The sequence below is a fragment of the Primulina huaijiensis genome, chromosome 16, assembly GCF_012295235.1.
Source record: "Primulina huaijiensis isolate GDHJ02 chromosome 16, ASM1229523v2, whole genome shotgun sequence".
NCBI classification, from domain to species: Eukaryota; Viridiplantae; Streptophyta; class Magnoliopsida; order Lamiales; family Gesneriaceae; genus Primulina; species Primulina huaijiensis.
In genome coordinates this window covers 4,791,271-4,863,359 of record NC_133321.1, presented here as the reverse complement: position 1 = coordinate 4,863,359, position 72,089 = coordinate 4,791,271, and the positions used below count along the sequence as shown (strand labels likewise).

Here is a 72,089-nt window from a genome sequence, read left to right as displayed (position 1 = left end):
AGGCAATAGATTTAAAGTTTAGCTGGTTCAGCCTCTTATGCCACAAACAATTTTTAGAAGATTTGGAAGCTATAAAGCAAACTGGTGCATAAGGTTGATCAGTCCAACTGACTTTGTAGGTATTTCCACAAAGATTGCTAGTTAGGATGATCTCATAAGTTGAGTCTCTAACTGAACAAGTGTGTTTGTCAAACTGAACTGAGAAATTATTGTCGCATAATTGACTGATGCTAATCAAGTTATACTTCAAATTTTCCACTAATAAAACATCTTTGACATTAAATTTATCATGAATAAGCTTACCCTTACCCACAGTTTTACCTTTTGAGTTGTCACAAAAACTGATATTTGGTCTAGTGTATTTGACCAGTTGAGAGCAGACTTGCATCCCCTGTCATATGCCGTGAGCAGCCACTGTCTAGATACCAGGTGGATTCCTTGTTTTACCTGTCACTTGCAATCACACACAGTATATGATCTTGGTACCCTTATTCATTTGGGTCCTAAATTGATTAGCCCTTTAGGAACCCAGACTTGGACTAGTCTAATTGACTTTCCAGTCGCTGTGTTCCAAATAGTATTTCTCTACTTTTGAGTATTAAGTGTGTGGTGTGAGGAGGAAACAATATGATTTGTACCCTTTTTCAACTGACTGTTCTTTTGATACAGTTTTTGAACTGACTTACAGTTGTAGTAATTGTAATAGCCATTTCTTGAGTACTGGTTTTTGTAACTGTATCGTTTAGGTGACCAGTTTCTTGAATCAGTTGAACTCTCAGAGCTATATCCAATTCCATACTGTTTGGCTTTGTTCTTAATTTCAATCGATTGAACAACTGGTTTACTTGGTTCTGAGAATTCATTTACCATAGTTGCTTTTACAAAGGTAATATACATGACTTCCTCTTCATCATCACTTGAACTGATTGGGCTTTCTGGTTCATACTCCTCGCTGTCAGTTTATGCCCACTTTGACTTACTTTCTTCAGCTATGAGCACCTAATGTTTCTTTTTGAATGACTTCTTATTATCTTTGGTTCTTCTTTTGTACTCATAGGGCTTCTTTTCCTTCTCAGTTGATCCTCGACTATCTTTCTTTGGCTTGGGACAGTCGGCAATGAAATGACCAGTCTTGCCACAATTGTAGCAAGCATAAGATTCTTCCTTTGAGTTGTTTTTCTGGTATCGTTTCTGGAAATTTCCTTGGTTTCTTCGCATGAATCTTCCAAATTTCTTGATAAACAATGACATTGCGTCATCACTCAATTTATCAGAAGATTTGTCAACTGAACTAGTTGGTTCTATGTTGACCGTAGTTAAGGCAGCTGTGACATTTGATGTAGAAGGTTCCCCTTCTCTGGTTTGTAGTTCAAACTCGTAAGCCTTTAGATCAGCGAACAAATCATGAAGTTCGGCCTTATTAAAGTCCTTTGATTAACGTATAGCCATGGTCTTGATGTCCCACTCCTTGGGATGACCTCTGACCACCTTTAGAGCTACTTCTTTGTTAGTATACACTTTTCCCAGTGCAATCAGCTCATTTATAATACCGTTGATCCTTTCATTGTATTCATGCATGGATTTTCCAGCTTTCATCTTGATGTTGTCAAATTTCTGAACAGCAAATGATAGCTTGTTCTCCTTGGTTTGCTCGTTTCCTTCACAAAGATGAATCAGTTTCTCTCATATCTCTTTGGCAGTTTTGCACATTTTGATTTTGCTAAAAATGACTTTATCCAGCGTTTTATATAAGATGTCTTTAGCCACATTGTCAATATTGGCTTTCCACTTATCCTCAGTTGTCCATTCCTCTCTGGGCTTTTCAACGCGATGTGGTGCCCCTTCAGTTATTGCAACAGCTGTGTTTGCTTTTAATATTTTCATGGGTCCGTCAGTAATAACGTACCACATGTCATCGTCCTGTGCAGCTAAATGAGCCTGCATTCTAATTTTTCAGTCATCGAAATCTTCTCTGAAAACATAGGAATCTTGTTGAATGTAGACATGGTTATCAATTTTGTGGATAAGAATATTCAGGGACAAGATTAAACTGCTCGGATACCACTTGATAGGATCGAATAACTGTGAAAGAGTGTTTAGAAGGGGGGTGAATAAACACTCAAGATTTTTCTAATCTTTTCGAAGGTTGAGTCAGTTTAGTGACAAACTGAAACCCGGAATCTTGTCAGTCGATATAAATCAGTTAACAATAAAGTACGGAAATAAACTGACTTATAGATAGAATAAAAAATGGAATAAGAAGACACAAATTTTATGGATGTTCGGATATTTCAACACTCCCACGTCACCCCTTTTATCACAAGGATAGTATATCCACTAAAAGATTTTGATCGATATAAACATTTGTACAGCCCCACTTCAGTTTGGACTTAACAATGCCAAAACTGAAACTCATAGCTTACAAACTGTTTCACAGTACTTAACTTAAATTAACACAACTTATCTCTCTAAAGATCGAATTTACAACAAAATAATTTGTGCTAGTAAGCTCGAAAAGTAGCCTAGAATTCTACGAATATATCTGATAAGTGTGAGCAGAATGATTTTTGAATATAAGCGAGAATTTCAGCAAGTTCATTGGTTGTAGTTCTTAGTTATTTTTCTCAGCTGTTTTCTTATGCTATTTATAGGCATCTCTTCAACGGTAATAATCAATACAATTTGAATCTTTTATATCCGTTAATTGTCACGTCGATATATCTCTGACATTCGTACACTGCAGCTTTCTAATATGCGGCATTCCCACTATCTGCTTTGTACTGTTGTCAGTGGAGTGTTCTTTTCATTAACTGATGGCGTGTACAGCTGAAGGATCAGCTGATAAGCAATAGCCGATAAGCTCACAACTAAATGTAGCAACTGATCAGTTTCCAACTGATCAGTAAGTTGTCTGCGTAAATTCAGTTCAGCTGGTTTCAGTTGTCTTTGATAATGTGCGCTTTAAACTTCAGTTATAGGCAACTATCAGTTGAGTATTTTTTCAGTTACTAACGAACTTCTCGATCAGTTAAGATCAAATGATTTAAGTAGTCAAACAAACGAAATTTAGTTTCCAACCCTTCTTCCAACATTTTTCTTCTTGTTTTTTGACGAATTATATTTTGTGGTGGCCTGATATATTTTGTAAAACAAGATTGATGAAGCTTTAAAATGTTTTTATTATTAGATTAATTAGTAAATATATGTTATTCTGACTATTATAACTAACCCCTTCCATATTCGGTGGAATTGGAAAATCAACCGAGTGTTTTGAGTAGAGATGAAATTTTTTTTCGAATCTGATACCCGATCCGAATAGAGGAAGATATGGAGGAGATTTTTTAGCCGATTAAATAAATGAGTAATTGGGTATGAGTATTTTCAAGTATGATGAGGCTGATATTATGTCTTGTTAATAGGTCTAACCTAGCACAGTTATTAATTAACAAATAATTAAGCCCAACACCCTACCCGAAACCCTTTAAAAACCCCACGCCCAACTCCCACCACACACACAAACTCTTTTCTCGTCAGAACACATAGCACACACTATGTCGCAAGAGGAAAGCATCGGTTTTAATATGCTTTCGTTGGATGATATTAGTTGGATGAAATGAATTAAATTATTAGTATAGAGTTGATGTTATTTTTGTTGGATAATGATACGATTATTTGTTCATAATATTTTGTTATTTTTCTATAATATTTAATTTGATAATTTATTCCATATGGTTATGTTTTTTAGGTTGATGTAAGTACGACAATAGATAATTAGTATGAAGATATTTTATAAATCCAAGGTTGTCCAATCTATTATTTGAACTACAATTGTGAGGTCCAAAAATAAGATGACGTAATTCAACTGCATGCAAATCTAGGAAAAATGAAAAATAACTAATTAAATGATTTTAAATGCATAAATTATTTATGTTAGATATTTTTATATAGTTAGGATGTAGTTTCTACTTGGATGCATTAAAACTGTGTTTTTAAAATTATTCGAGATGCGATCGAGGAACGAATACCGAGGGCTGAAAAAGAAAAAATATTTTTATTAAATAATTGTTTTTAATTATTTAAAATAAGGTTAATGCTATTTGATATTTTTTTAAAATAAGGAGTTTTGAGGTGATTTTATACGCCGAATCGTAAATTTTAACGGTATTCAATTTTCGACTAAAATATGTATTTTTCGAGAACTCGGCTAATATTTTCACGAACTTCCCTAAATGAAATATTTTAAATATTTACTTATGGGCCTAATGGGCTTAGAATGGCAACCTAATGGGCCTAGGCTTGTTCTAGGAGTTTTAAAAGAATTAAATAAGCCACAAACTTTGTAAGGTCCAAAATTAAAACGACGTAACCCAACTGCATGCAAATCTAGGGAAAATGAGAAATAACTAATTAAATTATTTTAATTGCTTAAATTGATTATGTTTACATGGTTTTAAAGTAGTTTTCTACTTGAATGCATATAACTGTATTTTTAAAGGTTATTCGAGTTGCGATCGAGGGACGGAGACCGATAGCTGAAAAATAAAAAATATTTTTATTAAATAATTATTTTTAATTATTTAAAAATAAGGTTCATGCTTTTTGTGATTTTTGAAAATAAAGAGTTTTGAGGTGATTTTATACGCCGAGACGTGATTTTTATCGGTATTCGATTTTCAACGAAAATACAAATTTTTTGACAACTCGGCTAATGATTTCACAAAATTTCCTAAACGAAATAATTTTTAAATATACTATTAGGCTTATTGGGCCTATTATGTCTTTTTAATAGGTATAAGCTAGCACACTTATTAATTAACAAATACCCACGCCCACCTCCCACCACACACACAAACTCTTTTCTCGTCAAAACACACAGCACACACTATGTTGCAAGAGGAAAGCATAGGTTTTCTTGAGGGTATTCAGCCAAGGGTTTCTCATCGTCGTTCTTCGCATCGCCAACGTATTTTCGTGCGTTATATACGAAAAAGTACGCCATTTCTTTTCTCATCTATCACACCCTGATATTAAATTGTTTATGGTTTGCATGAAAAAACATGTTTCCCTCTTCATTATTTTCGTTTTTACGCGTAACCATGGGATTAAGGTATGTTTTCTTGCATCAAAACTTGTTTTATAATTACATGAAAGGGCTGCCATGATTAGCGATTGTTTATGGAACGTTTTACACGAGTTTAAGGGTCATAAGGGGCACAGTGATAGGCTGCACGAGAGCTAAGAACAGATTGAACAAATTATTGCATGTTTTGTTGGCAAGTGTTCGATTTTGAGGGAACAACCATGCATGGCTCGGACAGGGCTCGACCTGGGCTCGGCTGGGACGTGGTGGGGTCAGTAGAGGAGTCCTAGCGAGCACAGTGGCTGGGAAGGAGTCCTAGCAAGCTAGGAATCTACTCGTGGCTTATCGCGTGATGCAGCTGTGCGCTGGGGCTTGTGGCTTGGCAAGGGTGGTTAGGGTTGGGTCAGGCTAGGTCTTTAGGGTCATGAGAGGGTTCATGAGGGGCTGGGTCTGGGGTTGGCTTGGTGGTTAGAGTCTTAGTCAAGTTACAATAGTCTTAGTGTATTAAGGTGTCTCGGTCGCAGCTTGCTTCCGGTGTAGGTGGCTTCGGCTCGTGCTAGGGTCGAGTCCTAGGGGTCCAGTGGGTCCAGTAGGGTCCATAGAGAGTCTGGGAAGGGCCTGGATTGGGGTAGCTCAGGTGAGGCTCGAGGGAAAACGGATATGGCTCAAGGGTTTCGTTTATGGTTCGGTTTTAGGGTTTCCATGGCTAAGGATTAAAACGTGGTTCAATGGGGGCCGAATCATGGTTCACGAGGGTAAATTAAATATAAAAAGTCAATGTTTTAAATTTGGGAATTTTATATTAAAGTTTGAAATTAATTCGGTATTAAAACACACTACGAATTAATAATTACGAAATAAATGAAGAGCCTCGAATGTAAGCTAAATAAAAATATCAGATAATTTATTTAAGTTTAAATAATTATTTGGAAGGTCTAGAGTCAACGGAAATAAGAAAAAAGTAAAATCGAGGAATATTACGTCAGAGGGTAAAACAGTCATTTTACACCTGAAAAATAATAAACGTCATTGCAGTGTCCTGAATGCTGTAAAATATGTTAATATGATTATTTTAAATGTTTGTGGAATTTTATGATAAAACATTAATGCTAAAAGACATGTTGCATGCTTGGTTTAAAAGAAAAATGATAATTATATGCTTTAATTTTATAAAGTGATGAAAATATGAAATGTTGAAGGAAATGAAATAATTGTGACTAATACAATGATACGATGATACGTAAAGCCAGGGCTCAGTTGACGGGTGAGAGTGTCGCTGATGTCCCAGCCACCCAGTACCGTCAACCGTGGTTACATGTAGATGGATCCATCGACCTTTAATACGAATACGAAAGTCACAATTAACGTTCTGAATTCAACGAAAGAAAAACGTATACGTATATGATGAAAATGAATATGAAACGACATCGAATTTTTTTTATTATTTATAATAAACTCGAAAATACCAAATAAAATAAACTTAACATTTTCAAAAGTCATAATAATTTAACATTTGAAATCTCAGGTGCATAAAAATCCTAAATCGTCAACCAACCAAAAATCCTACGTCGACCTTTAAAAGATCAATTAACAATTAATGCATAAAAATATCTCTAATAAATCATTAACATAAATCCTTTAAATCTTTTATCTAACAAGCTAGTGCAGAAAACGAAAGGGTCTCTCGGGAGTGTACTGCTGCACTCGATCCACTCAAGCGTCAGCGCTTCCTCAAATCATCAAATCATGCATCATACAAATCTAGTGAATCTAATGACTAAGCACCTTCTAAACATGAGTAGCAAATAATACATATACAATCACAAGCATTTAAAAATCATACTTTTATTTAAAATCGCTTTTAAGCATAAATAAACCATTTAAAATCATTTTCATCATATATCGTAAAATCATTTAATCGTAAAGCTTTCAATCCTTTATCATTTTAGGTGAAGTTTGATCCTTGAAAGTGACTAGCTTTTATCCTTTGGTCGACTGATCAGTCTTCAGCTCCACATGACCCATGGGAGCTGGCACTAGGCTCCGCCGTGGAAATACGAATGTCGAGTTCTCTCTGGGACGTTGTCCCGTAAACGGGTCCCTCTAGGGCCTTGGCCCTCACGATATCCCCACAAAATCATAAGTTTACCGTTCCTTCTTAAAACGGATCCACCACATATCATATATCATTTGTAACAGTCAATTCACATCCCTCAAAATATTTTTCATTTTGCTTTTAAAAGCATAAACTATCATAACTTTCCAAAAATAACATTTTAACAGTAAAAATTGCAAAGTTTTACCATAAATCATAAAATAACGTATTTTCATAAAAATCATTATTTTAAATCATGAAATATCATTTAGCATGCGTTATGATCCTTCGGGACGCTGCCAAACTTTTTATGAAATTCCCAAGTGTAAAATGACTGTTTTGCCTCTAGACGTAATATTTCTTGTTTTTGACTTTTTCTTAGTTTTAATGACATGGGCTTATCCCAAATAATTATTTAAGTTTAAATCTAATTTTTCATAATTTTATTCAACTTAATTCGAGGCTTTTCAATTAATTTTTTAATTAACAAATTGTGAGGCGTTTAATTCCCGAATAATTTCAAAACTTACTATTTTGATCCTAAATTTTAAACATAACATTTTTATTACTTAACCTACCCTTGTGAGCCATGAACCACCCCTGTGGACCTATGGTTCCAATTTTATTATTAAATTTCGAAATAATGACCCTTAACCAAGACAATCGAGCCATCTCTTGATTCCACCGAGCCACGGTCGAGCCAAACCCGATTCAACCCATCTAGGAACCCTACTGACCATCCTTGTGCCTTAGAACCTGCCCCTAGCCCACGCAAACTCTCCTGGACAGAAGATGCAAGCTGCGCGTGAACTCCGTCCACCTAACTAGAAGTCCTAGTGAACGAGGACTCTCCTACTCGAGCCACCACCAAGCCCACCTGACCCTCACCAACCCTAGACCATGCGCAGACCCAACCAAGCCCAGCCCAAGCCCCTGAACCCATGCACAAAGCCCCTGCAATCCTGCTGCACCACAAGCCACACGAGTTGCACTATCACGCTTTGCATGAGCCCACGCCGAGCCACCCTGCCCAGCCCCATGACCCGAACCCTTACCACCTCCCTTGGACCTTGATGGACCAGCCTGGCTCTGCCCCAGACCAGCCGCAAGCTTCCCCCTCTCGAATCAACCCTTACGTGCATGGGGGAGAGTCCTAGTTCCCTAGCCACTCCCTTGACCCCTAACCACCCTAGGACCCAACCTAGCCCTAGACCGAGACCAACCCTGACCCTGAACCAGCCCTGGCCGAGCCCCAACCACCCATGCAAGCTAGCCGACCCCAACAACCCATGCAAACGCACAGCCCCAACTAGCAAGACCTTAGGTGTTCTACTTTCGTTCAAGTGATTCCAGCATGTATTTTTATCTTAAATTATTCATGTTACATTCATAAATCATCCCTAGTTGGCAGCCTATTCCTTGGAATCATAATGTTTTCAAAACAAGCGTAAAAGCATTAAACTTTTGAAAATAATTGTTCTACCGTAAAAATAGTAAAACCCCTATATTTTTCATGCATAAAAAATTAAAACATGCATAATATGATTTGAATGATTCATAAAAAAGTTTAGAAAACGTGTGTTTGCGTTTAAAACACTCGAATACTCAATCGTTGGCGAGGGTGCGAAAAAGAACGACCGGACGACGAAGAACCCTAGCCTTTTCTCCTCCTCCTATTCTCAAAAATTGAAGTGTGTGTTGTGTGTTTTTGGCTGCAAGGGCTGAATTATGGTGTTTGGAAAGCCTAGGAGTCCTTATTTATAATTTAATTAACTTGATAATGGGCTTTGGTTTTGGGCCTCCAAGTGTAGGAGCAATTGGGTCTACTTAATTTAATTAAATTAGGCCCAATAACTCTTATTTATTTGAAACATAAAAGATTATAAAATTAGTGTCCCAAAAATATTATTTTTGATATTTTAAAACTCCTTGTTTCCCCAAAATCGGCTTTCCAGGAAAAATCGAGCTCGACTCGTAAAATAATTCGAACTCTAAAATTTTTAGAAAAATTAAATCATTTTTAATCATATTAGGAAGCCTTGCAATTATTTAATGAAAAATAAATATTCTTGTCTTGGTCGTCTCCGGTCTTCTTTCCCATGCCTATTATCGAATATTCAGGTAAAATCTTTCAATTTCATGAAATCAAGTTACATAATCATTTTATCATGCAATCATATATTTAATCATTTAATAAATATCATGCAAGCATTTAGAATCCATTAAATAAAACAATTAAGTAATTAAAATAATTTTGCATGCACGTGGTTTACGCAGGTTTGGTTTTTCGACGTTACAGAATATGTTTATGGTGATATGAAAAATGTTTAAGTTTATGCATGATTATGAAAAGTTATTTTAAGTAAAAGTATTTTCATTGTTGCATGTGATTGTATACGTATTATTTGTTATCAAGATTATGGTTTGATGAGTCTTTAGACTTACTAAGTGTGATCGATGCAGGTGAGTATGATGTTGATGCTAGTGGGGGTCTTGATGGTTGATCTTACTGGACTGAAGGTGCACATGACCCAAGGACCAACGCTAGTTTTTCCGCACTTATGATTTTAAGTTTATGTTTAAGATTTCTACGACTTTTACTATGCTTTTGAGTGGTTTTTGAGAGGTTGTTAGTTTTAGCTTTATGGCTAAATTAGGATTTGAAAACATTTGACGATTTTATGCTTCGAACTATANTGATATCAGAGCAATGTTCCTGTAAAGGGTTGTGCCACCATCAGTGACAGGAAGCTCAGTCGTCAGGCCTCAATCTGTAAGTTTAATTGCTTTATATGAATTTTTTTATGATACATGCATGATTACATGAATTATATGTTTACGTTACATGTTTAATAACTTTTTGAGAATATATGTTTCATATGCTTGAAATTGCTCAAAAAGGGATTAGTATATTTTGCTTGATTAGAAAACTTAGATTTAAATGTATGTTGGTTACGTTTAGAATTTGGAAAACGTTCAGATACAATGCCTCCTAGAAGTGCACCTAATACTGATAATCAAGCCAAGAATATTGAAGAATGTCAAGAGAATGCACCCCCACCTCCTAATGGGGATGCTGCTACTCGTGCATTAGAGGGTATGACACGTTTTTTCGAGCAGCAGTTTCAGCATGCTCCTAGATCACAACATGATATTTACGATCAGTTTCGGAGGCTCGGTCCGAGAGAGTTTTCTGGTACTACCGACCTTTTTGCTGCTGAGGGTTGGATTCGATCTCTCGAGATTCACTTTCGTTATTTGAATATGGGAGACGCTGACAGAGTTAGGTGTGCCACTTACATGTTCAGATATGATGCTTCCTTTTGGTGGGAAGGTGCGGAGCTTGGGATTGACTTGGCCACACTTACATGGGTTCTATTTAAGAAGATTTTCTATGTGAAGTACTTCACTGCTCATGTTCGAGGGTGACTGAAGAAGGAGTTTATGAGTCTCTGTCAGGGGGACACGATTGTGGCTGAGTTCGTGAGGAGTTTGAGAGAGGTTGTCATTTTGTGCCCCTCATTGCTAGAGATCCTGCTGAAAAGATGAGACACTTCATGGATGGACTTCGACCTACCATCCGTCGTGACGTGATGATGATACGCCCAGTGGATTATGCTGCTGCCACTACCTATGCATATCAAGCCGAGCAAGCATTGAAATATATGGATTTTGACATGCAATGCAAAAGACAGAAACACCAGCAGAATTCTCAGCCGAATAAGAAGCCATAAATGGGGCCTCCTAGACCTCAAGGGCAGCTAAAGCCCCAAGGGCAAGCGAAGAAGCCAGGACCACCAAAACCACCACAACCTAGAGCATCAAAACCTGCAGAGAGACTACCATGCAAGGAGTGCAATCGCTTACATTATGGAAAGTGCATGTGGGGATCTTTTAGATGCTTCATATGCAAGGAGGAAAGGCATAAAGCTGCTGACTGCCCAAAGAAGAATGCACCCACAGTGGGAAGAGCTTATGTTATGCATGCTGAGAAAGCCGAGGAGGAGCCAGACACGACTCTTATCACCGGTAATCTAGTTATTTAACGTTTTTATATTGCTTTTATTGCATGAAATGTTAAATTGGTTATGAGATTTGAATTTGGAATCAAGGATAACCTAGTGGAAATTAGGTTGCATGCTCTACCTTAGTTGGAATTAAGGAATGAGGTTAGAAACCATAGAAATTGGACTTGATTTTGAGCCTTAATTTATGTAAAAGATGTAATAATTCTAAATAACAATTCTAGGGCCAAAAATTGAGAAAAATCATAACTTTGGGCATGTTAGAGTATTTTCGAAATTTGGGATGACTAATATGCAATTTCTGAAACTTTTGGGGTAAAAATGCAAATTTTCAAAAATTTAAGGACCAAAATGTAAATTTTCAAAAATATAAAGACCGAAATACAATTTCCAAAAATTTAGGGGCTAAAATGTGATTTCCAAAAAGTCTAAGGACCAAATTGTAATTTTCGAAAATTGGAAAGAATAAATTGCAATTAACCAAAACTTAAGGGGCTAAATTGTAATTTCTGAAAATGTAAGGGCCAAAAGTGCAATATCTGAAATTTAAGATACCAAAATCAAAATTTCCGAAATAAAAAAGGACTAAAATAGCAATATTCAAAATTATGGGTACTAGAACGCAAATTTCAAAGAACTGAAGGGTCAAAATGCAATTAATCAAAAATTATAAAGGGGAAATTGTGAATTTTCCTAGGAACAATATGATCCAATCAATCATCTTCACGAAATTTTGGGAAAATAATGATAGAAATTGTTTAAGCTTCAACACGAATAAATATAAAAACGTTTTCGCCGCAGGGAGGATATTCATTCTAGGTGTAGCTACCTATGCACTGCTGCTTTCGAGAGCTACACACTCTTTCATATCTGAAACTTTCGTCAAGCGACTTAATATTATTCCCGAATATATGGGATTGGGTTTCAAAGTTTCTATTCCTTCCGCTGACCAAATGATCACGTCTAGCATTGTGAAGAATCTCGAGCTTCGTTTTCATAAAGATGTGGTTCGGGCAGATCTTATCGTATTACCTATGCCTGCATTTGACATCATACTTGGTATGGATTTGCTATCAGCGAATGAAGCTTCGATAGATTTTCGTCAGAGATCAGTGTCTATTCGACCGCCGAGTGGGAAATCTTTTGTCTTTGAGGCAGCGAGGAACAAGCAAATGCCGCACATTATCTCTTGCCTGTGTGCGAGGAAACTTATGAGACGAGGATGCCAAGCTTTTCTAGCATGTGTCACTACAGCACATAATCCTATCAGTCAGAAGCTAGAGGATGTTGATATTGTCAGAGACTTTCCTAGTGTCTTTCCTGAGGACGTTTCTGGCATTCCACCTGACCGTGAGGTGAAATTTTCTATTGAGTTGATGCCGGGTAATATACCCATTTCTAAAGCACCTTATCATCTTGCACCCGCTGAAATGAAAGAATTAAAAGATCAAATCGAAGAATTGTTAGACAAGGATTTTATTAGCCCTATTTATTCTTCGTGGGGCGCACCGGTATTGTTTGTGAAGAAGAAAGATGGTCGTATGCGACTCTGTATTGATTATGGAGAGCTGAAAAGAGTCAATATCAAGAATAAGTATCCTCTACCAAGATTGAAGACTTATTCGATCAATTACAAGAAGCATCGATATTCTCGAAGATTGATCTTCGTTCTGGATACCATCAGTTGAAAGTGAAAGAGCCCGATATTCACAAGACAGCGTTTATGACTAGATATGGGCACTATGAGTTTATGGTCATGCCATTTGGGTTGACCAATGCGCCAGTGATCTTCATGGATCACATGAATCGCGCATTTCAGCCGCATCTGGATCAGTTTGTTATAGTCTTCATCGATGATATTTTGATCTATTCGAAGAGCAAGGAGGAGCATAGTCGGCATTTAAGGATAGCACTGCAAGTTCTGCAAGATAAGAAATTGTTTGCCAAATTCAGCAAGTGTGAGTTTTGGCTTGATAGAATGGCATTCTTGGGCCACATCATTTCTAGTGATGGAGTGGAGGTTGATCTAAGTAAAGTGGAGGCAGTGAAAGAATGACCAGTACCGAAGAGCGTAACCGAGATCCGAAGTTTCTTGGAACTAGCTGGCTATTACCAAAAGTTTATTCAAGGATTCTCATCTATTGCGGTACCCATGACCGCCCTGACAAAGAAGAATGCAAAGTTTGTATGGGGATCTGAGTGCCAAGACAGTTTTGACAAGTTGAAGCAAGCTCTGATTTCAGCGACAATATTATCGATGCCATCGGGGCAAGGAGAGTATGTTCTTTATACAGACGCTTCAAAACTTGGGTTGGGTGCAGTTCTGATGAAAAATTATCGAGTTATAGCCTATGCATCGAGAGAGTTGAAGATTCACGAGAAAAACTATGCAACTCATGATCTCGAGCTAGCAGCGGTAGTATTCGCATTGAAGATTCGGAGACATTAATTATATGGGGAGAAGTGCAAGATTTTCACCGACCATTAAAGTTTGAAATACTTCTTCACCCAAAAAGAGTTGAATATGAGACATCGAAGATGGCTTGAATTGGTGAAAGACTACGACTGTGACATTAGCTACCATCCGCAAAAAGTTAATGTAGTGGCAGACGCATTGAGTCGAAAGGCAACAGTTATTACTCATTTATCAATTCAAAGACCACTGCAGTCCGAGATACAGCGGTTTGAGCTTACAATATATGCTAAGGATGATGCCCCTAATCTCGCCACCTTGACAGCACAGTCGAATTTGAGAGATAGAATCCGTGAGGGATAGACTGCTGATGAGCAATTGCAAAAGTGGTGAGTGAGAGATGAAGCCAAGGGCCGGAAGTTGTATTCTGAGGTGGATGTTATATTTCGTTATCGAGATTGTTTATGGGTTCCTAGTGACGGCTCTTTGAGGGAGCGTATTATGAAGGAAGCTCACGACACGCCATATTCCATTGATTCTGGAAGCACGAAAATGTACAAAGATCTGCAGTTGTTATATTGGTGGCCGGGCATGAAGCATGATATCCTACGTTTTGTGAACTAGTGTTTGACATGTCAGCAAGTTAAAGCAGAGCATCAAATGCCAGCGGGGAAACTTAAGTCACTTCCTATTCCCGAGTAGAAATGGGAAAATATTACTATGGACTTTGTTGTGGGATTGCTGAGGACTATCAAGGGGTTTAATGTTATATGGGTGATAGTTGATCGTTTTACGAAATCTACGCATTTTCTACCTATCAAGACGACATTCACCATGACTCAGTATGCTGAATTGTATATTCGATAGATAATTCGTCTGCATGGGATTCCCATATCTATTGTTTCTGACAGAGATCCGAGATTTACATCGTCTTTCTAGAAGAGTCTTCATGCAGCGATGGGGACCGAATTGTTATTCAGCACAACATTCCATCCTCATATCGATGATCAGTCTGAAAGAGTTATTCAAATTTTAGAAGATCTACTTCGAGCTTGTATGATCGATTTTCAAGGAAGTTGGGAACCAAAATTACCTCTAGTGGAGTTTACCTACAATAATAGCTACCAATCATCCATAGGGATGGCTCCTTATGAGGCACTATATGGAAGGATATGTAGATCACCTAGTCATTGGGGTGAGGTTGGCGAAAGAAGGGAACTTGGTCCTGACTTGATCGAACAAACAGCCGAGCTAGTAGTCAAAATTCGAGATAGAATGAAGTCTGCACAAAGCCGACAAAAGAGCTATGCCGACAAGCGACGAAGAGACCTAGAGTTTGCAGTATGTGACCACATATTTGTGAAAATAGCACCTATGAAGGGTGTTATTTGGCAAGAAAGACAAACTTAGTCCAAGATTCATAGGACCATTCGAGATTTTGGAGAGAGTTGGAACACTAGCCTATAAAGTGTCATTTCCACCAATGCTATCTAGAGTGCCAATGTGTTTCATATCTCGAAGCTGCGAAAGTACATGTCGAACCTATCACATGTACTAAATCATGAACCTCTGCAATTGACTCCAAATATGACTTATGAAGAAAGACCTATCCAAATCTTGGCTAGACAAGAAAGAAGACTCTGAAAAAAAGTCATTCCAATGGTCAAGGTCAAGTGGCTAAATCACTCGGAGAAAGAAGCTACTTGGAAAACCGAGAGTGATTTGAGGAGTCGCTATCTGGAGCTATTCGGTAAGTTCTAATTTCGAGGACGAAATTTCATTTAAGGGAGGGAGGAATTGTAAGGTCTAAAATTAAAACGACGTAAATCAACTCCATGCAAATCTAAGGAAAATGGGAAATAGCTAATTAAATTATTTTAATTGATTAAATTGATTGTGTTTGATATGTTTAGATGGTTTTAAAGTAGTTTTCTACTTGAATGCATAAAACTGTATTTTTAAAGGTTATTCGAGTTGCGATCGAGGGACGGAGACCGATAGCTGAAAAATAGAAAATATTTTTATTAAATAATTATTTTTAATTATTTAAAAGTAAGGTTCATGCTTTTTGTGATTTTTGAAAATAAGGAATTTTGAGGTGATTTTATACGCCGAGACGTGATTTTTATCGGTATTCGATTTTCAGCGAAAATACAAACTTTTTGACAACTCGCTAATAATTTCACGAACTTTCCTAAAAGAAATAATTTTTAAATACACTATTGGGCTTATTGGGCCTATTATGTCTTGTTAGTGGGGCATAAGCTAGCACACTTATTAATTAACAAATAATTAAGCCCAACACCCTATCCCAAACCCTTTTAAAAACCCACGCCCACCTCCCACCACACACACAAACTCTTTTCTCCTCAAAACACATGGCACACACTAAGTTGCAGGAGGAAAGCATCGGTTTTCTTGAGGGTATTAAGCCAAGGGTTTCTCGTCATCGTTCTTCGCATCGTCAACATGTTTTCATGCTTTATATACGCTAAGGCACGTCAGAATTATTCTTTTTCTCATCTATCACACCCTAATATGAAATTGTTTATTGTTTGCATGAAAAACAAGTTTCCCTCTTCATTATTTTTGTTTTTATGCATAACCATGGGATTAAGGTATGTTTTCTTGCATCAAAACTTGTTTTATAATTACATGAAGGGGCTGCCATGATTAGGGATTGTTTATGGAACGTTTTACATGAGTTTAAGGTTCATAAGGGGCACAGTGATAGGCTGCACGAGATCTAATAACAGATGGAACAAATTATTGCTTGTTTTGTTGGCAAGTGTTCGGTTTTGAGGGAACAACCATGCACGGCTCGTCAGGGCTCAACCAGGGCTCGGCTGGGACGTGGTGGGGTCAGAAGAGGAGTCCTAGCCACGCTAGGACTCAAGAACAGTGGGTGGGAAGGAGTTCTAGCAAGCTAGGACTCTACCTGTGGCTTATCGCGTGATGCAGCTGTGCGCAGGGGCTTGTGGCTCAGCCAGGGTGGTTAGGGCTGGGTCAGGCTAGGTCTATAGGGTCTTGAGAGGGTTCACGAGGGGCTGGGTCCGGGGTTGGCTCGGTGGTTAGATTCCTAGTAAAGTTACAAGAGTCCTAGTGTATGAGGGTTTCTCGGCCACAGCATGCTTCTGGTGTAGGTGGATTCGGCTCGGGCTAGGGTCCATAGAGAGTCTGGGAAGGGCCTGGCTTGGAGTGGCTTGGGTGCGGCTCGAGGGTAAACGGAGATGGCTCAAGGGTTTAGTTTATGGTTCGGTTTTAAGGTTTCCATAGCTAAGGGTTTGAAACGTGGTTCAACGGGGGCCAAATTATAGTTCACGAGGGTAAATTAAATATAAAAAGTCAATGTTTTAAATTTGAGAATTTTATATTAAAGTTTGAAGTTAATTCGGGATTAAAACGCACTACGAATTAATAATTAAATGAAGGGCCTCAAATGTAAGCTAAATAAAAATATCACAGAATTTATTTAAGCTTAAATAATTATTTGGGATGGTCTAGAGTCAACGGAAATAAGAAAAAGGCAAAATCGAAGAATTTTATATATAGGGGTAAAACGATCATTTTACACCTGAAAAATAGTAAACGTCATGGTAGTGCCCTGAATGCTGTAAAATATGTTAATATGATTATTTTAAATGTTAGTGAAATTTTATTATAAAACGTTAATGCTAAAAGACATGTTGCATGTTTGGTTTAAAAGAAAATTAATTATTATATGCTTTAATTTTATAAAGTGATGAAAATATGAAATGTTGAAGAAAGTGAAGTAATTTTGACTAATACGATGATACGTAAGGCCAGGGCTCTGACGGGTGAGAGTGTCGCGGATGTCCCTGCCGCCCAGTTATGTGGTTACATGTAGATGGATCTATCGACCTTTAATACGAATACGAAACTCACAATTAACGATCTAAATTCAACGAAAGGAAAACTTATACGTATATGATGAAAATTAATATGTTTATGATGATATGAAAAATGTTTAAGTTTATGCATGATTATGTAACATTATTCACTGTTGCATGTGATTGTATACGTATTATTTGTTATCAAGATTATGCTTTGTAGAGTCTTTATACTCACTAGGTGTGATCGATGCAGGTGAGTATGATGTTGATGCTTTTGGGGGTCTTGATGGTTGATCTTACTGGACTGAAGGTGCACATGACCCGAGGACCAGTGCTAGTTTTTCCACACTTATTATTTTAAGTTTATGTTAAAGATTTTTACGAATTTTACTATGTTTTTGATTGGTTTTTGAAAGGTTGTTATTTTTCGCTTTATGGCTAAATTAGGATTTGCAAACGTTTGACGATTTTATGCTTTGAACTATTTCTTTTTGATTTTCAAATATAGGTGGATGTTTTATTTTTAAAATGGTGCAAAGTATTTTAAAGTATATATATGTATGTGGGATGTATTCGGCAGAAATTAATAAGATAGGACAAAAAAATTCAAGTACTTTTTTTGAAAACGAGTAGTGGACGTTTCAAACCCTCCCCCACCCCTCCCCCACCCCCAATTCCACACAAGTCTCGCCCCTCTCCCCTCACACACACACAAGGAATATTTCAGCAGCCAAAGCACACACACATGCACGTAATTGCACAAGGGAAGGCCACTGTTTTCAAAGTAAATCAAAGTAGGGTTCCCCGTTCGTCGACGTCTTTGCATCTCAACTTGTTTCGTGCGTAATATACGCAAAAACACGCTATAAATCTCATTTTTCTCATCCATCACACCGTATTACGTATTTGAATTGTGTTTGCATGAAAAAGATGATGGCCTTGCTTTTATTTTCGTTTTTATACTCTAACATGACAAGAACTTATGTGTTCATGATCCAAAACCCATGATATTGTTGCATGAAGGAGCTGCCATGTTAGGGTGACTTGAAGGGACTATTTTCCAGCATGTTAGGAGTCACAAGAGTCATAGTTGAAGGCTGCACACGAAGGGATAGTGCTGGAACGAAGAATATGGCATGTTGGGCATAGGGATCTGGTTAAGGGGTTATGCACCAAGGGCTTGGCCAAGGCTATGCTGGGGCTTGGTGAGGGTCATGGTCAAGGGTCTGGGAGGGTCCTAGCCCGTGGCTGGTCGCTAGAGAAGAACCCATGATCGCATGGACTCTTCCCATGCGCATAGGGTGCAGCCGCGAGGGGATGCTGCATGGAGAGTCCAAGCTTGGGCAGGGTGGTCTAGGCTAGGTCTGAGGAGGGTCCATGGTTGGTTCGGAGGGCTGGGGCTCGGGTGGTGGCTCGGGAGAAGAATACTTGTTGAACTAGAGTCCTAGGAAACAAGTTACGGTCGCGGCTCATGCTGGGACTAAAGGCATGGGCTGGGGATGGTTAATTGGCTCAAGGCTGGTCACTAGGGTCCATAGGTGGTCGGGGAAAAGTTTGGCTCAAGGTGGTTCGGGCATGGCTCGATGAAACCGAGAGTTGGCTCGAGGGAAAGTAGCTAGGGTTCAGTTTTTTTTAGTTAAATAGCTAAAGGGTCGAACCATGGTCCACGGGGGACGATTCATGGTTCACGAGGGTAGTTTAGGTATAAAAAGTTTATATTTAAAATTTGGCAAGAAAATATTAAAGTTTGAATTAATTCGGGATTAAAACGCTCTACGAATTAATAAATATGAAATTAAATCAAAAGTCTCGAATTTAAACTAAATAAAAATTATAAGAAATTTAATTTAAGCTTAAATATTTATTTGGGATTGTCTAGAGTTAACAAAATTAAGAAAAAAAAGTCAAAATCGAGAAATTCTAAGTCTAGAAAAATAGTAGACGTCCTGGCAGTTCCTGAATGCTGTAAATAATGATAATGTGTTTATTTTAAATGTTTATGGAATTTTATAATGGAACGATAATGCTAAAAGATATGTTGCATGCTTGGTTTAAAGGAAAAATGATTATTTTATGCTTAAATTTTTATAAGTGATGAAAATACGAAAAGTTGAAGGAGGTGAAGTGGTTGTGACTAAGACGATGATACGATGATTATGATGATATGTAAGGCCAAGACTCAGTTGATGGGTGAGAGTGTCGCTGATGTCATCGCCGTCCAGTACTGTGGTTACACGTAGATGGATCTATCGACCTTCAGCTAATACGAAATTCACAATTAACGATCAGAATTCAATAAAAGGGAAACGTATACGTATATGATGAAAAGGAAAATGTTTATGATGAAAGGAAAATGGTTATGTTTATGTATGTTCGTGAAATATTATTTTAAGTAAAAATATTTTTCACTGTTGAATGTGATTGTATATGTATTACTCGTTACCAAGATTATGGTTTGCTGAGTCATTAGACTCACTAGGTGTGATCGATGCAGGTGAACATGATATTGATATTGATATTGTTGAGGGATTTGATGGTTGATCTTGCTGGACTGAAGGTGCACACAACCTGAAACGTCTGCCTTTCTTTTCCTTAAAACGTGCTAGAAATTTTTTTTTTTTTTAAATCTCACTTAGCATTCGGCCGAACCATAAAATATTTTGGAACCATTTTAAAATAAAACAATCAACTATATATTTGAGAAATACAGCCCATATTATAATCTCTCAAAATCACTCAAAAGCATAAATAAAAAGTCGTAAAAATCTTTAACGTAAATCATAATCATAAATGCGGAAAGCTAGAAGCGCTGGTCCTCGGGTCGTGTGCACCTTCAGTCCAGTCAGTTCAACCATCAAGACCTCCCATAACATTAATATCATAAACACCTGTATCAATCACACCTAGTGAGTCTAAAGACTCAACACACCATAATCTTGATAACAAGTAATACGTATAAAATCACATGCAACAGTGAAAAATACATGTATTTAAAATATCGTTTTCATGAAGATGCATAAACTTCAAACATGAACATTTTCGTAAACCTTTTTATGACGCATAAAAACCTTTTCATAATGATGTATCAACTTTAAACATAAACATTTTCATGACATGCATAACATAAACCTTAACGTTTTCTTTTTCCTCAAAACATGACATAAAACATTTTATCATGATCATAAACATTTTCATTATCCTTTGTTGAATTCAGATCGTTAATTGTGACTTTCCTGACATGACATGACATGATCGATGGACCCATTTACATATAACCACAGTACTGGGCGGCGGGGACATCAGCGACGCTCTCACCGGTCAACTGAGCCTTGGCCTAACATGATCGAATAGAAATACGATCGTCGGGGCTCCCTCTGGGGCCTTCTCCCATAAATAGGCTCCCTCTGGGGCCTTTTCCCCTCACGATATTCCCATTCTTCCTCAGACCTCATAACATCATAACCTCATATTCGCAATAATGGAAACACGATCGTCGGGCTCCCACTGGGACCATCACCCTCACGACATCGCCATTATTAACGAATTAGTCACAATCACTTCACTTCCTTCAACATTTTTCATCCACATCACTTTATGAAAATCATGAATAACATAACATTTTTTTCATTTTTTGAAACCAAGCATGCAACATGTATTTTAAATGTCAACCTTTAAATCATAAAAAATCCATGGACATTTAAAAATCATTATTTAATTATGTAAAAACTCAAACATTTGAAAATAATCATTTTAACCTCAAAACATTTAAAATAACATTTTGACATAGTAAATCATAAACATATAAAATTCCCTGAACATTTAAAATATCATTTTAACATATAAAATCCCATAAACGTTTAAAATATCATTTTAACATTTAAAATTCTATAAGCATCCATAACTGTAGAAAATAATCATATTAGCACATAAAACAGCATTCAGGGCACTGCCATGACGTTTACTACTTTTTAGGTGTGAAAAGGCCGTTTTACCCCTGGACGTATAATTTTATCTTTTTGACTTTTTCTTAATTTTATTGACTCTAACATGTCCCAAATAGTTATTTAAGCCTACATGAATTTTCTCATATTTTTATTTAGCCTAAATCGAGGACTTTTAAATTAATTTTTAAATGTGACGTATTAATGCGTTTTAATTCCGAATTAAACCAAACCTTAATATAAAATTCCCAAATTAAACACTTAGACTTATTATAATTATTTAAGCTTAAACCTAATTTTTCATAATTTTATAAGGCTCAAAACTAGACTTTTCGATTAACTCGTTAATTAGCATTTCGTGCGGCGATTAAATCCCGAATAAATCCAAAACTCGTTGTTTTGATCCCAAATTTTAAACATAACATTTTTAAGATTTATTCTACCCTTCCAAGTCATGAGCCACCCCCGTGGACCCATGGATTCAATTTTTGCCTTATAATTTTCGAAATTGACACGTTATCGAACACACCGAGCCATCTCCTAATTTACTCGAGACACGCCCGAGCCACCTTGAGCCAAAACCTAGCCAACCCACCTAGGGACCCTAGTGACCAAGCCTAAGCCCCTGAACCTAGCCCAAGCCCGCTCAAACCTTGCTGGAACTTGACCCACATTCTGCATGTGTTGTGCATGTGTATCCTAGTATATCTTAGGACTCCTAGCTAGCCGAGGGCTCTTCCAGCCGAGCCACCACCGAACCACCATGACCCTAACTGACCCTGGACCACGCCGAGACCATACCCAGACCAACCCAAGCCCCTGGACGTGAGCAGCAAACTATCTAAACAAGACAGCAACCTCTCGCATATCCTGCTGCCAAGAGCTTCTACATCTCGTTTTCTATGTTTGGCTCGAACCCCATCGAGCCACCCTGCACCAACTCATGACCAGCCCCTCTAGGGACCCTCCTGCACCCTTAGAACCCATAGGACTCAGCCCCCAAGCTTGAAAACTGAAGCCCCACTTCAGCACAAGCATGGCCGAGAAACCCACCTAGACTAGGCCTCCGTGTTTTCTTGCTTAGCCACTTGACCACCGAACCAGGCCTTGAACCAACCCCTTGTGCACCTTCTTAGGACCCTAAGGACCTAACCTAGACCAGCCCAGTCCCCCTGGCCGAGCCCACAAGCCCTGCACCAGCTGCTGAACCTGTGCTGTTCTCTCCTTGAATCTCACGGGTTGGAGTCCTAGCTTGCTAGGACTCCTTCCCAGCCTCTTGTCTCGAGTCCTAGCGTGGCTATGACTCTTCCCTGACCCCTCATGTGACTCTATCCCAGCCCTGGTCCAACCGAAACCCAAGCCAAGCAACAAGTTCCCAAAACCGAACACCTAGACACAAAAACGTGCAACTGGGTCCAGCTTGTTTCTATTTTGATTGCAGTGTTTTTCGTGTGTTCTAAGGTCCCTAAACTTGCTTAAAACTTGCCCCTTAACCTCCTAATTCATGACAGCCTCATTAACAACATGAAAACATGATTTTGGAACCACAATTCAAGAGTTTAATACACATGTAAACATAGTTACGAAAATATCAAGTTGTGTGCCTTGTTTTCTTTCAAAACATGTTCAAATAAATATTATGATGCGATAGAGGATTGAAGGAAAGAAATATGGCGTGCCTTTGCGTTTTATACGCTCGAAAATCCGTTGACGACGAAGAACGGGACGCGAACTTTGGCTTGCTTCTACTAGAACCCCTTCGAAAATCTCTTTGGAGGGTATGAATATGTGCCGTGTGTGTGTAGGGTGGGGTGGGGAGTGTTTCAGATTTTTTAAAGTAGGTGGCGTGAGTTTATGATGCAAAGCGAAGGGTTTCAAGTGTTTTCATATAATAAAACTAGCTAATTAATTTACTAATTAGGCTTAGGCCTATTAAGCCCATTAGTTTTAATTAGGATTTAAATAAAATATTTACAAAGTTTTGATAAAATAAATTTGTGAATTTATTAGTCGGATGGCTAGAAAGCTTGCATTTTGTTTGAAAACCAATACCGATAAAATTTACGTCCCAGCGTATAAAATCACCTCAAAACCCCTTATTTTTCAAAAATAAGAAAAAAAACAACACTCATGTTTTAAATAATTAAAAACAATTATTTAATAAAAACATTTTCTATTTTTTTCAGCCCTCGGTCTCCGTTCCTCGATCGCAACTCGAATAACCTTTAAAAATACATTTTAATGCAACAATGCAGAAAGGTATATTTTAAACATGTAAAAATGCACAGCATGATTAATTTATGCAATTAAAATAATTTAATTAGAATACAAAGAATTTAATAATTTGTATGCATGTGGTTCGCGGACCCCTTTAAATTTTCGGGGCGTTGCACAACCAGAGGACCAACGCTAGTTTTTCGTAATTTAAAAAAATTTAGTACTTTTTAAGAAAAACGTGTAGTGGACGTTTCAACAATAACATAAAGTTGTATGTGAGCATCATTTTTGGTGCAAAATTAAAAGATAATATTACATATTATTCATAATTATGTTTGAGTCTTAAATAATTCGGAATAATATTGCATAATAAGGTACAGTATGTGACATTTACAATACAACCGATTCTAATTTTCCTTGCTGAAAAAGGAAAGTTGTTCACACCCTACTCTTAAATAATTCGGAGTCATTTTGAATTAATAAGGTACAATATGTGAAATTTACAACACAAACGATTATGATTTTCATTGTTGAAAAACAGAAGTTGTCCACACCCGGCGGTGTTTATATTTGGTGAAAAACAAGTTGTATATTTTTCATATTTGAATATAACCAATCTGTAATAGGCCGCTTGTATTTGAACTTCACAATTGAAAGATTGGGTGCGATCATGTCGTCTGGTACAACACATGAACAATAATAGTACATATGCTCCATAATTGAGCATATATCGTTCGTCTTTCTGGGTTGAGAAATTGACTCTACTAAGATTGAATAGTAAATAATCTTGAATTAATAAAGTACCATCTCAGGTATTTGTGGCACAAGCACATAGGATTTTGGTACGAGAAGCTCATTTTCCGCCCACGTCCAACGATGTTAATATTTGGTGCAAAAAAAACTTTATATTATTTGTATTTGAATAATAAAACTAGATTGTAAGACAAACGCTTGTATCTGAAATCTACTCTTAAAAAAATATGCGTGATCATGTGGTTTTGTACAATACATAAACAATACTAGTACATATGCTCCATAATTGAGCATGTGTTGTTCATCTTTCAGGGTTAAAAAATTTGGGTCAATAAGATTAAAATTTAAATTAGGTTCGAAGTGTTACAGATTTGGAATAATTCAGAATTAATATAGAACAATTTTGTATATTTGCACAAACACATAGTATTTTCGGTACGAGAATTTTGTGCATACGCCTACGATGTTATGATTTGGTGCACAACACGCATATGATGTCTCTAATGAGTTCTCATTGTCGTATTAGTTGTCTCCAAATTAATTGGTCGTCTTCATCTACTATCATCTGCACTAATTTAACAAAAAAAGAAGATGAATGCAATTTTCATTATTCAATGAGATCACATGTTATATCAGTCATTGTCCAATGTGAAGGATCGGTTCGGGCACCCTTGAAGGTGCTTCAAACACAATATTCTCCATGAGCTTCAATAGCTCGTGTTTTAAGAATGCATACACCGATGAATTAAATCGAGTTTGGTGTTAAACCAAGCGGAAAATACTCGAAGTAATCCTTCGTTAAGAAAGCTGACTAATTTGAAAGCAATTTAACTTGTGTAAATTAATTAACTGAAATAAAGGGAATCAGTTCTGGCATATATCAGTTCCGTTATGGTGAAAACTGAACTGACGGATGCTCTAACTGATCCAATTAGTTTGAAAACAATAGTTAAACAGTTAAATACACAAGTTATGTTTATGGGTGTCCGGAGACTTCAACTGCTCCTACGTTATACCTTCTACCTCCTCGGGTAGGATACACCAAAAGACTTTGATTTATACAACACCTTGTACAAACTCACTCAGCTAATGACTTACCCTACTGCCTAACTGAACTCCTAGACTAGACTGAAGGCAGAGCCTTTCAGCCCACACTTATTTAACGTCTATGTGTCAAAAACTACATACACAAGTTTATTGTCTTTGTGCAAAACTCGCTCAGCTATTCAATGAGCTCAAATCTTTGATATATGTGAGTGATTGTGTGTGCGTGTGTGAGAACTGAACAATGAATACCACACGAAGGTGTTCTCACACACTGAGGGAAAAAGGACTTCTGTACTAAGCTGATAAGACTTTTAAGCGTGCCCTCTCTTCTTCACACACACTTGTTCTATGTGTTGGTCTTCACTGATCTTCTATTTATAGGTGGGAAACTGATCGTACAGTGAGACTCAATAATTTTATCCGTTGCAGCTTGAATGTGTTACTTGAGATTTGAGTCTCGAGTTTTCCGACAGCCATTCTGGAACATTTTGTCTTTAAGTAATGCTGCAACGTCCATTATTGTACCTTGATCGTACAGTCGCTTTTATATCCTTGTGCGTAGCTGGAATCCACTTGGATAAGCTTGTCTTGTTCTGCAACTGATTGATTCCTAACTGATGCTCCTAACTGGTCATCTGAACTGATCTTCATTTGGCCTGGTGAAATCAGTTGACTCGTCAGTTGAACTGATTTCACTCTTTCAGTTGAACTGGTCATGTAAGGTCCAAAATTAAGACTACGTAATCCAACTACATGCAAATCTAGAGAATATGAAAAATGTTAACTGAATGATTTTAATTGCTAAATTGATTATGTGACATGCTTATGTGATATTTTAGGAGTTTTTCTACTTACATGCATTAAAGTATATTTTTAAGAGTTATTCGAGTTGCGATCGAGGAACAGAGACCGATGACTGAAAAATAGAAAATATTTTTATTAAATAATTGAGGGGTTAACCGTGCATGGCTTGGCTTGGGTGAGACCAGGGCTGGGCTGGGTTGTGCTTGGGGTTAGGGAAGGAGTCCTAGCCACGCTAGGACTCGAGTCAAGGGGCTGGGGAGGAGTCCTAGCAAGCTAGTACTCCACCCGCGCAGAGGCACATGTGCGCGCATGAGTGCGCAGCCGTGCAAGGGAGATTAGGCTCGGCTAGGGGGCTTTGGGCTGGGCTAGGTCAAGTCTTTAGGGTCCTAGGAGGGTGCTCGAGGGGCTGGTTTAGGGGCTGGTCCAGTGGCTAGGGTCCTAGGTGCGATTCGAAGTGTCCTAGCATGAGTAGGAGTCTCGGCCGCCGCTTGCACCTCTTGTTGTGGCTTCGGTTGGGGCTTGGGGTCAAGTCCTAAGGGTTCTAAGGGTCCATAGGGTGTCTGGCTCGTGGCTGGTTCAAGATGGTTCGAGCTTGGCTCGATAAAAGTTAAAGATGGCTCAAGGGTAGGCTTGGTTCGAAGGTTACATTTTTCTTTTTTGGAATTTAATTCGAAACATGGCTCACGGGGGTCGAGTCATGGTTCACGAGGGCTAAAATAATATAAAAAGTCTAAGTTTTGAATTTGAGAATTTTAAAAACGTCTTAAAAACGAATAATTAAGGATTAATTGAAAAGTCTAGTATTTAAGTTAAATAAAATTATGAAAATTTTAATTAAGCTTAAATAATTATTTGGGATATGTTAGAGTCAATAGAATTAAGAAAAAGTCAAATTCGAGGATTTTTACGTCTAGGGGTAAAACGGTAAATTTACACCCAAAAATTAGTAACGTCGTGACAGTGTTCCGAATGCTGTTTTATATGCTAATATGATTATTTTCAATAATTATGGATGTTTATGAACTTTTATATGTTAAAATATGATATTTAAATGTTTATGGATTTTTATGATTTAATATGGACATTTAAATGGCATATTGCATGCTTGGTTTAAAAGAAAAACGATATTATATGCATGTTTTTGTTAAGTGATGAAAATACGAAATGTTGAAGGATGTGAAGAGATTGTGACTAATGCGATGCTATGTTGGAGATATCGTGAGGGTGAAGGTCCTAGTGGGATCCCGACGATCGTGTTTCCATTGATACGAATACGACGATATGTTATTGATATGAATACGATGATATGTTAATACGTTGGCCATGACTCAGTTAACGGGTGAGAGTATCGCTGATGTCCCCGCCCCCCAGTACTATGGTTATATGTAGATGGATCTTTCGCCCAATACGAATACGAGTCACAATCACGATCTGAATTCAACGAACACGAATATGAATATGTTTATGATGAATATGTTGTTATGAAAAGTTTATGTTAAAGTTTATACATCTTAACGAAATTTTATTTTAAGTACAAGTATTTTTCACTGTTGTATGTGATCTGTATACGTATTATGCTGTTATCAAGATTATGGTGTGTTGAGTCTTTAGACTCACTAGGTATGGTTGATGCAGATGATTATGATAATAATGTTAATGGAGGTCTTGATGGTTGACCTGACTGTACTGAAGGTGCACATGACCCGAGGACCAGCGCTTCTATTTTTCCGCACTTATGATTTTAAGTTTACGTTAAAAGATTTTACGACTTTTTATTGATGCTTTGAGAGATTTTTGAGAGGTGATAGTATGAGTTATATTTTTCAAATTATTGTCTTTTTAGGATTGGTAAAACATTGGATGATTTTATGCAATGAGACATTTCTTTTGATTTTCAAATACTAGTTGGTTGTTTTATCTTAAATGGTTCAAAAATATTTTATAAGGATTCGGCCGAAATAGTAAGAGTTTTTTTTTAAAAAAAATAATAATTTTCTAGTACTTTTAAAGCAAAACGAGTAGTGGACATTTTAGCTGGGCTCTTCATCAGTTGAGCACTTCATCAGCTGACCGGGCTTCTGAAGTTCTTCTGCTGAACCACGTTTCAGCTGGACAATCAGTTGAACTGTTCTTGATATATCAGTTGAGTTGATTCAGTTTGGGCAATCAGTTGGCACTTTCAGTTTGCTTCTCGAAAGCTTCAGTTTTAGCTCGGTTAACTGATCTGTTCGAAGCTTGATCAGTTACAGTTTTCTGCGCACTTCGATAAGTCATTAGTGACAAAATGACAAGTTTTGTTAACATCAAAATCAAGATCGCGAACATGAAATGTTCCAACACAATTTCTACAATCACATAAACATATGTAATTATAAACTTCAAAAGTTGCCGAATATGCTTCTGTAAGAGCAATTTGTAACGCGTCGCTTGTAAACTCATTTTGCGCACACGCCGACAATGTTATACTGACATGGGGCAATGACTGATGTCACAACATGTGATCTCATTGAATAATAAACAATGAATTCCCTTTCTACATTTTTCAAAGTAGTGCACATGACATTAGACGAACAAAATCAATGAAATTGACAAATAATTCACACGACAAAGAGAACTCATTAGAAAAATCATAATGTTTGTTGTGCATCTAATCATAACATCTTTGTATGTGTGCGCAAAATGATCAGTTTCTTGTGCCATAAACCATGTGTTTGTGAAGCAAATATTTGAAATTGTTCTGTAATGATTATGGATTTTTCCGAACCTGGAACCTAAATTATTTTAAGTTGGCAAGTTCAATCTTAGTTGCCCAAATTTTTAACCCTGAAAAACTAACAACATATGCTCAATTATGTAGCATATGTAATGATATTGTTAATGTGTTGTACCAGACAACATAATCACACATTTTTTTAAGAATTGAGTTCAAATACAAGTGACGTATTACATATTGCTCTTATAGAAGTCTAAATAACAGATTATTCTAAATTCGGTTCACTTGGAACCTAATTTATTATAAGTTGAAAATTTCTATCAAAGTGTCCCAAATTTTTAACCCTAAAGACGAACAATATATGAATAATTACAGAGCATATGTACTGGTATTGTTCATGTATTGTACCATACCACATGATCACGCATACCCTTCTGAGAGTGAAGTTTAGCATTTGTCGATGTCTCATATCACAAAATATGATCGCATTGAATAATGAACAATGCAATCTTCCTATTCATTTGCAATCCTCCTCTCAGCATTCGTCAATGTCTCGTATTATTATTGGGCGTGTGCACAAAATAATTTTCTCGTACCCAAATTAATTTTGAATTATTCTGATATTATTCCATATTAATTCTAAATTATTCCGAATTTTAGACACTTCGAACCTAATTTATTTTTAATTGACAAGTTCAATAGTAGTAGCTCAAAATTTTAACCCTGAAAAACAAACAATATATGCTCAATTATACATGCATCATATGTACTCGTATTGTTTAGGTATAGTCCGTCGACGAATCATACTAGTAATGGAAACTCATTACGATACGATCTGCTAATGCTATAAATTGTTTTTTTAATTCTTTTCCTCATAGTGACCCAAATTTCTAACCTCAAACTAATCTGTACTATGAAAGTTCAACCATAGTAACCCAAATTTCTAACCTCAAACGTCGACCAATATATGCTATATTTTGATGAATAAGTACTCTTATTGTTTACGCGGGTGTATCGATCGAATCTTGCGTTCAATCCAGAAACATTAATACCATTAAGGGCATCTCTCTTAAAACTGAAAAGAGTTGAAATTATGCTCAATTTTGTAGACTATGTGCTTTAAGATTTTACTTGTGTAACATAAATTATGATCACACATACAACTTGGTGTTATTACAAATAACAAATTAAAAAACCTTGTTTTTTACAAAATTACTAATAATTATGTATTATTGTATTTCCATTAACCACAAAGGCATAACAGTATGATACATATTAATCAAACTTGTTTTTCATCAATCTATTTTCATCACATAATATATTCGCAGCAACACGGGCACAATAAGCGTCCATCTTCGCTGTATTCTCATATGTCCACATTCATCTGGGTCGCGCTATATCCTAAGTAGTAAGAATATGGAAGTGGATTCTACATTTTGAATATCCATTCTTTTGTGTTAATACCGTCTATTAAATGAAAAAAAGGGTATTTGCATCTCTTAAATAAATTTACATTAATTTTCTGCAAATTCAGTTGTGCAGCAGATGAGAGTCCCGTTTATGATAGTAATGTATGAATTTCGAAAAATTGATCTAATGCAGCCACAAAATACTTTAACAAGCAATTTCATAACAAATTAAATAACCAAAACAAATTATGGGAAAAAAAGGGATTTAACATACTCATTCTAGCATTTCAAAATGAATAATTATTCCACTGAAGCAGACAAGCTTATAAACATTAATCACACAAAAAATTCAAGAACAACCTAAAAATTGAGGATAAACAAGCATAACAAAGAGGTTACTTTATCAATTCTCGCATTCAAAACACCCCTACATATCGATAAGAAACACAAACATATTTTTATTCATGTCGTCCTTGAAGTAGTTTCAGAGTTTTATAGCCAAAGAAGTTGGAAGACCAGAAAGCTGATCCAGTAAAAATTGGAAAAACATTCTTCAAACATAAGTTTAAAAAAGTTGATCCAACTCCTGGAAATGGAGAATTGCAGATAGATGCAAAAGACCAGACAGTGGCAGACATCCATAACTTATTAACTCATAAGTCCTTGGCATTCTTAATTGCAGATAGAAGCAAAATTATCCTAATTGGTCTTAAATTTCGAAAATCCTACGATTAACCCATAAGTTCTTGGCATTCTTAATTTCCTTCTACAGGGTTCCCATAACATAATTTCGATAATTTTAAACTTATTAACCCAAAATCAATTCTCATAATCAAATCTTAACTTTCATCAAACTTAAAATCCCAATTTATACATTTCAATATCCCAAAGTCGTTACAAATCCTTGAATCATTATTCCTTACGTATAATTCTAAAAAATTAATTCAACTAGTAACCATGAATCATAAATATTTTATTAGAAAAAATCTACGTGTCCCAAAGCATTCATAATATTCATGATTAATCTTATAGCCCAAAGAGTAAAACGTCAATACTAAAACCCAAAAAAATCAACATAGTCCAATTCCACCACGAAGCCAACATGCGTTGAAAAAAATAATTTTTCATTTCATATCATCATGCATGTAACAACATAAAATCATATAAAGCATTTAAAACTTACAAGTTTGAGGCTTGACGACTGATCTTCCCGGCTCTGATGGTGGCACAATCCTTTACAGGACCTTTGCTCTGATACCAACTGAAACGTCTGCTTAATCGTTTTCTTAAAACGTGCTAGAAATTTTTTTTTTAAAACCTCACTTAGCATTCGGCCGAACCATAAAATATTTTGACATCATTTTAAAAATAAATTAACCAACTTACATTTGAAAATCAAAGGAAATAGCCCATACTATAACCTCTCAAAAACCACTCATAAATAATTAAAAGTCATAAAAATATTCTTAACATAACTTAAAATCATAAATCATAACTAGTGCGGAAAACTAGCGTCGGTCCTCGGGTTATGTGCACCTTCAGTCCAGCAAAGTCAACCATCAAGACCTCCATTAACATATTCATAATCAATAGCACATGCATCAATCACACCTAGTGAGTATAAAGACTCAACACGTCATATCCTTGATAACAAGTAATACATAATACAGATCATATGCAACAGTGAAAAATACTTGTACTTAAAATATCGGTTTTATGAAGATGCATAAACTTTAACCATAAACGTTTTCAAAAATATTTTCATGATGCATAAACTTTAAAGGAAAACATTTTCATAATGATGCATCATCTTTAAATATAAACATTTTCATAACCTTTATCATAAACTTTTGCATAAACGTTTTCATATCATCATAAACATATTCATATTCATATCATCATCAACATATACGTATTCATATTATCATCAACATATACATATTCCTTTTTCTTTTCGTTGAATTCAGATCGTTAATTGTGACTTTCGTGTTCATCTACGTCTACGTCTACGTCTACGCGTTGGGCGATGGATCCATCTACATGTAACCACAATACTGGGCGGCGTGGACACCAGCAACATTCTCACCGGTCAACTGGGCATTGGCCTTACGTATTAACTTATCATCGTATACATATACATATTCTTATCCGTATCCAAGGAAACACGATCGTCGGGCTCCCACTGGGACCATAACCCTCACGAAATTTCCAACATATCATCGTATTAGTCACAATTACTTCACTTTCTTCAACGTTTTATATTCTCATCACTTAATCTATACATATTATAAAAGTGTGAACCAGGGTCAAAGTTTTTCATTGTGTATTGTCAACTTTGTCCTTATTTTGTACACACTTGAGTAATTTAGTAAGGATGTTTTAGTAAAATCAATTAGTATGATAAGGTTAAAATTGGAAAAATACGTGTTTGTTGGATAAACATCAAATTTGAGAACATATTTTTTCTATCAATACTTTGATTTTTATTATAATAAATTTTTTATTTAGTTATAAATAAAGTGAACATATTTTTTTCGACGAAAATCTACATGTTTGTTGAAAATAAAAAAGTTTTTCATTGTGTATTGTCAACTTTGTCCTTATTTTGTACACACTTGAGTAATTTAGTAAGGATATTTTAGTAAAATCAATTATTATGATAAGGTTAAAATTGAAAAAATACGTATTTGTTGGATAAACATCAAATTTGAGAACATATTTTTTCTATCAATACTTTGATTTTTATTATAATAAATTTTTTATTTAGTTATAAATAAAGTGAACATATTTTTTTCGACGAAAATCTACATGTTTGTTGAAAATAAAAAAAGTTTGATTGAAATATTAAAATATTTTTATTTTTATTATTATATCTAAAGTTAACATATTTTTTTCTAATATATTTTTTATTTGGTTATAGATAAAATGAAAATAATTTTTCCCACAAATATCAACATATTTGTTGAAAATAAAAATTAAATTTGATTGAAATAATTTTTTTCTTTTAATTTTAAAAAAATCATTTCTCTCTCTTATTATTATCTTCACTTTCTCTCTCCAATAAAACTTTCCTCCTCGTTAAAATCTTCTCTCCATACAATTCTAAATCCTTTGCCGCTAGCCGCCGTACGAGTCGTCTAAATTTAGAAATAAATACATATTCGAAAAAATCTCGTCATAATCTTTCTATTGATACCGATATTGAGGGGTATTTCGCAACTTTGTCGACGACCGTTCTTCCGCCGATCGTTCTTCCGCCATCATCCACCGGACCGGGACTCCGCCGTTGCTTGGACTTGACTTTTCAAGGCATTTGGAGATCGAAATCTTGTCCTAGCTCGAGTTTCATAGGCTGCCGGTGAGTGAGTTTTTAACCTCTTAATTTAGCTCGACTTTTGGTACCAATTGTTGAGGGGGTTATTTCGATTTTCTTGATGTTAGTCAGTTTCTATGCAAAACTTCCTGGAAAGACCGACTGTTGAATTTGTTTCTCTCTGTTTTTCTGTGGAGGAGAAAAAAATCATACAATTTGGGGGAGAAATGTTGTGCAGTACAAAATTTGTGCAATTTTTCAAAAGCTAGCTAAAGTTTCACACTTTAAAATTTTCTTCGATCATTTTGCATATGGAATAATATATTTTTTCATCATGGTATGTATATATATAATTGGAATTTTCTTTTCTACCTAAACCCAAACATTTTCTTTTTATCATACTAATCTATGCCATAATACTGATGAAAAATGATTTATACATTCAATATTTTATTGATCGCAAAAATTAAAGAAGTTGAAGAATTGTTGACCTTGTCTCCATAAAAGTCAAACTCTTGGAGGAATCCGTTGCGTATCAGCCTCTTCTCTTTTGCAACATTATATATTGCAAATGGGATTTGAACGAGTGTATAAACAACTCCTATGCCACCAACTGCGACTATGTACCTATCCACTTCCTTCCATTCTTTGAAGAACAAAAATGTCGGCATCGCCACCATTTGGAATTTCTTTGCCACATCCTAAAGAAATTTGTATCAAATTAGCAACCCAATGACGATGGATGCTCAAAAAGCAATTACAAGTTGTTGAAATCGATATGAACAAACCAAAACAAACCAATGACAGATTACTTCAATTAAATCGAAAGTTTGTACACGGCTACCTAATCGTGTTTTTGGATACTCAATTGTATTCTAAAGTGCCTAAAAATAGCAATGCAAAGTATAACATTACCTCAAGTTCATCAACCTTCAAGAACAGAACATGGGGTGTTTTCTTAGCAATATCAGCCAAGATTGGTGATATGAACCGGCACGGTCGGCACCATGAAGCTGTAAAATTGATTTTGGTACTAATATTTGATATTTGTTATATCTTTGGATGTAGGTACAATCGTTGCGTCGATTCGAGATATCAACGGAAATTTTAGCCCTTATTCGTAGAATTTACAAAATTTCTATTTATTATGGGCAGAAAAGCTTCTTCCTCAAATTCGAAGAGGTATTGATAAAAAAAAACTATATTTATTTAACGTCATTTGCATCTTTGATAATATATTGAACTAAAAAGTTGTAACTAATTGTGTTGCTAAACAGTAAGTTCTTTGAAGCAACCAGTCCATCAATTGAAAATCGTACTAACCAAGGTACATCAATTGAAAATTTCAAATTTGTAGTATTTAATTGAAATAATATATATCCAAATTTGATTCCTCACAAGCTGTTTGATTTTTTTTTAAATTGCAGATTTATTGACATTTAATAGATATTGCACTTTCGAAAACAAATATTCGAATTTATCAATAGATAAAAAACGTCAATACATTAATAATGTGGTGAATTCGAGAAGAAAAAAAAGATTAAACGAATGTGAATCCAACACATCTACAAAATTAAATAAGGAAAATACAGTTTGGTTACTGAAAGCTTTGATTCATGAAGGTAAAACCAAGTTTAATTCCATACAGTTTTATAAAGTATCGAGAAACTACATATTTTTTTATGTTTATCATATTTTTTATATTTTTTTAGGTCAATCACTTGTTGATCTGCACGAATTGAAACCTATGAACATATGTCGCTACTGTGAAGCGAGAAAGTTTGAATTTGAATCTCCTACATTTTGTTGTGACAATGGTAAAATTAAGTTGGCGAACACTGTGATGCCGCCTGAATTGATAGATCTGTTCACTGGAAATCAATCTCACAAAGCTGTTGATTTTCGGAAAAAAATTAAAGTTTATAATAGTCTCTTCTCTTTTACTTCTTTTGGAGTTAAAATTGACAAAGAACTTGCTTCTTTAAATCATGGCATTTACACGTTTCGAGCGTTAGGCCAAATATTCCACACTCTTCCACCTATGGCGCCCGGTGAGGCTGGTCCATCTCATTTTCAATTGTATTTTTGGGATACAAGTAATGAATTAAATAATAGAATGAATGTGATGGGCAATGCTGATATCGATGAAGAGACAATGAGACTATTAATGGAGGTTCTCAAAAGAAACCTTTACGCTCAATAATTACGCAGAATAAATGATTGGTCGTCTCTTGAGGAAATTAGGCTACATATTTGTAAAAATGCTGTTGTGGATCAACGATGTTACAATACACCTACAGCTGATCAAGTTGCTGCCATTTGGATCGAAGGCAATAATGCTAATATACCATATGATAGAGACATCGTAAGTCATGGATGCAATGGTCAGAGTCATAGAATTAAACATTATTTTGGTTGTTATGATCCTTTACAATATCCGCTTCTTTTTCCGAATGGAGATAATGGTTGGCATCAAAATATTCCCAAATACAAGTCCATGGAAGCTAATAATCAAATTCAAGATAATTTTTCCGTCCAATCGAACTTTTCTTCTATCGAAAATATCCTTCAAGAGGAACAACATGGTACATGTTTCCGTCTTTTTTCTTTTCAATCTATATATTTAAAGTAATAGATTTCATCACTTTTACAAATATTTCACTTCCATGATAGATGAAATAATTGAATCCACATGTCAAGACTTTGAATTTTTCTAAAGATTTCATTACCACTTATGTAATATGCATCTTATGTATTTTAGTTGCAAACACATTAACATTATACATGTATCAATGATGTTTTGGTGTTTTTATGCTTTGTGTACTTATCTAATTTGTTTGATTTAATTTAATTCATTGTTAGAACTTTTACCAATTCACTATATAATATTTCTCTAATTTTTATAATTTAATGCATGGTTTTATTTGTATTATAATATTATATATAATATTTATTTGTAAATTGTGAAAAATGTCATATTCTGAATGTGTACTTTTTCACTTTTTAATATATTATCATAGTAATCAACAAAGACAAGCAAAAGATGGTTTCTTGCCGAGAGTACTATTGTTACAAATTCCAAATAAGAGATAACATGCCATCGACGCTTTTATATGCTGGAAGATTGTTGCAACAATATGCAGTTGATATGTATATTAAGCTTGAAACAACTAGATTGGATTACTTTAGAAGGAACCAAGCGGAAATGAGGTCAGAACTTTATCAAGGTATCGTTGACAGCATTATAAATGGAGAAACAAAAGGAAATGAAATTGGAAGAAAAATTGTTCTTCCAGCATCGTTTATCGGAGGACCAAGGGATATGCGTCGTAGATATCTTGATGCAATGGCATTAGTAAGAAAGTTTGGAAAACCTGATCTTTTCATTACAATGACTTGTAATCCAGAATGGAAAGAGATCACAGATAATTTGAAAGAAGGTCAGCAACCTCAGGATCGACCAGATTTAAGTACCAAGGTATTTCGAGCTAAGTTACAAGATTTAAAAAATCAAATAATTACCAAGTCAATATTCGGAGTGGTTGCTGCTTTTGTTTATGTGGTGGAATTTCAGAAGAGGGGGTTGCCTCATATGCACATATTGATTATTTTGAGGCAAGATTATAAAATCAATGGTGTTGAAAATTTTGATTACTATGTATGAGCAGAATTACCAAACAAAGACAAAAATCACAACCTTCATAATTTTGTTGTGAAGCATATGATGCATGGTCCTTGTGGGGATTTAAATAAAAAGAATTCTTGTATGATTGCTGGGCGTTGTAAAAGCAACTATCCACGCCAGTTNAAGAGGGGGTTGCCTCATATGCACATGTTGATTATTTTGAGGCAAGATTATAAAATCAATGGTCCTGAAAATTTTGATTACTATGTATCAGCAGAATTACCAAACAAAGACAAAAATCCCAACCTTCATAATTTTGTTGTGAAGCATATGATGCATGGTCCTTGTGGGGATTTAAATAAAAAGAATTCTTGTATGATTGCTGGGCGTTGTAAAAGCAACTATCCACGCCAGTTTTGTCAAAGTACAACACAAGGAAAAGATGGTTATCCAATTTATAGAAGAATAAATGATGGGCAAATAGTTGATATACGAAAGGCAAAGCTAAACAATCAATGGGTTGTTCCTCACAATTCTTACCTTCTGTTAAGGTATGATTGTCATGTTAATGTCGAAGTATGCTCTGGATTGACGGCTGTCAAATATCTTTACAAATATATATATAAAGGACATGATAAAGTTGTTGTGCATATTGACTCCAGCAATAGTGATACTGTTGTGGATGAGATTAAGAACTTTCAAGATGCAAGGTGGGTCTCAGCACAAGAAGCACTGTGGAGAATATTTGAATTTGATTTAAACGAGATATCCCCGGCTGTAATAAGTTTGGCATTACACTAGCCTAACAAACAATGCATCACATTTTGGAGGAATCAAAATTTGGAAATTGTCATTCAACATGAATTGACCTCAAAGACGATGCTAACTGAATTTTTTCATATGTGCTCAATAAATTCTAAAGCGAGATCTTATTTGTATGCCGAATTCCCGGAACATTATGTATGGGACAAAAGAAACAAGTGTTGGTATGAAAGGAAAAAAGTAAAGGTTATTGGACGTATAAATGGTGCAAATCCTACAGAAGGAGAAAGGTATTATTTAAGATTATTGCTCAATCATGTAAGAGGACCTACTTCGTTTAACTATTTGTTAACGGTTAATGGAAAGATTTGTTTCACATTCAAAGAAGCAGCACAGAGAAAGGGGTTGCTTGAATCAGATGAGAGCAACTTTGAGTGTTTGAATGAGGCTATGAGCTTCCAAATGCCATATGCTTTGAGAAGACTTTTTGCAACAATCTTAGTATATTGTGAGCCATCCGATGTAAGAAAAATATGGGACACTTACTTTGACGCGATGTCCGAAGATTTTAGGAAAGAAAATGACGGCAACAAGGAATTTTTGGTATCAAAGACATTGCAAAACTTGAATTTTATTTTGGAAAGTATGGGAAAAAGTATTCATGTTTTTGATTTGCCAAGAATAACTATTGAAATAGATGAGTACAATGATAATATTTGTACAGAAGCTCGAGAGGAAATGTCTATTGAAATCTCACCTGACGACTTGTTAGCTCAATCCAAATTAAATGCAGGGCAACGAAAAGCATTCTCAACAATTCTCGAGTGCTTAGATTCCATTGGAAGTGGCCTTTTTTTTTTGTCAATGGACCTGGTGGAACTGGGAAAACATATTTATATCGTGCTTTGCTAGCAAATGTTAGGAAAAGAAATATGATTGCCCTTGCTACAGAAACTTCAGGAGTTGCAGCTTCGATATTACCTAGTGGTCGAACAGCTCATTCCCGATTTAAAATCCCAATTGATTTGCATGAAGAAAGCTATTGTACAATATCAAAACAAAGTGGACTTGCAGAACTGTTACGTGTAACACGATTAATTATATGGGATGAAGCACCGATGGCAAAGCGGATAGCAATTGAAACTGTTGATAGAAGTTTACAAGATATAACGGGAATCCGAAAACCATTTGGTGGAAAGGTGGTTGTTCTTGGAGGAGATTTCATGCAAGTTTTGCCGGTAGTTCCAAAAGCCACAATTCAAGAAACAATTAATGCAAGTTTAGTAAAATCTTATTTGTATAAACAAATGCAACATATGACTCTAACTGAAAATATGAGATCAAAATCTGACCCTGTTTTTAGCGATTTTTTCCTACGAGTAGGCAGTGGGATTGAACCTACCGATAGTGAAGGCAATATCAAAATTCCCGATGAAATGATTATCAAATATTGCAAAAATGATGAGGAGTCTTCTGAAGAAATGCTAATAAATCACATATTCCCGAATCTAATAGAAAATGCTGAATCAACAGCATATATGACAAGTCGAGCAATACTTACTTCAAAAAATGAATATGTTGACAAGTTGAATGAGAAAATTATTCAATTTTTCCCAGGTGAAGGTAAAACATATGCAAGCTTTGATGAAGCTGTTGACGATACTCAAAATTTTTATCCCCAAGAATTTTTAAATACCTTGACTCCAAATGAAATGCCTCCTCATCGTTTGGTTTTGAAAAAAAACTGTACAATTATGCTATTGAGAAATTTAGATCCATCTGAAGGCCTGTGTAATGGAACCCGAATGGTTTGTAAGGAATTTGAAGACAATGTCATCCATGCAGAAATAATTGTTGGACATCATGCTGGAAAACATGTTTTTATTCCAAGAATACCCTTGTCTCCTGCTGCGAACGAGGGATATCCTTTCCAATTAAGAAGAAAACAGTTTCTGATTCGTTTGTGCTATGCAATGACAATTAATAAGGCACAAGGTCAAACTATACCAATTGTTGGAATATACCTACCACAACCTGTGTTTTCGCATGGCCAATTATACGTTGCATTATCTAGAGGCACTTCAATGTCCGCTACAAAAGTCTTGATAAAGCCAAATTCAATCACAAATATTGATGATGCAAGAACAAAAAATGTTGTATACAAAGAAGTTCTTCGTCAAGGTCCATAATTTCATTAACTTATTTGTCAGAATAATTTTGATATTGCATGTATGAAATTGATATATTTACAAATAATCTGAATTTGCAGACCAGGAGATGGCCACGGTCAAGGGTAAAGAGTGGAAATAAAAGAGACTGCATTGCAACAAATGTGGGTGAAAGGACAAAGCTTAAGTATGTCGGACTTGAAGGTTTTATCTTTCGTTATGTTTTTCACAATTTTTTAAAACAATTTCCAGTTGGCGTCGAAGAGCATCAAAATCCATTTTCGAACAAAAAATTCAGCAAATAAAACAAAGCTCACTATTTGACTTGTCCTACATCCTTGGAATAACTTCCTACATAAATGATGTTATCTGTTTCTCACATATTTTTGTATGTTTTTTAAGTTTCAATGTGGGATTCAATTACTTTAGTCTTTGGAATAGCATATTTACATGTTGCGAATTAATCGAAAGACGTATAGCAATAAGGCTATCCTGATATAGAAAAATTATGCCATATAAAAATTTCTACTAAATTATTCTTTCGGAAGTATGCCGGTCATATTAGACTCTGGTTATTGCTGAAGTGAACTAAGCTTTGTTGAGCCACACTATATTACTAATATTGACAAATGGGAGTTGAAAGAATTTACCTTTAGACTCATTGATTTCTTCCGTGTTATTTACTTTTTGAAACTTTCTTGTTTTCTTTTCTGTTTATTTTTCAGAATGTCAAGAGTGAATATTCTATTTTATGTAGGACAAGTCATGATTATGGTGTTTAAACATGTTTTATCTCTATATATTACTTCAGATTGACAGCCATGGAAGCGTGCAAGAGCTTTTTCCCAGCAATGCCCAACCTAAAAAGGGTTGAAGCAGAAATAGTACTTATAAATCCTTCGTGAGTATTCATTCTATCTTTATGTCTTTATAAAAAAGAAAAAACAAACTAATATTTTTCAAAGCCTTATTTTAGTATTAAAATTTTACAATATATGATTGGATAAATATATTTTTACTGATTTTAACTATTTTTCCCTCTTCTTAAAGGCTAGATACTATAACAATTACTTTATGGGATGATCTTGCTATTAACGAAGGACTATTTTTACAAGAGATAGAGATGGATAAACCGATTATAGCTTTCTGTAACTTGAAAAGACATATATTTGAAGGTAAATTTTTTAAAAATTTTATAATCAATATTTACAAAAATTATTCATTAACATTAATCACTACTTCTCCTTATGACTGATAATAGGAAAGTTTCAGTTCAAATCAACAACAACAACAACAATGTTCACAAATCCATCTTGCATAGAAAAAGAAACAATAAATATATGGTAATATTATTTTCGATTGTTTTTAACAAATCTATAATATTGATATTATTTCTTTTTACTATTCAAGTTTGTAAATATCTTTATGTTAATCATTCTACTACAGGTTAGGTAACAACTTCAAAAAAAGAAGTCTAGAAGAATTATGGATGACACATCAAATTAAAGATGCTGAAGAAATTACTTTGAGGCAAATTCTCGATCAGATTATTATTCTACCAAAGGTTACGTGTCATTTCTTATTCAATTTATTTTTATTACTTCACGATTATTTTTTTTAATATTTATTCATTGGAGCAAATATTTTATTAATGACATTTATAAAAAAAAAAATTAGATAGGGAATCACAAATTGATATTTAATTTGACGTTATGTATCTCACGTATTAACAAATACAGAACAAATTCTATTGCTTCAAGGCATACATATATGAGGTAGAAAATAAGGCGAATCCATGGTACGAAGCATGTAGTAATTGCTCAAAATCAGTCAACAAAACAATGAAAACCCGGAGCTGTAATAACTGCATAGACTTCAATATCAGTATTGTGTCAAGGTAAAATTACATTTAAACATTATATTTATAAGTTTACATGAGTTGATAATAATGCCTTACATTAAATTGTTATTGTAGATATAGAATAACGATGAGCGTAAATGATGGCACTGCCACTGCAAGTGTTACATTGTTCGGAAATGTCGCAAATGTTTTTATTGGCTGCATCGTTGAAGATTATATCGATTACATCAATAAGGTATACAAATAATGATTTTTTTTTCCAAAGAATATATATAATTACCATTTACTAATAAAAATATTCTTTTTCTACAGGATGGCAACACTTCAATATACTACAAGCTTTTAGAGACACCAAATAGAGAAGAATATACATTTCTTCTCAAAATGGACAAGTCGGTTGAAATAAAAGACGGAACATTAGCATTTGTAATTGAAGGCATTCAAAATCCAAGCACAAATTTCAACAACAAAAACGTTGCAAGCAAAAAGAGATCTGTAGATTTCGAACAAGAAGATATTAAAAATAAAAGAGGATCTCCAACAAATATCATTAACGATATTGGCATACAAATAATAGAAGACCACGACAATACAAATATGGAGATTAAGGATGATGAAATTATAGCTTCTCCTGCAAGGAAAGATTTTCAGCATAAAAAAATACAAAAAAAGAGAGGTCGTCCAAGAAAAGAATCATCAAAAAATAAAGATATGAAAATGCAAATGATTGATGGCGATAACACCACAAAAATTGTTATTAAAGATGATGATAATATTGCTTCTTTCATGAAGAAGAAAGGGCGAATGAAAAAGGAAAAACTCGTGAAAGATAGAAAATTCCAAAATATAAAAGAAGAAAAGGTTGACACAATTATTTGATTTAAGTTTTAGAATGCATTATCTACATTATATTTTTATTTTTCTTGAATTAAATAAATAGTGGTAAAATAATGTGATCAACACTATAGATTATATTTTTTCTTTATCTCATATTTATTTTAATATTTTTGTTATGACATCAATTCTATGTTATATTTTTTGATTGATTACTAATATATTTTGCAACAATTATATATTCATTTTTGTTTGAAATACATAACATTTGTTTAACAAATAATATTTTCACTTTATAATACATGTTGTATAAATTATATTACATTGAATTTTACTGTTTGACTAAATAAAATAGATGAAAATCATTAATTATTTGAAAACTTATAATCTCTTCTTAACTCATTTCTTTAACAAAATTTATCAACAATAGAAGTGTGTTTCCACGTGCAACGCAAGTGTCTTTTCCTAGTAAAATTTAAACATGCATATAACGTTTTTCTTTTTAAACCAAGCATGCAACATGTCTTTTAGATGTCCACGTTAAATCATAAAATCCATAAACATTTAAAATAAACGTTTTAGCTTATAAAAATCATAAAAAAAGCCATAAACATTTTAAAATAAACATTTTAACATCATAAACGTTTAGAATAAACATTTAAATCATAAACGTTTAAAATAAACATTTTAACGTAAACATCCATAAACATAAAAATTCCATAAACATTTAAAATTGACATATTAACATATAAGAATTCATAAACATTCATAATCATTGAAAATAACCATATTAGCACATAAAACAGCATTCAGGACACTGCCATGACGTTTACTAATTTCTAGGTGTAAAAAGACCGTTTTACCTTTGGACGTAAAATTTCACGTTTTCGACATTTTCTTAATTTCATTGACTCTAACATGTCCCAAATATTTATTTAAGCTTACATGAATTTTCTCATATTTTTATCTAGCCTAAATCGATGACTTTTAAATTAATCTTTAAATAAGACATATTAACGCGCTTTAATCCCGAATTAAACCAAATCTTAATATAAAATTCCCAAATTAAAAACTTAGCCTTTGAAGAATTATTTAAGCTTGAACCTAATTTTTCATAATTTTATAAAGCTTAAAACTAGGCGTTTCAATTAACTCGTTAATTAGCGTTTCGTGCGGCGATTAAATCCCGAATAAATCCAAAACTCGTTATTTTTGTCCCAAACTTTTAACATAACCTTTTTATGATTTATTATACCCTTCCAAGTCATGAGCCACACCCGTGGATCCATGGATTCAATTTTTGTTCTTTAATTTTCGTTTTTGATACATAACCGAACCACCCGAGCCAACTCCTAATTTACTCGAGCCACGCCCGAGCCACCTCGAGCCAAACCCAAGCCAACCCATCTAGGAACCCTACTGACCAGCCCCGAGCCCAAGAACCAGCCCCTAAGTCGCACAATCACTCCTGGTAACCGACCCCAAGTACATGCGTGTGTGCGTTTGTAGTAGGTTTCCTAGCCCCCTTGGGACACTACCAGCCCTTACCCATCGGCCACCCATGACCCTTACCGACCCTATACCATGCCCAGACCAAGCCCGGACCAACCCAGCCACCAGAACCCCAAGCCCGCAGCACCTGAATCAAGAAGCAACCTTCGCGTTCACTTGCTGTCATGCGCAAGCTCACATCCCTTCCAGCCCCAGCGCACCCAAGTCGCACCAGCCCCTGCCCACACCATCTTACGCCCTCTTAGGACCCTAAGGACCTAGCCCAACCCAGCCTAGAGCCCCATGGCCGAGCCACTTCTTCCCTAACCCAACTGTCAACCTGCGCTGCTATCTCTTGCTCTCGGGTGGAGTCCTTCTTGGAAAGGACTCCTCCCAGCCCCTGATTTTCGAGTCATAGCGTGGCTAGGACTCTTCCCCGACTCAGACCATGACCCAGCCCTGACCCCAGACGAACCATGCAAGGCCTATCCTCTTATTCCCTAAAAACCGAGCCCTCAAAACTCACCACCACAAGTTTCGGTTCCTGTTTGTTACATTCATGTTTGTGCAACGTTTAGGTTGTGTTTTATGTACCTAAAGATTAGTGTAAACATCTTTAATTATACTCCTAACATGGCAGCCCCCTTAACCACATAAAAACATGATTTTGGAATCAAATAACACATGTGTAAAGCATATATGCACATAGTTACGAAAATAAAACTTGTGTGCTTTTTTTTCATGCAAATTCAAACTTAAATACATAATATGGTGTGATGATGAGTAAAAAGAGAATATGGCGTGCCTTTGCGTGTAAAATGCACGAATTATCGTTGACGATTTGAAGAACGACGACAAGGGACGACGGCTTGAAAACTCTAGCAAACTTGATGACTTTTTCCTTCAAAATTTTGTGTGTGAATGTCGTGTATATGGTGAGTTTGGGAGAGAAAAAATTCTGATTTGAGGCGTAGGAAATTGTGAGGGTTTGAGGTGGTTTACATATTATATAGTTTAATATTTCTTTAATTAAGATTAGGCCCATTAAGCACCCAATTAGGCCTATTAGTGCTTAATTAGGATTTTAAAAATAATTTTGTTTAGGAAAATTGTGAATTTATTAGCCGGGTTGTTAATACGTTCAATTTTTTGTTGAAAATCCAACACCGATAAAAATTACGTCCCGGCGTATAAAATCACCTCAAAGCCCCCTTATTTTCAAAAATAAGAAAAAACATCACCCATAATTTAAATAATTAAAAACAATTATTTAAAAAAAATATTTTACGTTTTGCAGCCCTCGGTCTCCGTTCCTCGATCGCAACTTGAATATTCCTTAAAAATACAATTTTTATGCAACAATGTAGAAAATATATTTTTAAACATGCAAATATACACAACATAATTAATCCATGTAATTAAAACATTTAATTAAAATACAAGAGAATTTAATAATTGCTTGCATGTGGTTTGCGTGGACTTTTAAATTTTCAGGGCGTTACAATAACCCAAAGACATATATCAAGATCAAGAACGAAAAAAGGAAAAGATTTAAAAGTAAAAGAGAGCAAAGCATCACTCAAGATTCCATGCAGCCTCAAAAAACCAAAACTTTCGAAAACATAATCAAATAAAACAAAGAATATAAACAAGAAAAGTAGCAACAGAATTTGCACCAAAACCCTACAAAATTGGGACCAAACGAGCGCAACGAGGATTTAAAATACGGGGACAAAAAAACTACAAAAACACAAACTCTTAGTTACTTGCGAAAAAACACATTTTGGTCGATTTATAAAATAGAATACAGATTTAATGAAAAAAGATTTCCAACATTTATTGGATTGCTTCTCTTTCTTCACTTTCAGCGATTTCGAGTCTTTAGCAATGCCTGTCACTTCATTCACTTTGGAATATTTTTCTCACCTCATCGTCAGTGATGGCGTCTATATTACCAAGAATGTCGTCGGGGATCAATGTTTTCCCGTTTGAGCGAGGGAAAACAACTTCCTTCACAATATACTTTATTATTGATTATTCAAATATTACAAAAGGGTATTGGGTTTCAAAAAAACTGAGGGCTTTTTTGTATTTTGGCCAAAATTAAGAAGCTCAAACAAATGACGGCTTTCGTCGAATAGTATGAAGATATATTTTCTGGCATGAACACGAACAACAAATTAATGGGGATTATTGCTCATTTGCCCCAACTTTATTGCTTTTGATGAATGGATCAAGGGTTTTGAGTTACATATTTTGAACATTTTGAGCACCTCATCGACTAGGTTAAATAGAACATACGTTGGAAGTAATTCTCTATTAGCCACCCAGATCATTCATCTTGAATAAATAAATGTTCTTTTATAATTCTTGGTGCGAACGGAAAGGTAATGTTTGTCTGCATTCAACCAGTCATGTAGTTCAATCAAGTATTTGCATCTAACAATCATGTCATATAGCTCTCGTCATGTCATGAATTCGATCGTCTACATTTTACAGTCATGTAATTCGATCGAGCACTGCAGTAATGAGCATGCTCTCAAACATTTAAGATTCAAATCTATAGTAAATATTAAAATTTTCTTTCAATTTATCATTTCTTTACTTATCCTCCCATCCAATGATTATCTTCAAAAATAACAAATAAACTAAATAAAAAAATAAATTATTTCAATTTGGTTTTCTGTTTTGTTATTAAACTGCAAAAAAGATACATGATTCAGTTTTAGTTTGATCCACAAACTAAAATCCTCACAAGAAACCGACCTAATTTTGAGCAATCATGGTTTGGATCATTTTCAGGCTTTTTTCTTTAATACTTGGGGAGTGGAATCTTAAAGGTCTCAGACTCAAACACCTTATCGCATACTGGGATACCGGATGCCAGTAGGACAAGAGCCCTGTGTCGGTTTCTACAGTTTTCCCGCGCACACCATTAGAACAAAGCTATATAGTTCGGGAAAGGATAAAGATACGAACCCAACTGAAAATAAAAAGCATAAGACAGTAATTGCAATCTCTTTCCAGAATCAAAAATCAAAAACTTAACAAACATCCTAAAGTATCGAGCGAAAATTGAAAACAGTCTGAAACGGTACTAAGAAATAATATCGATTAACCACAAAATGACCGAAGTAAATGCCATTTGATGGAGAAGAGTCTATTTAAGAGGAATGAACCTCGAAGAGTGGGTGGCACCGATACCAGGTCTTCCATGCTTCACTGGCTTGTATGAAATCGAGAATTCTGCAAGATAGTGGCCAATCATTTCAGGCTTGATTTCAACCGGATTGAAGGTCTTGCCATTGTATACTCCAAGGACACTCCCGATCATCTCAGGTACGATAATCATGTTTCGTAGGTGGGTTCTCACCAATGTGGGCTTCTCACCAGGTGGTGCCTCACGTTTCTGAAATGTTTCATTTTAAATATCAGATTATATGAAATACTGAAAATGTGTAACATTTCACCACTGAGATTTTCCAATAATCGTTTATAATAACTTGGTCATATAAAAACCTAACCATGACTATTAACCCAACTCAACATACTGTAGGCTCATGGTAGAGCAATCAAATGTGGCCTGTCAAGATTAGCTGGGAGGGAAAAAATGACTAGTTACCTAATATGCACCCCGGGAATAAAACGAGAGACCAAAAGTTTAAAACAAAGAACATGACAAGGTAGGTTGATGAGATAGTATTTATTTTGTAAATAGAAATATCAAAGGTGGTGGTTCCTTTGAAGCCAAAGGCATGAGCCTGCAAAGTATGCTAGACCAGACTAGTAAATATTAAAATGACTACTATTCGATGACAGACGATAAACTTGCTCCATGTAAGTGCCATTCACTTGCAAGACGAGAGTCATTATGTTTCTGTTTTTTAGTAAAGAGAAAGCATGCTCGCATCTCAACGGATTTGAATTGCCAAGGTAAGTGAAAAACTACATATCCTGATAACACCATTTAGCTTACACCTGAGAATTTTGTGGACATTCATAGCATTAGAGCAATAACAGATTGTCACAAATATTCATGCTATGCCTCATTCCCAAGTACAACTTGTTCTTTGAGATTCTATTATATAAAAGCCCAAAAGCACCACAATCTAAAGCACAACAAAACCAGGACATAATTTTTTATTTTTTTTAAAAAAAAATAGAGTAATTAGCATCGATAAAGTTCTAATGGAAAGTAAAAATGACTCACAGCCTTGCGAAGTTTCTTGATCAAAGCCATTGGTTTCCTCTTCAAACCCCTTTCAAACCTACAATAAAGTAACATAAATAAGAAAGGGTATGTACCCAAAAATCAAAACGGTCCAGAATTTTACATGATAGGATAGTACTTGCAGTAGAAAACAGGTATTCTCATTCATGAAACCATGAGTGTCATGCCCCGGATCATTGTTGCAAGCTAAACCTACTTCAAATTCCAATTCTAACATTATGTATAGTTCATGAACCAGACACGAAAATGCACGAGCCGAGCTGTACGAGTAGTTTTATGCACAGCTTACAGACTTGCCAACCAGACAAATATTACAACCTCAAGGTCAAAATAGCGAGTCGCTTGAACGTGAGCTCAAGCTCAAGATTCATGATTCTGAATTGGGTGGGCTCGAGTTCATTCTTTTAGTAAATCCAAAACTCGAGAAGTATACATTCGATTGCTACTGCGCGTTAATCAACTACCAAACTAAATTCCACCGAACTAGATTGCAGAAACATAGCACATACACACACCACAAAGTAACACAATTCACATCGAAAATACGTACCTTCTACGAGCACGAGCACTGAAAAGCTTCACGAGTTCATCAGTGGGCATATCAAGAAGAGCATCGAGGTCGACTCCCCTAAAGCTGAACTTCTTGAACGTTCTCTTCTTCGGCTGCCCCGCCGCCACCTCCGTTTCAACATCCGCCTGCAGAAACACAAATATAATCATAAAACTCACAAGCGAAGGATTCTGCGAGTATTAACTATAGAGGTTGAAATCTACCATGGTTGCTCGGGGAAATTCTTCGCTGAGGCTCTCCGAAGTTTGAAGCAACGCCGCTAGGGTTTCGATGGAAATGGATAATAGAGTGATTTTAAATAGTGGGTTGATGAGCAAACGGCATATGATGTAATGGGCTAACATCAAATATGATAGTTTAGGCTTAAGGTCCAGGTTATGAGTATAAATCAGCCCAAACATTATTTATTTTTATTTTTAAACTTTTTTTTTGGTTCTAATATATAAAAAAAAATTAAATGAAATAAGAACAATAGATATTTTAAAATTTATAGTTTGATGATTTAAAATTGAAAATTCTAATTTAGAAATTTAAAAAGATTTCAAATTTTGAAGCAAAAATCCTATTTTTTTCTTGTATCTCATAATGGACTTTCCAACTCAATATATTGATGTTATTTGATTTGTTATTCTTAAAAATACAAGATTGTTATCATTATTCGGTATTGTTAGAGCAAAATTCTGTCATCCCAAAAAAAGTTAGAGCCCAATAGGCTAAAGTCCATTAAGTCGAAAGAATTTAGTGGTTTGACAGATTGGTCTACACATGATTGATGAAGTTTAGACACATCACTGGTCGTGGAATATGAAACGTCCACTATTCGTTTTCTTAAAAAGTACAAGATTTTTTTATTTTTTTTATCCTAGTAGTTCGGCCGATATACATATATATACTTAAAATATTTTGACACATTTTGGAAATAAAACATCTAACTATATTTGAAAATCCAAAAGAAATAATTCAAAGCACAATATCGTCAAACGTTTTCAAATTCTAACTTAGTAATAAAGTTAAATCTATCAACCTCTCAAAAGCCACTCAAAAGCATAAATAAAAGTTGTAAAAATCTTTAACATAAACTTAAAATCATAAGTGCAGAAAACTAGCGCTGGTCCTCGTGTTATGTACACTTTCAGTTCAGTAAGATCAACCATCAAGACCTCCACTAGCATCAACATCATACTTACCTGTATCGATCACACCTAGTGAGTCTAAAGACTCAGTAAACCATAATCTTGATAACAAATAACATGTATACAATCACATACAACAGTGAAAATACTTTTACGTAAAATAACATTTCATAATCATGCATAAACATAAACATTTTTTTATATCATCATAAACATAACAATTTCATCATATACGTATACGTTTTCCTTTCGTTAAATTCAGATCGTTAATTGTGAATTTCGTATTAGCTGAACGTTGATGGATCCATTTACATGTAACCACAGTACTAGGCGACGGGGACATCAGTGACACTCTCGTCAACTGAGCATTGGCCTTACGTATTATCGTATCATCGTATTAGTCATAATTACTTCAATTCCTTCAATATTTTATATTTTCATTTCTTTATAAAAATTAAACATGCATAAATCATTTTTCTTTTAAACCAAAGATGCAACATATCTTTTAGCATTAACGTTTTATCATAAAATTCCATAAACATTAAAATAATCATATTAACATATTTTACAGTATTCAAGGAACTGTCAGCACATTTATTATTTTTCAAGTGTAAAATGATCGTTTTATCCCTAGAAGCATAACTTTCTATATTTATCCTTAGACCTCTAAACGATGTCCCAAATCATTCCAAACTTAATATATTACCTTAAAACACTCCCTTAAATGTTCCTTAGGCTTAAAATTTAGGTTTTCGATAATTTCCTCGATTCGTTTTTAAACTTAGACGTACATCCCGGTTTTGACTCGTATTGACTCGAAACATAACCAAACTTGAACCAAAGCTTAATAACACCTAAATAAACCATATTCAACCAAATTCAAGCCAATTAAGAACCTCGATCAAGCCTAGCACGCTGCTGAAAATTTCTGCACAAACCCTTGCCCCTACATGGTTCGATCCTAAGCTAACCTCGACTCCAGCTCCTTAGCCACATGTCCAGACCTTAGTTAACCCTCCTAGGACCATAACCATGACCCTAAACAGCCACTGGACGGAGCCTAGACGACCTATAAGCCTCAGCCCTTAAACCCGTGAACTAAAGCATGCGCATGACACCCTACTCTCACGTGATTCCCCCTTGCCCTTCGAGCCAACCCTCGTCCAGCCATCTTAGGACCCTCATGCAGCCCTCTTAGGTCTCCTAGTCATGCTCTAACAGTAGCTAGAAACCATAACCAACAAGGACTCATAGCCGAAGACTCCTTAGCCCCTAGGACTCTTATTTTCGTTCATCCTTGCATCCCAACTGTTCAGCCCCTTTAACATGGATCTATGGACCCTTAAACATGTGGAAAAATATCCCTTCAAGTTCTCCTACCATGAGAGCCCTTTTGTGCATCATTAGAAGGAGTTTTAAAAGATGAAAACACTAGTTTTGTGCATGTATAGCCATTAAAACGAAAATATATATAGTATATCATGTTTTTTCATGCAATCATGTATCAAACACATAATATGGTGTGAAAGATGAGAAAAAAGAGATTAAGGCATGCCTTTGCATATATTACGCAAGAAACGTTTTGGCGATTCGAGGGACGTCGACGGAGAGAACCTTGCTAAATTTTTCTTCAAGCTTTTCATGGCTTTCCCTTCAAAATCTCGTGTGGGGTGTGTGTGTTTTGCTAAGAAGAGTCCTAGTTTGTTTTGGGCGTGAGGGGACGTGAGTTGTGGTGTGGTTGGGGAGGGTTATTAGCTTTTTATTCTAGTTAAAACTCATGGTGCAAGCTTGGGCCCATTAGACAAATATAATAGACCCATTAAATCCATTAGTTATTATTTAAAATATTTTGCTTAGAAAAGTTTTTGAAATTATTAGCCGAGTTCTCAAAAAGTTTCTATTTTCGTTGAAAATCGAATACCGTTAAAAATTACGACTCGGCGTATAAAATCACCTCAAAACTCCTTATTCTTAAAAATATCATAAAGCATCAACCTTATTTTAAATAATTAAAAACAATTATTTAATAAAAATATTTTCTCTTTTTCAGCTCTCGGTCTCCGTTCCTCGATCGCATCTCGAATAACCTTTAAAAATATATTTTTATGCATCCAGGTAGAAAAGTACAATTTAAATGTGTAAATATGCACACCATATTTAATTCATGCAATTAAAAACATTTAACTAAAATACATAAGAAATTTAATAACTTACATGCATGTGGTTCACATGGATCTTCAAATTTTCGAGACGTTACAGAATATGAGTGAAACGTTTAGAGGAATGAATAAGGATGACAATGGGATGAGACGAGGGCGGGTTTATCATCCTCATCCCTGTCCCCGAATTTCATCCCCACCCTCATACTCGCCCCGATCTCCGCATTTTCGGGTTCGGTAAATCCCCGAAACCGAAATCCTAGGGATCAATTTCTCATTCCCAACCCCATTTCTATTTCAAAAATATTAATGGGGCAAGACGAGGGTGGATTCGAGATTTTCTCAAACCAAAACTTATTTTTATATATTATTATTAGTGATAATATTAATATTAATATCAATAATAATAATAATATTATTAATATTTTTACAAATAATAATATTATTATATTATTAATATTAATAATAATATTATTTTATTTTTGATATTATTTTCGGGGCGGGTTTAGGGATGAAGATAGTAATCTCATACCCGTCTCAAACTAAAAAATCCTCGAACCTGAACTCAAACCCAAAAATCGAGAATCCTCATCTCTGTTTCGGGTTTTACCCACAGGGTCCCAAACCCGTGGGGAAAGTTGTTATACGCAAGAATGAACAAAAAAAAATGGACAAAATTATCAAAAAAACTCTCGACAACTTCATCAACCAACTCAAAATTACAGTAAAAAGTTCTTTGTAAATTTAATGAATTTTAGTTTAATTATGACGCATGTTTCGAGTAGATTTTTCTTTGTTTCCTTCAAGTTTTATTATATTCCTTCGGTTTTCTAATTCTAGTAGTAAAAAATGTTATTCCAATTCATAATAGCATAATTAAATTTGATGTTGTTCATGGATTTCTTCCACAAATTTCATCAGACTTTTTGTTTAAATTATTAGATTTGTGGCTACCGAGTGAGTTAGAGCTAACAACCAAATCAAGGTTCACAACTCTTGATCGTAGAATTCAGATTATTCAAAAAAATTATTTGGCAGAATTATGTGCAATCATATTTTTGGCAAGTCTGGTGGGATCTAATGCGTCCAAAGCTTACTGAGAAACATGAAGGAATTCCTCGATTACAAGGGAAGAACCATCGTTCACTGGAAGAAGAAATTAATGCTAGCGGAAGATCAGTCGTGCAACTAATACAAAAGTTTGAAGAAAAGGTTGTGAAAGAAGGAGTGAAATGCATTTTTTGTTGATTAGGAAGTTCTCGTCAGCATCGTGATGTCTCTGGAGAAAAAAAATACGTAGTGAACTCAAAGAAATGATCAATCTTTATTGTTGTCATGATGGATTTTCATGGCATAAATGAGAAAGTGGAGGATATCTCCGAAACAGGAGAATAAATTATCAGTGGATGACAAACTCAAAGACACTAAAACTAAGCAGTTTGTGGATCAAGGACAATGATCAAGAAGTTCTTGAGTAGGAAAAGGTCATCGCTTGGTGGAATCACCGATTTTTGTGTCTACTGGGGAAGGTAAGTATTCTCCTCCACACAAGAGAGGGGATGAGTCATGGACGAGGTTCCAAAACTGCAATAATTGTAAACAAATGGTCAGTCAAGTTTTTATTGTGACTTTTCCTAATATGCAACCGGGGATGTATGAAGATAGATGAATGCGAGGAACATGAACGCCAAATTTGGAGATTAATGCTCAGGGGGCAAGGTATCCCCCACACGTGAAAAGGCAGAATCCGATCTTAGATTTTGAAACTGTGTGATGTTGTTCGAGAGTTGCATGGCCCAGGGGAGAGGCCAATCAAACGAAAAAAGTTCACAAACCATATCTTGATGTTGTTGTTGAGCACAATGAAGATTTTTTTATTGCTTACCTTCGCTAATATCAGCAACAATACGTGTGATGTCTGATTTTCATTGCTGAAAAACGGAAGTTGTACATACCCGATGATGTAATTAAAAGATTTTCACAAACCATATCTTGATGTTGTTGCTGAGCACAATGAAGGTTTTCATCCAATGAATATCTTCGAGTGTGCACAACTTCTGTTTTTTAGCAATGAAAATCAGACATGATCACACGAAACAAAAAAACATTCATTGTACTCAACGACAAATGCTATGTTGATGTATTATTAAACCGTCGCTAAATTCAGATTAGCAACTCTTTTACGACGGTTTTGACACGTGATAATTATGATGAATTTGAAATACATTCAAGATGAGTATCATTTCAATTTATCATTGAAATTTTTCCCCAAATCAAATACTTATTTCCAAATCAAATCCTCGAATCCAAACCTAACCTGATGGAGTATAATTCATTATGTTTTCTGAGTTTTTAAATTCGTCTCAGACCTAAGATATGTCGAAATGCCTAACTTTTTGTTTTTGTCATGCAAGTCTATTTGAGCTCCAACATCTTTTGATTGTGCAAGACTGGCTTAGTCATGTGGGAGTTCTGCTTACTTTCTATCTACCCAACACTATATTTTCGGGATACAATATTTCCGATCGCTCATCATACGACTTCTCGATATGTTCTCGACTGCATGTACTTTTTCTTGTTATCGGAACGAAAACCTGCGACTTTTCGCACATCATTTGATGACAATAGATTTGAAAAACCATTAATTTTGTGGTTCTTTTAAAATGTATGTTTGGATGCTTTTATAATTTTCAGTCAAGTCGTTAAAAAGCATTTTGAACAGGCAAAAAGAAAACCATCTTCAATTTCATGATCCCTTGACTAATCAATCATAAAGAGGACTTTAATTTGTCGTTTCAAGATATTAAACTTGCCCCATCTCTTTCTTTTGAAACTTGATTTAAGACACTATCTCCAAAAAATATACCAAATAAATCTTTGTAATTTGGTCAGACCTTCCCACGATTGTCCGGAACCGAACCAGAATTATCTCTAAAAAACCGTTCAAAACAGGAAGATGAACCTTAGACTTACGGTTCGGTTGTTCCTAATTAACCTTTTAATGAATCAAAAAGCCATATATTCTTTGCTAACCACCACAAGTAAAGTAAGATTCAACCTGTAAAAGATGAAAAACGATGTCTTGACTTGTTCCAAGAGATTTTGCTTGTAGTCGTTTTTTCACATCAACACTTTACTGGTTTTGTAGACGAATTTGGGGCTCTTTCTATGCTACACCAACAGTTAGTATCGTTATATTTTTATACAAGATGTTCGTGTGACAACTGAATTCGAAACAAATAAGGTAAGACCGATCAGTACTATTTGTTTTGAACTCATATGCTCACGCAAACATCTTGCATAAAATGCATCGAGATGAGCACTCCCGATATAGCATAGACTAAACCCGAATTTGGTTAGTACATAAACATACATGAATAGTACTTCTGAGAAAACGTTTTTCCCTATATTCATGGGACTTGTATTCGCATTCATTTTGCATTAAAAAATATGTGTAACATTATTTTTGAACTTCAATTCTTGCATTCTTTACTTACTAAGTATTGTAACCAATAATAGTGAAATTATGCAACAAATGTAAACTAAGAGAACATACAGAATGTAAAATATCAAACACTACGGACAAAGGAAATAATTCATTCACTATATCGAAATTGAGCACAGGGGATCCTGCAGAATCATAGACCCCCAAAAAACTATCATAACCATATTGCACCACATCATGGGGCCGTGCTGCAAATTTTTCGGGTCCGGACTAGCAAAATTCAGGTCACAAACTATAACAAATTCTTGCAAAAACTGGTACTTGTAATACCATATATAGAATTTGTACGACTGTTTACAGGTAAAGAGTTAAATGTATAATGTATCATATTAATGACAAGAAGTTTGGAGAAACAATAACCAAGTATGAGATGATGATGAAAGCTTAATTTAAGATACATTAATCAAGAAAACACACCTTATGAATCATGATACATTCCTCAACTTGCAGCCAAAAGTCGAGGATATATATACATATAAGTCACCTTGGCCAGTAGAGAAGTTCGTCGAGTTGAGGGGAATGAAGCCTGGTCCGAGAACATTCGACTGAATATATACGTATATGGGCGTGTATACGTGAGTTTATTCATCGAAGAATGGTCTCAAACCAGACAACATTCCCCTTAACATTTCATAACATAGCATGAAGCAATCTAAATTGAATTGAAAGAAAAGGGGTGGGGTGGATAGTTTGTCTATTGGTTTGATTTGGCCAAGAACTGATTTTTCAGGGCTTTTTATGCATACATGAGAGGTAGAATGTCTTTTTGAATAGTAGTTACACTTTTTCTAACTTTATCATACTTTTTTCACACTCAAACCTCATTCAGTTGAGAATTTGGAAAAGAAAACACATTGACAACCAATACGATGTGTGAGACACGAGTTGATAATTACACAAAATTGTTAGGGCCGAAATCAAGGAGCTTAACCCAAATGTGTGAATTTTTTTCTTGGGAACTCACATATTAGATGTGATATCCTAAAGACAGCACTTAATGAACCCAACTCTAGGGAATGCATGATATAAGACACTGAAGACATCAAATATCAAAAAATAACATTAGCATCTCAAAATATATCCCAACATTTAAGAAAATGTAAATGGAGCAAAAAAAGCAGAATCACTGTTTGAAAAATGGAAATTATAACCCCCACTGATGCAAATCCAAGACCAAGGTTTCCATAGAATACTGTTACAATGGAGCATATAGACCATTTCCATGATAAACCGAATCATAAAAAGCTTTCAAAGCCCGTTCGAAGGCCGGAAAACTGAATAACCATTGATACCAACGGCGTGGTTGGGAAAATCCAGTATATGATGAGGATATCCATCAATTTCTCCATTGCTGATGGTTGAACAGGGCATATCACCGGATATTTGCCACTGATTACGCGTCAAACCATCAATATGTCCATTTAAATATGGTCTTGGTCCAGTATGGAGCCGTATATCCTGGATTGGATCATACGGATTCCCAGTAATCGAACCATACACATGCTGGAACCCATCATCAAGATAGCTCCGCGTCCTCTCAAGCCTACACAAGCCCGATGATAGGAGCTGGCTGCTTGACATGCCATGGTGGTAACTGGGGAAGCTAAATTGCCGGTTTATACTGTGAGGCCCACGTTTGAAACTCTGATAGCCCATCCCAATTCCATGTTCATCATCAAGCAACTCATTGATGATATCTATGTGCGGAAACTCATCCAGCGACACATGATTTTGCCGGCCAGACGTCGAGGCTGGAAGCTCGGATAGATGGTCTTGGGATCTTCTGGGTGCCGGACCATACAAATCATAGTGTGGCATTCCATTAAGTAGCGGAGCATGATCCCCGGTTAAGTTCCTGCTGTTATCCACTTGGGGGTTTTCCATCCATGGTGGTCCATTCTGTAATCTATCATGATGATTCACTGTTCCAAATGGAAATCTTGGTCTGATTGAATTTGAATCCATTATGTCAGAACTGTGAGATAAAAATAATGGTGCATTTGTCGCTGAACTTGCTGAATGATTCTGCCAGTACGCAGATGAATTTCCAGTAACTTGGCTACTGATGATTGCATTTCGATAGAATTGAGGAATATAACTCTGGGTTGGAGATGCAGCAGCCTCTGGACCAAGCCTACCAGTTGCATTAACCAAACGTGCCAATGTGGAAGTTGTTTGAACAACAGAAACCATTGAAACAGCAGGCCTAGGGGCAGGGACAATAGGAGCGCTCAAGGGCCTGGACATAACTGGCACTTGTGGCATTGAGGGCTTATCAGCTGCAACTCGCGCATGCTGCATATGAGCTTTTTCACTTACAACAGAAACTTGATTTCCTGAAGGATTTTCAGCATGCTTTGGAGTTAAAATTTTCTGAGCATCACTCTGTGATGTGGTTGCACTTTCATCAGAATTTGATATGCTACTTGTTCTGTGCACTTGATTTTCACTCTCCGAAGAACGCTTCTTAGCCACAACAGGATTAGTCGTAACTCGCAACTTTGACTCCAACTTTGAAGTAGTAATAGATGGAGTGCTTATGGAAGGGCTCCTGGGAGGTGACACGGCATATTCTGTCAGGTCACCATCAACTTCTACTCCACACAAGTTTTTGTCGCCAAAATTGTTGTTTACTTCCTCCTATAAGAAACAAAAAGGAACTAAGCAAAGCGTGAAGAGTCCAGACTTAGAATCCTAAGAAAACCATATAAGAACCTAGTATTCCTCAAAACATATATAATTCAGAATTCAACACAAAGTAATAAAACCACCTTCCCAACCTTTCGCCCAGTCAAGTGTACATGATCCGGCAATGATCGAACAGGAGCCTTATAATTAGATTCAAATGTCTTGGAATTTTGGGAAGCATCGTCCAACTGTACTCCATCCGGAACCCTCTCAGATGGTTGACTAAGTTCTTCATCAACCCAATGAGCTGTATCGGGAGTAATCTTGCGTCGATGGTTCCTGGCACTGTGACGTTGAAGTAACTAGTAGCATTAATCAGAATATCAATTCAAAAATCCTTAGTTAAGAATAAAGGAAAATTGCTTACCCAATTGAATCCTTTTGGATTTTGTTATTGCGAAAATTGCCATAATGAGGCAGACTAGTCACAGTGGAAGGAATTGACTCGGTGGAACATGTTGATGAGCTATCATCCACCATAGATAGAATACTTCCTTCTATTCCATTCTGTGCACGTGAAAGCCTACCATGCTCGCTGCTACTTCCTTCTGAGGGAGGGTGCACCCCAGAAATATTGGCCTCCCAATTGACAGGACTAGCTTCTCTATCTGCTGAATCTAGTCGAAGTAATTCAGGAACATAATCAACAGAATCAGACACATCAGAAATATCTTCCGCTGCATCAAATGTTTCAAGTGTCGCTGCTGGATCAGAATTTAAGATGTCCTTTTTTTCAGCAGTAGGATCATCTTCCTCAGCCTTCTCTAGGGCATTAGGTTCAGGCTTGTCGTCTTTTACCTTGTCCTTCCCTTTGCGAGTGTTCCGTTTCTGTTTGCCCTGAAAATACAATTTCAGGAGACATCTTATTTAAGTTAATGATAGATCTATTTCGAACCCCGTCCCCATTGTCCATTTATAGAACCAAAGCGGGGGAAAAAGAAGGATGAGATGGGGAAGACCCTTCAATTAATTCACCAAAAGTGCCAAAAGAGTACAAAATGAAAGACATTGGGGAATTAAGACACAATTTCAACATAAAAGTCTGCATTCAAAGGGCATTCTAAAACTGTCTGTAAAAGGGGTTGAGCCTTGGTATGGAAACCTACTAAGTGAAGACTTTCAGAGAAACCCCGGAATTCATATTAATAAAAATGGGCAATCCTGAGCCAAATCCTGTTTTCTCAAAACAAGGGTTCAGAGACACTTGTTCTCATTTAAGCATCCAAGTTCGACTATCACAAGGCAAAACTAGAATATCCAGCATCTGTAACCCAGAGTGGGAACACGTTGTTGACTTTTCAAAATATAAAGTGCTTTTGACAAACCTGCTTTTTTTTAGATTTCTTTTCCTTATCCAGTGCTCCGCATTTCATTTTCTGCTCAATATCAGCAAGCCAAGCTGCTTCCTCTTCACGAATGAGCTCTTCTTGCCTCTTCAAAGAAACTGCCTCCTGGTATGCAACTTCAATTTTACTGTTTAAAAAATAACGAAAGTCAAGAATTTGGAGCAGCGTAATAAAACCGACCAGCCAAAAATTTTGTGCAATATGCAGTGGGAAGAAAAACAAAGATGCTTTTTATGTTTCCGGAAAGAAAGTGATTATAAGTAAAAATAAACTTTTGAACTTCAACCAGTTTGAACATTTTCTTATTCCTCATCTTCTCACCGGATGAGAGAATAAAAATTTTAAGGCAACACTTGACAAAATATCAATCACCCAGAAGAATTTGCAGATCCAAGTGACTTCTATTTTCAAGTAAACTGGAGAATCAGGAAACATAATGAGTAACCACCAAACAGTGTTGACCAGAAAACAGGATTCAAGACGATTGATATTCCGTAAAACATGTGTTATTATGCTACCTGCATCACAATTGACAACTATGGAAGTCAAAAATAGCGTACACGAAAGACCAATGTTGATGTAGTATTATTAGCAGTTAACGACAGTTCGAGGAAAGCTACATCATTTGCAATACAAAACCAACCAGCAATTGGCAATTAGAAATGAAAATACCTAAAAATATGTGTCAATACAAATATCTCAATAGTCCGACGTCCCAATTCAGTCAATCGCCTCTCACCACGTTCAATAGAATCCTTGTTGAACTCCTCTCCAGCAGCCACATCCTAAAACAAGATTAGCAGAATTATTCCAAGTCAAACCCGAACTTATCTTCTTCGTTTTTTCGAATGACTGACATCCAAACAAATTCAAAATATTGTGAAATTTTGTTTGAGGTTGTTATAAAATAATGAGGTCGATTTTCCAAGTCAAACCAAGGTCTAGCTTCCGATAACGTCGTACTATATCGCAGTGTTGAAGATATTCTCATGAAAGTGCTTGGAGTACTGATTCAAAGTCCTTTCAGTATATTATCGAGGTCCAACTCGCTCTTATAAACTGAGTAACGACATTCTTTTTTAAAGCAGTAACGACGAATTCTGGATAAAGTATATAAGTAGTATATCATAGCACTCACCTTTGTACGATTTTGAGGACCTTTCTCATCCTTTGAAGGCAAAGGTTCCATGGCAGCCCTCTCCAGAATTGGCAACACATCGTCCACCAATGCAAGCATTTCTTTCTCAATGCAAATAAAAGGAACTGGTGAATCTTCCATTTCCAAATATTTTCCCTTGATTTTCTTCCCCTTGGTCTGGCCTTTAAGAGCCTTCAGACCACTGTATAACGAATCCATGACCAGGGTGGATGTCACTTCTTTTTCTATGAAGAAATGCTTCACGATTACTTTTAGTATTGTGTCTGTTTTTTCTTGAGACATGCAGCACCTGGAACTTTGGTCCATACCCAACCAGAAAGCACGGAAGCTGAAAATTTATCACAGATTGCACACAATAAATTTTGCCGTTATATAATCGATTTGAGAACTACTAACTTTCAAAATTTAAAGCTTGAAGAAACCTATTCTGAATAATAAGGGCCAAGAAAATAGAAGTGCAACATAAATCAACACAAAAAAGATGCAACTGATTTCTTTAAGTTGTGTTTAACGATGGAGGAATATAATTGTTCAATACATGAAGTTCTATAAGCTCTTCAAACTTGCTCTTCAATACACGAGGACAGCCCATTTGAAAACCTCCCCACTGTTATTTTTAAAAAATAACCGCTGCCCCACACAGACAACACGTTTGAAAAACTTTTCCATTTCAAAATAATAATAATAAATCCCAACCGCACTCTAGAAGGGAAAAAGCTTCATTTGCATGCTCCAAGTACTGAATTGAAACACATTTAATTTGCCATGTTTGGTCATGTTGATACTCTATTAGTGCTGATTTTTTTCCTTGCCTCAGGTTTAGCTATTACATCACACATGAAACACGTGCTCTGACTGCTATTTTTAATTAAGCATTCAAAATATTTTCATCAGTTTCCAATAAAGAAGTAAGAGGTGGAAAAGAAATTCAAAAGGCCGTAAACTGTTGCCTGAGGTGGAAAGAAAATTAGATTTGAAAAAAAAGGTACAAATTACCTAGACCATCTAGCTTTATCCTCTATTAGATTCACAAGCTTTCCCCGACATTCTTCCACAAAACGCCTGCAAATTGTTTCTACGTTTGTCAAATATACACGAACAAGTTCCCTCCTATACTGACAGTCAAGGCAACGGAATGGACGGTCTGCTCTCTCCCTGCAAACCAACAGTTAAGGTTCAAAATTGATAAAAATAGATTAAATAACTAAAGAAAATCAATGGCAAGGTCAGAAAGAACCCAAATGGGTACTAAACAATAAATTTCAAGAAATCAGATATAAGTACTTTATATGTGCCTCCAGTTGTTAATGGGGTTTTGTGTATTTTATTATCATAATTCATATTATCATATTGTTCTCACCTACCTCTACGATTTAAGATTAACAGATTTTATACATCATATACTAAATTTTTTGAGTGGATACTATGATTGCAAAAGACAAAAAGTCTGAAAAATATGTGACACTTTCAAGTTACATCAATGCGGTAGCTCTGTCAGCTATCAAAATAATCTCCCTTTTAAGAAAGAAATGAATTTGCTTTGTCAGCTATCACCATAATCTCCCTTTTTAAAAAGAAATGAATTTATTAATATTAATTAAATAACTTTAAAACGTACAGGTGAAGGATAAGATATATTTCCAATTAATCTTACAAAAAACAAAACAAAATAGCAATCCAAATTCGATGCCTAAACAACGAACCACAATTATTAAAAAATTACCTTATGACTTGGACTTGAGCTTTAATTACCAAAGTGTCAGCATCAATAAACCCATCCATGACCTTTGATAGCTCCATGAACTTCTTCCATCCCCAGTCATGCTCCTTCTTCCTGAAACGATGCAATGTATCTACAAGTGTTTCAAGGACATTTTACAGTTGGTCACGTTGGGATTGAAACGCCAACTTTAAAAAAGAGAATGATTATACAACTACCAGAATATTTGGACTTTTTAGGATCTTTATTCACCACAGCAATAGTGAATTGTGCAAAATGGCTCCACCCTGTTGATATGGAGACATTGCATTATTCAAACTCTTAATTGCATATTGATTAGGGAGAAATATAGCATCATCAACCAACCTGGAAGAAGCTTGTCATGATTGGCCACACAAAGAAACAAAGAGAGGTGATTGCAGACATCACAGCCTTGAGGGTAAATCAAGATGTACCTTTCAAAAAGTTGGAAGGATATATTGTTAGGATTAGATTTTCAAATTAACAATTTCACTGAATGCTATATTTACATACATATAATATACCACTTTCATACAATACACACAAGAAAACCACAGCATTCAATGAAATATATGAACATAAGAACATGTTTTTATGGCATATATACTAGGGGTGAGATTGAAATAAACAACCAACCATTAATGAGGAACATAATTAAAATTAATATAAAGCAGACTTATTCATTATACAACAAGCATTACAGATGGTAAAAAACCTTAACAAGGTCTCATGTATGTCGAGCCACTAACTGTGGCGAGGATTTTCTTTCATTCAACAGTTTGAAATCATATCTAGAGGGATTTAAAGAGTTTTAAGAAAGAGTTCTAAAAAACAAACGTAGGCATCCACAAATAGGCATATTTTGACCTTAACAAATTACAAGCATTCTCTTCAACCAATTCTACGTAGGCATCCACAAATATATAGAACCCTCGTAACAAGCAACTTACATTCGGCCTATCACCAATCTAAAAAATATTATGTATCATAAAAGGTTCAAGAGAATATAATTTGAATACCATAAGCTAGTATGATACAAACAATATAATATGTAATAATGAACAGAATTTATGAACTTTGGATATAAATTTGTCGTAAAAAGCGAGAGGCGCCACCAAGCGAAACCTATGCCTGGGTGCAGGTGAGTAAACCCAGGACTGGACAAATTAATGGAGTTAATTACAAGATACTAAACATAAGATCTTAATAATCTAGATCAGAAAAATAAAATAACAAAGAAATAAACCAGTGATAAAAGATTCCCTTAATTACTGCATATTAAAAATATATTTTTCCATGATATGGCAGTAGGTTAATATATTTTCCAAAAACATTAATAATAGCAATTTTTTCCATATAACAGTAGTAGATAAATATATTTTTGCGCTAGCTTAATTATTTCAATAATAGTGTTTTGTCATATAACAGTAGTAAATAAATATATATATTTTAAAAATCAATAGCGCGCCTTGCTTCGATAAGGCTCGCGACTTAGGCTCTTGTGCCTTTAACAACTATAGATATATAATAATAACTTGTCAGCTTCGTGCCTAGCCAGGCGGAAGCATGTGATGGATATCGTACCATTTGTATCCCCCAATCTCAAATGCATTGCTCCGAATTTCTCTTTTGTTTACTTGCGAAAACTTCTCAATTTTCCAAGTGTGTTTTCCATATAACCCAGAAGGTTTTGGTCCTGAAAAATATCAAGAGTAAAATATGAATAACCGTGAAGCTAGAGCGGTTCTATATTGGCAGACATTAGACAAGCCAAGTATAAACACTGAGCTATTAGTGAGAAGGTAAATTTATACATACAGAATAGAAATAAAGAACCAAATCTCATGCATTTCATAAGACACAATTTTTATAAACATAATAAAGTACAGATCTAAATAGAAAGAGAAAAACAAGAGCATATGACAGATGCATAGCATCGTGTCTTTTATTCAACTGGGAGCACGTTAACTTGCAAAATTAACAGCCATGAGAGAGATATACAAGTAACTTAAACAGAATAAGTGCCATACCTCCATCATCGTCGTCGCTATCCCAGTAAGGTGGTGAAATAGATGGAGTTCCAATTTCAATATTCTCTGAAGACCTCCATTCTACCAATGCTTCCCCTGATCGACATAGCTGCTGTCCATTTGTTGCCTCTTCCAATGACCTTACCACTCCAAATTCATCAGCTGCAACCCCAGCCATTTCCGACTCCTCAACTCTCACCGCACTTATCCAACCAGCCTGATCCAACGCAAAGCAAACTTTGTATAAAATGCCACACAAATTTAGTAACATAATTACCTTGTAAACATGCAAAAAAAAATATCAAACAGTTAATTAGATGGCGAAAAAAGACTCTACTCTGAACAAGATTTATGTATCAAAATCCGAACATCTTGTAATGTTTTGGATTAATACATAAAAGCTAGTATCTTTTACGGTAAAACAGTTTAAAAATCACTTCAATCAGGCATAAAACAAAAAATTAACGCGTTCACAAATTGGAAAAGAAAATGCAAGCCGATTGACGAAATAAAAACCAACACCACCAAGTCCTATAACTCAAAAGTTCACGAGAAAAAAAAAAAGAAAATTTCTCTAAACCAATTCCAAAATTGATCAAAACAATTAGAAGATAAAAATTCAACTCAAACGCCATTAATCAGAACAAATAGCAACCAAATAAGTCATAAACTTGACATGATCGATAAATTTCATAAACTGTTCGACTTTCAAACTGTCAAACAAATCAATTACAAACCAAATCAGAATATAAATCATGAGAAATCCAAGAAAACCCAAAACCATACACCTAAACCTAACTCAAAAATCCCATATAAAATAATCGAAAGAGAACCAATAAACCCATTATATTTTATGCAATAAAAAATAAAAAAAAATCTCTACAGATCGAGAGACGTAACTAAACGGACCTTAAGAAAAAAAGAATGAAGCTTTATTCGCGAAATTGACAAATTAGAAATACATACTCGCGATGGAGATTTGAGGAGTTGAAAAGGGAGAGTAGGAAAATAACAGAGGCGGAGGCCATAAATAAAAATGTGCAATATTTCTAGTGTGAATGTTATCGCCCATGGTTACAAATATTGAAAAACATATTATGAAATTTAGATAATGTATAAAATCATAAGATTTACATAATGTTTAAAATTATTTGAATAATATTTTGTTTATAAATCAATCTAAATTATCAAAACACAATCGATAAAAAAAACTTTGATAATAAATCATATATATTCACTTATTTATATATCACTTTTCAATTCGCTTAATAATAACATGAGGACAGTTCTCTCAAATTAACAAAGATATTTTTTTATCTAAATATTATTCACAATAGAAAAAAATAAAAATAACAAATAATGAATTTTATTAAAATCAAAACCATAATGTACTTAAATGGAGTACACATATCGATTGTCAGATAAAATTCTTTTAGTTAAATAAATTATCATAATGATGTGAAGATAAAACTACTAAGGAAAAAACTTGTGTGATACGGTCTCACGGGTCGTATTTTGAGAGAAAGATCTCTTATTTGGGTCATCTATGAAAAAATATTACTTTTTATGCTAGGAGTATTACTTTTTATTGTGAATATCGGTAGGGTTGACCCATCTCACAGACAAAGATTCGTGATACCGTCTCACAAGAGACCTACTCAACCACTAAACTTGTTATTAAGTTAAATATCAATTGTGCTTTTGCTAACTTTTTACCAATTGCAGATTTTTTTTAACTTTCTTTGTATATTTTAGAATACATATTATAGATAGTTAATTTTATATCAGAATGGATAATTTGTAAATTAATATTAATGATTAATAATTTTATGTGAAATAAAATTTTAAAATAATATCATTTAAATAAATATGTGTAGTAAAACACATATATAAATAAAATAATATGAATACTCAGTTAAAAAATATCACACGTAAAAAATTTAATCTCTAACAAATACTAATAAATCATCACTATAATTCATATTTATCAAAAAAATTTATCTTGGTTAAAAAAATTATGAAGCTTATCTATAAATTTAATTCAAAAGTAGAAAATAATTTTCATTATTTTTAATTTTTTATTAATTTATCTTTCTATGAATAAAGTTGAAATAAATCAAATTAATAAAATTATAATGCAAATAAAATATTAGAAAAATTTGCAAAAGAACATATAGAACCAACATACTCTCAATGTCCATTTTTATTAGAAAAATACAATAAGCAAAATAGTATTTATTGATAGTTGTATAAAATTGTAAACTTGAGATATATATATTGAGACATTAATTAAATATCACAATTTAAGATATTAAAAATAAAATAAAATATCATATTAAGGTATTTTGTAATATTTTTCATCAATTCAACTAAAATAATGAAATAAAGTTACTTTTTTTCTAATCTCAATCCTTAAACATAGGCTAATATATAATTCGGAAGAGGATAGCTAAAAATGACTATCAAAATAAATCCTTGGAGACTAATATAATCTCATAATTTTGTGAAAATAGATAAGTATATTATATAGATTAACCAAACCATAAAAAAGATGAAGAAAAAGAAATGGCATAAAAAATAATATTTTTTCATGGATGACCCAAATAAGATATCCGTCTCACAAAATACGACTCGTGAGACCGTTTCACACAAGTTTTTGCCTAGTTTGGATGAGGGAGCTTAAAATAATCATCAAAATAAATCTTTAGAGACCGAGATACAATCTTCAAATTTTGTGAAAAGTGACAAATATATTTTACTAATGAATTAATTGAAATCTGAAAAAAAAAATCGCGTAGAACCGCTAGGGGGAAAAGTAAAAATAAATTCAATGTATTCAATGAATATTAACGTTCATATATTAATAGTCATTTAAGATAAGTAAAAAATTATAAATTAACATGAGAACAACTCGCTAAGCTAAATAAAGAAGAACATACATGGAAATTCACAATTGGAACATATGTAAGTAGATTTATGTTGATCTCCTCTCAATATTAAATATGAGATTTTTTATTAATTAATTAGAATTAGAATTAGAGAATATTTTATTAAACTTTAAATAGTTTATAGGATTAACACAAAAATTTCCGTGATATAATCTCACATATTAATTTTATAAGATGAATATTTTATTTAGGTCACTCGTGAAAAAAATTATTATTTTTTATGCGAATGTATTAATTTTTATTGTAAATATGAGCATTATTGGCCCATCTCACAAATGAAGATCCGTGAGACTGTCTTATAAGAGACCTAATCAAATATTCAAGTTATAAGTTCTTATATATTATAAGTACGGATGTAAACGAATAAAGCCGAACCGAAACAAGCAATATTAGGTTTGAGCTCGACTTATTTAAGATAAGGCTCGAACTCGAATCGAGTTTTTATAATGAGGTTCGAGCTCAGGTCGTTTTGAAATTATTAAGATCATGAATAGCTCGAGTTGTCTCGTTAATAACTTGTTTATCATGTTTAATGAGTTTTGCTTGAGCTCGGATATTTAAGTAAGCTCATTTTCAAACTCGTTAAGCGGGCTTGTTTTCGAGCTGTTCAAACATACAATTGAGCTAAAGTTTGAATTTGATTCAAGCTCGTTAAAGTTAAAATCGAGCTCGTTAAAGTTATAATCGAGCTCGTTAAAGATAGAATCGAGCTCGAGCACATACGATATAATGTATCTCTATGAACTAATTTTAAACTAATACATAAAATAATAAATTCATTCATAAATAACTAACACTAAAAAAAACATAAATGATATTTTTATTTTTGTTGGTTTTTGCAATTATATCTGAGTAATGAACATTCCCAATCTAATTCTTATTTTCATAATTTTGTTGATGAAAATTTTAAAAATAATGAATAAATTGTTTCAGTTTGTTTTTAGTACTTTAGTTTTTTTTATTAGATAATTTTAATTTTATTTACCGAAATAATCATTTATCGTATATAATTCTAATTATTTTTTTATATTTTAAATTTAATTGCTATTTCATTCATAAATAATGATATAAGTACGATCTTAGTAATTAAGCTTTAATACATTAACAAGTATCATTTAGATAATTTCATTTAACTAAAAGTTTAAAACATCTTTTATCATGTAAAAGCATATAAGTTTTGGTTATATGCTAGCCGAAAGAAATTAGCTCAAAATTATTAAATTCAGCACTGTGAAATAATTCAGTATTCAATAGCCAATAAACTGCTATATAATCATATTACACCGAATATAATATATAAGAAATTACTTGACATCCACAGTCTATTGAATCTTGACAACGGTCATTTATAAGCATTGAAAATATCCTCGTACTTATTGAAGCATAAAATCAGAAGAAAGAACATATAAAAATGTTCACCATTCTAGTTATAGACGACACTTTCTGACTGATTTGACAAGCAATGTCATGTATTTAATGTCACTTTCTACTTTTGGAGGAGGTCAAATTATATTTGATATATTGAACAAATACATTAATGATCTTGATACGACCAATTTATAGCCGTTCATAGCCGACCATTTGAAAATCATCTATATAAAGTCAAATCATATTTCAGCAAGATATAACACTCAATGCGAACATTTCATATTATTCAGAAGCACTACTGAAAATAAATCAGAAGCATACTCGTACAATCCATATCAGATCTTCTAAGAGATCATCATATGCCATCTTCTACTCTTTGTAATCTCATTTCTATATTATCAATTTGAGTAAATCTTTGTAACATACATAATTTTTTTTCTTGATCATACGTCAGTACGTAAGTTGTAAGGAAGTTAATAGTAAGAGTTTATGTTGCTAGTGTTAGATCCTATTGAAGTGGGTGTTTACAGAAGATGTAAATATCAAAGTCTTTTTGTGAATACCTTCTGAAAACAGAAGAATGAGAAACATAAAAGGCTTTTATCATTCGAGCTTCCAGAAACAATCACCGTGTCTTTTCATTACATCTATTATTGTTAGTAGATTTCAGTAGACTCATTCAGAATTCCTCATCAACTGCATAATTTCATTAGTGTTAATATTAGTAGAGGCCATCTGAAGATAAGAAAGTTCAATTTTGTAGAGTTCCTTATTCACCTTTTCTAAAGCATCATCACTGATCCTAACAAGTGGCACCAGAAAAGGTTTTCTTGACCTCAGAACTCTTATATCTATAAGCGATGATATCTTTCAGTAAAATCCTCATGTTATCCAAAGAAGAGTTTGATGATTGGAAAATCAAAATGCAAGCTAATATGACAGCTCAAGATGATAACTTGTGGTACGTCATTTCTGATGGACCAATCAAAATCATAAATATCAACAATGCAGTAACCATGACAAAAGATACACTACAAATTCTAGAAAAGCCACGATCAAAATGAACTACTGATGATAAAAAGAAGATAAATCTATATAGTGTGGCAAAAGATATATTATAAAAATACTCTTGACAAAAGAACATTCAACAGGATCAAGATGTGTGCTAATGCAAAAGAAAAATGGGACAAGATGATTCAACTTTGTGAGAGAAATGATCAGACAATTGAGAACAATCTCACATAGCCATGCAGAAATTCAAAAACATCAAAATGAAGTCCGGAAAATTTCTGAATAACTTTGACGAGAGATTCAATAGAATTATAATCGATTCGGCTGCTCTTAAAAGAAGTACATCAATAGAGAAGTTGTATTGAAAGTTATGATAGCCCTTCCAAGGGAATGTGACATGAAAACGATTTCTATGAGATAAAAGGATCTAAATAAAATGGAATTGCATGACTTGTTTGCTGATCTAAAGGCATATTAGTTTAAATTGGAAACTAGGACGGAGAAGAATCTATCGCAAACCATCCAACCAAGACCTTTGCAGTGACCATTGATGACCCAGTACTGGAGAAGACTGTTGAGCAAATCGGCAATGATGTTGTGTAACTGTTTGTTAGGAAATTATCAAAATTTATGATTATCAAAATCCAACAAGAACTTCAAGAAGCAGTCACCATCTGGTGACATGACCTGTTTCAATTGTGGGAAGACTAATCATTTCATTATTGATTGTTCTAAGTCCAAAAAAGAAAATTACAAGAAGAAAGGACATAAGCGTAATGACAAGAAGTCCCGAAAATATCATTGGCAATGGTTGCTGAAGAAAGCAATAGTAAGTGAGCAGACTCTAGTTCTGAATCCTTTGATTCAAGAAGCCAGTCTAGTGAAAGCGATGTTGAATAAATTCAGTGTCTGACGGCTGATTTTGATTTAGACATAACTACTGATGAGGTATTTGATTTTGAATCAGATGAATTTACACGAGCTATTTTAGTTAAGCATTGCATGACATGGTTGAGGAGTACTTGAAGCTTTCTCAATCATTCGAGGAAGTCAAATTTGAAAACTAGAGTTTAATTGATCAAATCAATAAGTCCACTTCTTCACAAAAGGACAATTCCAATGATCTTGAATTCAAGGTAATTAAGCTAAAGACTGAGAATGAATGAGCGAATGCTAATTACTAGGGACTGCTGATTGAGAATCAAAAGTTATCTTTACTGGTAAATGCATAAAATAAGTCTTCTGTTTATTAGAGAAGGTGCAAGAACTACAAAAGCAAACTGGAGACAGAACTAGTCTCGGATTCAGTAGTCATGTCATCGATGCGGATGCTTATGGCCATATGACATGTAGTTCCTTGCCATTCTCATCATATTCTCCTTGCCCTGGCAATCTGAAAGTTAAATTGTGGTTGGAACATTGTTCATTGTTCTTGGTAAAGGTTTAGTTTGCATTTAAGATTCATTAACCCTTCACCATGTTTTACGTTTCCCAAATCTAACTTGCAATTGTTATCAGTTTGCAAACTAACCACTGATCAAAATGCACAACTAAATTCTCTCAGTATTGATGCATATTTCAAGAGCAGGATTAGGGGAAGACGATAGAATGGAAGGAGGGCTTTATTATCTTGAAGTTGTCATTCTTAAGAATAAACAAGCTTTTCAGGGTGAAGTTGATTCTTATTCTTTTTATAATAAAGATACAATTATGTAATGATGCAATAGATTATGACATTTAAACTTCAGTATTTGAAACATGTATACCCATCTTTGTTTTTCAATATAAGCTCCA

At 34.8% G+C, this 72,089-nt stretch overlaps 4 protein-coding genes and 2 long non-coding RNA genes across 8 annotated transcripts; 4 read left to right on the top strand and 2 right to left on the bottom strand.

Moving 5' to 3' along the window:
• Positions 1-33,480: 33,480 nt before the first annotated feature.
• Positions 33,481-35,321, top strand: LOC140960779 (uncharacterized). The gene is made up of 3 exons (XR_012172257.1): positions 33,481-33,709; positions 34,733-34,846; positions 34,942-35,321. It is a non-coding gene; the product is annotated as an uncharacterized lncRNA (long non-coding RNA).
• Positions 35,322-36,707: 1,386 nt separating this feature from the next.
• On the top strand, positions 36,708-38,090 carry LOC140960966 (uncharacterized). Its single transcript, XM_073419294.1, has 2 exons — positions 36,708-37,104; positions 37,333-38,090. The coding sequence occupies exons 1-2, from the start codon at positions 36,708-36,710 to the stop codon at positions 38,088-38,090; spliced, it is 1,155 nt and encodes a 384-aa protein (XP_073275395.1).
• On the top strand, positions 37,480-41,009 carry LOC140960778 (uncharacterized). Its single transcript, XM_073419049.1, has 2 exons — positions 37,480-40,232; positions 40,321-41,009. The coding sequence occupies exons 1-2, from the start codon at positions 38,984-38,986 to the stop codon at positions 40,359-40,361; spliced, it is 1,290 nt and encodes a 429-aa protein (XP_073275150.1). The 5' UTR covers positions 37,480-38,983; the 3' UTR covers positions 40,362-41,009.
• A 234-nt stretch (positions 41,010-41,243) lies between these two features.
• Positions 41,244-43,024, top strand: LOC140960669 (uncharacterized). Its single transcript, XR_012172238.1, has 3 exons — positions 41,244-41,394; positions 41,481-41,562; positions 41,666-43,024. It is a non-coding gene; the product is annotated as an uncharacterized lncRNA (long non-coding RNA).
• Positions 43,025-47,371: 4,347 nt separating this feature from the next.
• On the bottom strand, positions 47,372-49,550 carry LOC140960734 (small ribosomal subunit protein uS19x-like). Its single transcript, XM_073418983.1, has 4 exons — positions 49,411-49,550; positions 49,187-49,332; positions 48,616-48,673; positions 47,372-47,814 (listed from the first exon to the last, which is right to left on the bottom strand). Exons 1-4 carry the CDS (start codon positions 49,411-49,413, stop codon positions 47,566-47,568), a joined length of 456 nt encoding a protein of 151 aa, XP_073275084.1. The 5' UTR covers positions 49,414-49,550; the 3' UTR covers positions 47,372-47,565.
• A 7,492-nt stretch (positions 49,551-57,042) lies between these two features.
• Positions 57,043-65,805, bottom strand: LOC140962119 (TNF receptor-associated factor homolog 1a-like). Of its 3 annotated transcripts, none has more exons than XM_073420986.1 (12): positions 64,969-65,805; positions 64,523-64,634; positions 63,284-63,372; positions 63,136-63,204; positions 62,921-63,050; positions 62,194-62,352; positions 61,177-61,525; positions 60,711-60,823; positions 60,018-60,165; positions 59,060-59,529; positions 58,785-58,977; positions 57,043-58,644 (listed from the first exon to the last, which is right to left on the bottom strand). In XM_073420986.1, exons 1-12 carry the CDS (start codon positions 65,237-65,239, stop codon positions 57,253-57,255), a joined length of 3,495 nt encoding a protein of 1,164 aa, XP_073277087.1. In that variant the 5' UTR covers positions 65,240-65,805; the 3' UTR covers positions 57,043-57,252. The 3 variants fall into 3 exon arrangements, with proteins under 3 accessions (XP_073277087.1, XP_073277089.1, XP_073277090.1); XM_073420988.1 differs by having other exon boundaries at positions 58,776-58,977; positions 64,969-65,185; XM_073420989.1 differs by lacking the exons at positions 64,523-64,634; positions 64,969-65,805 and having other exon boundaries at positions 58,776-58,977; positions 62,921-63,031; positions 63,284-63,346.
• Positions 65,806-72,089: the final 6,284 nt, after the last annotated feature.

Coding starts and splice junctions, on each gene's coding strand:
- LOC140960778 (XM_073419049.1), top strand. CDS start 38,984: ATGATTGCCCTTGCTACAGAAACTTCAGGAGTTGCAGCTTCGATATTA. Junction 40,233..40,320: donor CAAAGAAGTTCTTCGTCAAG/GTCCATAATTTC, acceptor CTGAATTTGCAG/ACCAGGAGATGGCCACGGTC.
- LOC140960734 (XM_073418983.1), bottom strand. Junction 48,674..49,186: donor AGTGCTCGTGCTCGTAGAAG/GTACGTATTTTC, acceptor ACTTTATTGTAG/GTTTGAAAGGGGTTTGAAGA. Junction 47,815..48,615: donor TCAAGAAACTTCGCAAGGCT/GTGAGTCATTTT, acceptor GAAACATTTCAG/AAACGTGAGGCACCACCTGG.
- LOC140962119 (XM_073420986.1), bottom strand. CDS start 65,239: ATGTTACTAAATTTGTGTGGCATTTTATACAAAGTTTGCTTTGCGTTG. Junction 62,353..62,920: donor GCTCAAGTCCAAGTCATAAG/GTAATTTTTTAA, acceptor GTTGGTTTGCAG/GGAGAGAGCAGACCGTCCAT. Junction 58,645..58,784: donor TACACTTGACTGGGCGAAAG/GTTGGGAAGGTG, acceptor TGTTTCTTATAG/GAGGAAGTAAACAACAATTT.